Source organism: Necator americanus, chromosome V (assembly GCF_031761385.1).
Source record: "Necator americanus strain Aroian chromosome V, whole genome shotgun sequence".
In the NCBI taxonomy this organism is placed as follows: Eukaryota; Metazoa; Nematoda; class Chromadorea; order Rhabditida; family Ancylostomatidae; genus Necator; species Necator americanus.
Window position 1 is genome coordinate 11,445,857 of NC_087375.1, and position 72,089 is coordinate 11,517,945.

Genomic DNA, 72,089 nt, shown 5'->3' on the forward strand with positions numbered 1-72,089 from the left:
TAACATCGACTCTCGAAGGGTTACGATTCCACGAGCCTCATCGGGTTGTTATACGTGCCTCTAGTACTGGTCTGGTTTGAGAAAAGCTTTTAGAACGAGAATTTTTTTCACAGAAGCGATTATTGTACATTCACTTTGATTTTCGCTTTGTTTTAAAACATACACGCCTACAACACCGGAATCGGGAAGATTATTTCTTCAAAACACTAAGCAAAATGAACTTGTGGATAATTCTTAGTGCATTTGAACTACTTCGGATTTAAAAAAGAAGGTAGTAAAAAATAATACAGTAGGACGCTCAGTTTAGTACATTAACGATTGTTCTAATTATTGTGAATCACATATCAATTTCCATAGGTTAACTTTCTTGCTTAATTGGTAATCGTTATGCGTCAAAGCGTTCATGCAAACTGCGCTAAAAATTCAGTATTTTGATCTAACTATGCAGATATCTAACTATCTAAGGTTCTAATACTCCTCTGGAACATAACACAGCACTTCTTAACAGTTACTGCCACAAACAAAAAGGAAAGCGGAAATAAAATAACAAACAATTTATCTGTAACATAACAAAACCATTTAACGGTAAGATTTCTGGTAGCGGGCGCGAGCTCCAGGTCCACCGAACTTCTTTGCCTCACTGCGGCGAGGATCCGCAACAAGAAGGGCCTTGTCGTAAGCAAAGAACTGGTCTTTAAGCTCTTTCTTGCTTTGTTCATCAACGTACTTGTGGTAGTAAGCTACCTGAAAACATCTTTGAACACAGTGACAAAAGAACTCCCCTACAGAGAAGAAAGCCCACGGACCAGAGCCTTCGCGAGGGCTTGTCGGACAGCATAAATCTGAGCTACGTGACCTCCACCGCTAACACGAATTCGGATATCGACGTCCTGGAAGCGTTCCTTGCCAACCACCAACAAAGGTTCCTGAAAGTTAATGCTGGTACAATTTGCCAGTAAGTCCGGTCAGTGACTGTAAGCAGCGTATATGGTGTCAAAGCTCCAATTGTATCTCCTTTCACTTGTCCTAACATTCTTTTCAAAGAAGAACCATGATATTCCGCGTTGCAAGAACTTACTTCTTAAAGAGACTCTCAGTAATAGTTGGGTGCCTATAGATCAGCTCATAACCAAGAAAATGGGACACCCTCGAGTAATTGAGGCTGATGTAGAGAAGAGGGAACTACATCAGAGACTAAGAGAGAAAACATCCACATATGCACTTTTAATACTCATGAATCCCTTCGCATTCTACCAAACAAGATACAATACCACCCACACATAATAAAATTGGCTAAGGTAACAAAACATACAAAGAATAAACAAAGAAAATTTCCAGAGGCCTTTGCACAATCTTTCCTATCAACAAGTTCGAACCAGGAAACTCCAACTTAGAAAGACGAAAAGATCCAACAAAATTTTCCCTCATATTTGAAAAAAATGGGTCAGATCTTTGAAGTCTAGCATGCACTCATTCTTTCTCCAGCCAATCGTCTAATGGTGTACGAAAAATTCTAGAATGAATTATGCTCCCTTACAAAAAAACGTACTGGCATCGCACTCCCGTTTGCATTTTTCCCTTACTCTAAACAACTTCAAGTTCACGAAAATGAAAACTTTAAAGTAAGTAGTTTTGAAGAAACAAGTATTTTGCTTCTGGAATCTAAAAAAAAAGAGAACAATTTACGAAATCCAATAGGAGCGTCTATGCAGAATTTCCATTTCTCTCATTAGCGAAAGAGATTTAAAAAAACAAGTATACTACGTCCAAACAACTAGAAAAACGAAATGCAATTGCAATGGCAAGGAAAAATTCGTAGGAAAATGAAATACAAGGCTTGAAATTAAAAAAAAAACGAATTTCCAAAACCAAAGTACCTGCAATTTCATGCGGAGGATCTGAGGTTCGAGATGTTCCAGGGGTCGTCCATTCACTTTGATTAGACCACGTCCTTTCTTGCAATGTGCCACAGCGGTGGCGGTCTTCTTGCGGCCGAACGTCTGGACAGCTTGAATAGGCTCCTGCCTTGTCATTATACCCTGTATTACGAAATTAAATTTGATGTAGAGAAAACACATACACAAGCGAGAATGCAAAAGTAACGTGGGACGTGAACCCAAAGAATACTCCGAGTATTATTGGGCAACAACAACAAGACTTTATTTCTCCGCGTGGATTCAAATCAACAATGATTAATTGTGGTCATTAATAAATGAAATGTAACAATCGTAAAATGTCAACGCAACCAAAATATATTCACAAATCAACAAATATGTCCAAAAACAACGAGATACATCTATTCTACTTAGCCTTACCCTTTGCTCGGTATTCAGCAACAACAACAGCATGATCCCTTTCATACGGCTCTAACGTAACCTGTTCTCTCGGCTTAAATTTCTCCTCCTTCAATTTGTTAACTTCTCCAGCAAATACAGCTTCTGGTTCTGCCGTACTGTCAATACAGTTAGCTTTAATTGAGATCACTGCATGTCCACCATTTTTCAAGAAGTTGTGTGCATTCAAAGCAACAATACGAGCTTGATCTGGTTGCGCAACATCAGAGAATATCGTGTCTACCATACCTAAAAATCAGTCAATATTGCACAAATGAAGGTATTTCGAGATTCTTCCTGGATATACTCAAATGTAGAAGCCAGTATGCTTACTGTCTTTTATGTCCATGCGATCACAATCAAGAAAATTTGTTCTGTAAAATCTGTTCGTATATCAAAATTACCACCGACAAATGTTTGTGACTACGTTTCCCAGCAGTCGAAACCAGCGCATATGCTAGCGTTCGCGAGTGACACCACAGACTTACAGCAGAAGTCCTGAGGTTGAAAAGAAAAAGCAATAGCCATTTATCATACTGGCTTTAGCTGCAGCCGAAATTGCGTTGCAAAAAAGAAAAACTAGATCATGGGCACCACAGCAGTACTGAATTCGAGATGAGCATGGCTATTACGAAGGCAAACCCATTTAAAGGCATCACTCCACAAATCTGGGGTGGTGCGGGTTTCAGGTGGGTGCCTATACGGGGTTGTAGGTTGCGGGGAGAAGGGTGATTTCGTCCATTTCTTCCCAATTGCCGTGAAAAACGGCCCGGAAGATGAGCGGGTGCACAAAGCGGGCGCGCTCCAATCGAGCTCGTTGTAGAAAATAGCGTCCCGGAAAGCTCGAAGCCACATTTTACGGGAAATTTTTTACGGCAATTAGAAAGAAATGGACGAAATCACCCTCCTTCCCATAATCTACAACCTCGTATAAGCATAATCCACCTGTAAACCCCACAACCGCAGATTTGTGGGGTGATGCCTTTATGAGATAATTTGTCGTTTCAAATAAACCCTTCCCTCCAAATATGAAGAAAATTAAACGGCTTTCGCCAGACACATTCTCCTGTTTCAATTTCACTCCCTAAGATGAAATGTGTTACACTAGTTCTTTATGGCAAGAATAAATGGCCCGTGAAATGTTCGTCTTTCAAAATTCAACAAGCTCGAAAAAAAATAGAGGAAATGATCCGAAATCAATTACGACTCACCAACAAGCATTCTGTACTTGTGAGGATGTCGGGCGTCTTCAACAATAGGTACAATGTTAGGTCTTTTCTTGGCAACATTAAGAAGATCACGGCCGGAACGGTGAGAAAACTCTACTGCGTAAACGATACCATCCTAAAATTACAATAAATTTAAATAGTGGGAAGAGGTTCCATAAGCTGCATTCTAAGGCAACGTACCGGTCCGACGATATCGGAACAATGTGAAACAGTGGTTCCCGAAGCAGCACCAAGATACAAAAGCTTTGTTCCCGGCTTTATGTGTACGTCTTCTAATCCAGCCATCATAGATGCAGCCAGCTTAGATCGGAACGGGTTCCACACTCTGTACTCAACCGACGTTCCAGATCCATCGTCTACAGAAACTCTTTTCTCGCCGTAAACAGACTCTCCGACGACCATGTTCCTGGTGGCGAGAGCGTCCTCCTTTCCTTTGACGATGAACACTCCTAGAACAATAGCAATTGATTAAACATTAAACTGAGAAGAATTATATCTGCAAACCTTCATATCTATGTGGTTCTACAATAACGGTTTTTCCTCCTCTCATACCACCACCTCCTCGTCCTCCACGCGGGGATCCACGACCACGTGGGCTACCGCGGCCACCGCGCGGTGATCCCCTAAAACTGTATCACCAATGAGAAGAGGGAAGATACATGACGAGATGTCAAGCAAAATACAAAAGTTACCTTCCACGGTCACCGCCACCGAATCCACCTCGGCCTCCTCTGAATCCTCCCCGGTCTCCGCCGCCTCGACCACCTCGGAATCCTCCACGGTCACCGCCTCCTCCTCTTCCACGGAAGCTTCCACCTTTGTAATCACCACCTCGGAATCCGCCACCTCCGCCTCCACGGAATCCTAAACTAACACAATTATGAGACGCGAAATATAACTTTTTATAACTATAAAAAAGATTAAAAACGACCAAAATACACTACATATAAAATACACTATATATAATTTTTAAAAAAGATCGCTCTGAATGTGAACTTGAAGCACTTTGCAAAGAGCAACCTTTGTCTCACTAGGTATATTTAAATGTCTGCTTAGATAGTAACTATGAATGTTTTACCAAACAAACACTTACGACTTCTATTCTCTGAAAGACAGTGATCAGTAAAATTTATGGAAACGAAAAAGAAGTTTTTTATCGCCTCCACACAATAGCATCAAACACCAACTTGGAGATCTCTTCAGGTTTTTCTTTAAATCTCGAAAAAAAAGGCAGAACTCTCGTTATCTCATCTAAGGATGTTTGAGAGTTGCCATGGAGAGTAAGGTTGGCATGAAAATGTTTTTTTTTTTTTTTGCCACTACCAATTCACATTTTTTTAAGTAGAAAGAAATAGGTGTAAACAAGTTTCACTGTGTACGAAAACAAGTTGAATCCATGAAAGAAAGAAACGTTGATGATGGTCATCATTCTTTTGGTTACTAACTAAAAATTGAAAACTAACTAAAAAAGCGAAAATAAAGAGCAAGATGAATTAAGCAGATTTGAGATTCCCTCAGTTGCTGAGAAGGTGAATGCTCTAAGGAAGATAAGGAAATTGCATCGCTGATAAAACTCAAACGTTAAACAATTAGCACGAAACAATCGGCTAACACTATCTTAAATTAAAAAAAAAAAAACTTATTATGCTGTAACAACACGTAGTGCAAAATTGATAATACATTCGTAGTTTTTGTCCTGTAGATCTCAAAAAGTTATAGAGACAAAACAGAAAGGAGGGGACTATAAGCATCAGCATTGAAACTCTCTTCAAAACAAAACAAAAACTCAAAAAATGAGTATTTAGCAGGTTCTAAAAGTAATCACGAACCTCCGCTACCACCACGTGGACTGAACTCTCTTACCATGTTTGACTCTAAAAAATATAAACAAATTCAAATGAAACTAGACAAATATCACAGTGAGCTTCGCAATGACGTACCTGCTCGCTTAACGATGCAAGTAAATTTGAGAATAAATTACCTCACTCATGCATGGATTGAAAGTACAAATCACGCTCCGAAATATGAAACCATGTGTCATATTCGGAATCATTCATATATTCTCAAAATTTACTAATAAACGATGGCGACAAACCGCCCAAAAGCGAATAAAATTCATCGGGAATAAAAAATTCGAGCAGAATTTTGGGGCCTCGAGATACTGTAGCGAGTCGTTCTAGGACCCGAGAGTGGCGCTTCTATGCCGTCCTTGATAATGTCTTGGGCTCATTTCGGCGATCTGGTTTTGCCACTTCGCTGAGAGGAAGTGGGGTGATGGGTAAGGATGTAGTGGTGTTCGAACCACAGTTAGGGCCATTTGCGTGTATTTCCCCCCATGACAGTCGAGTCAGTTCCTCACGATTCACGAAACAATTTGAAACACGAAATAGCTGTGAGGTCGAGTGTTATGGCCTATAATAATTCATATAGATATACATAGGCGGGGTATATGTGACTTGCCGTCATATTAACTCATCGACCCGGAAGGAATGAAGTGCATGTTTGGCCTCGAGCAAAATTGAAATCTTATAAATTTTCTTTTCGTTTCTTTGCAATCATCAATTTCTGGACGTGAAAATCTCAAAACCAGCATCAGAAGAGAACCAGTGAGAGTGCTAAGGGGATGGTACTCTACACTTCTCTAATTGAATCCTGCTGGACGCGCACTTGAAGCGCAGGACATCGTTCCTAGAGCACGAAGACCGTTCTTGACTGTAAAATGTGTGTGAATTGCGGAAAAGCCGGAGAGTCTCTCAGGCCATTTTCGGTTCTATTTAATCGTTGAAAGTATTACATGATATAACTTAGCTATTCACTTCCAGAAAGCCTGTTTAGAGAGTCTCCATGTTCTTTTTCTTTTCCTTAGTAGCTTAACCGTACATGTCATCTATCATCGACCCCGATGATGTATAAGGGGCGTGGTATAAAGGACCGTTCGCGGTCATGGTTATGCTAGGTTATTACGACTTGTACGGTCAAAGAGTGCGGCAGACTACGCTCTGCCCACCTTTTCATCCAATTCTATTGTTGACAATTGTTCTACTCACCTGTACTCACATAATAAAGACATTCCACTGAACCACCTCTTTTTGGTCTGTTCAAATAGGGTTACAAAATACCCTAAAGTCTCTAGTCACCCACTCACATCATCATGTACGGTTACATGGATCCTCGAAGGATCAGGTTTTAGGGGCCCGACTGACTCAGATATTCTCTTCTCACTGTTAAGAACGATTTTTTTGCTGTTAGTGCAGTTCGGTTAAAGCAGTGCTATGTGCAAATAGGCAGTAAAACTAGTGGTAAGCAGTCCGAATGACGAACACTCGCAAAGCTACGCGATTCAAACATACATCTCTACGGGCACTGTCGGACAAAACAATTAAGATTTAATTTGATCGTTTTTTCCACAGTTAAAACAAATGTCTGGTGTCATTCTGGCAAATGCTCTCCTCTGTTTGATGACTCGTTTCATCAGAGCCAGTAGTTGTTGCCCTAGCAGTCCTTCTTAAGGGTGGGAAAAGGGAGACTCTTGCTACAAGCTAGCAAGTGAGTAAATGAGCAAAAACCCTCTTTTCACCCTCACCTCTTTTCCAGAGCCAAAAAACTACTTCACGGACTAGAAAAAGTGCGCTTCGTTTTGAACAAATGTATACTAGACTAGAAAACAGCGCGAAACTTGTAGTTTGTTCGATATCGGTTGCGAAGGAAGAAACAGTAGGCAAACAGCACTGCTCTAACAACGAAGGAAATCAGGAAGCCAAATCCTACGACAATTAGGATTTTTTTTCTTTTTTCTACACCTCCACACCTTAATTCCGCTCCATACCGTCTTTGTTTTAGTTTGATCCTATCCAGGAGACAAAAAACTTCAACTTTACAAAAGTACTTTATGTACAACTTCAAGTTTCCATATATACATGTAGTTTATTCCAACAAAGCAGTCAGTCTCAACAGTCAACAAATAATTGTTCAAATACAACAGAAGTAACAACAACTTGAACTTGATAACAATCTTTCTACTCCTCCATTTCCTCGTCTACCTTCTTCGCCTTCTTTTTCTTCTTCTTTGGTTTCTCCGTAACCTCTGCTTCGACTTCTTCCGCAGGCTCTTCAGCCGCGCGTTTCTTAGGCTTCTTTTCAGGAGTTGCTTCGACACCTTCAGCAGCTTCAGCCTCTTCTTTTATCTTTTTAGCCTTCTTAGCGGCCTTCTTTCGTTTCTTGAGAACCTTAATAGGGGAAATTTTTAAAAAGCACACAAGAGCACACTTAAAGAGACAATAAGCAAGCTTTTACCTTCTCCTGCACAGTTTTTGCCTCATCCTGTGCTTTTGCCATTACATCAATATTCTTTTGCGGGATCTCACCGGTTTCGAAGTATTTCAGGCGTTCTTCAACCTGTCCTTTCAGAAATTCACCAAAAGTAGGCACAGGAACCTGAAATGTGGAAATTATGAATTTACGAATTATGAATTTATTACGAAAATAAAGAGCTAATAGACCGTCGGCAAATTTCTTATAGTAGAATTCTAGAATTTCTTAACTAGCATGTATAATATTGATCAAGTAACTTTTACAATATGAAATTATACTGATACAAATAATATCAACAACATACCTCCGAGAAACAATCAATTCTTGATGCAATAGTACACTTGTTAGCGAGGAATCGGGAAATCCTTCCCTTATTTTTCGCCGACGCTCTGCCAATGAAAGATGAATGGAAAAGAAGTCCATATTTAGGAGTAGCCGCTGCAAAAACCTCTTGAAGCAAACAAGCTGACGGGAAAAGATAAAATTACTATTGACCACGTTCATATTTAAAAGGTCAAATCCCTCCCCAGCAACCAAACGCAACACAAAAATGTTTATGTCTAAATCAGTTCTTCACCATTAACAACAATGACTTAAAGGCATCACCCCACGAATCTGGAGTGGTACGGATTTCCGGTGGAGTATTCGTATACAGGATCGTAGATTATGGAGATGGCCCGGAAAATACGGCTTCGAGCGTTCCGGCGCACTATTCTTCACAAGAAGTTCGATTTCAGCGCGCCAGCCTTGTGCACGCGCGCATCTTCCGGGCCGTTTTTTACGGCAATTAGGAAGAAATGGACGGAATCACCCCCTCTGCTATGCCGTAGACAAATACTCCACCTGAAATCCGCACCACTTCAGATTCGTGGTATGCTGCCCTTAAGGTCCACTGTACTCTAGACATTTCGCGAATAAATAAGAAAAAAAACCTTCAAAAATCAGTTCGCGAAGACTTACATCTGGTTTTTAAGGCTCTGAACAATGCCTTCTCAGCTCCCAAAATCTGTACTGTTGACGCTGGATACTTCGCCAAATTGGTCAGCGATCCAGCATGCGAAATGAGACGAGCTCCAACCTGAAATCGAAGTATCAAACACACGACAACCAGTGCACCACTAGAACACAATAAAGGTTACGTTTCTTCGACTTTATGTAGAAATCATTGCAAATCTATGGTAGAACCTCATTTGAAAGGATGGTGGAGGCAACCAATGGGGAATTGAAGGGGTAGTACCTGCTCTCCAATTAAAGCGCTTAGCGAAGGAGCGCAACTGTTCATACGATCCTTGATATACTCATGAAGCTGCTGCCGATATTCCGTCAAAGAAGCCACACGCGAAGCAAATCTAAAAAATGCGAGATCAGAGAATCCTCCGAAATCTCAAGCATACGAAAATTCTCACGAAAAAAAAGCTCAATAAGACCACTTCTTCAAAACACCAATAATCAACTAAATGAGAAGTGGTCGTACCGTTCAATATTTGCCAAATCCATTTCGGAAATATCCATTCCCATTGATGTACGTGCAGCCTCCAAAATTTCCGTAGCCTTATCCTCATCCTCAACAATTTCTAAAACAATACACTAATATCTGGGAAATACGAAGACAAAAAATACAGAAGCACAAACAAAAACTTCATCTTACCCGTGATTTCAGCGTGAATGTTCTCGTTCTCGCTTATCTTATTACGATCTAATATAGCAACAGCCAGTCTTGCGTATTTATACTGATCAGGAACAAGTTTGAAAAGCTCTGGGAAGTGGTAGGAGTACCTTAACCATTACCAGGTAATGTGTTTTATAGTTATAAACGACATAAGATCTCAAAAATTTATGAGGAAATTGTGGGAATCACTACGACTGATATATGCACAAAGATGCAAAACAGTGTCTGGTGCTCTCTACGATTTCCCTTGTCTTAGACCAGATGAACAATCAGCACGACTCTCATCCCGGCTTAAAATACAAGGGGAGGAATACTTTCATATTCATTTTTTTATTAAACAGAGAAATAAGTCGAATGCCACGAACCATTCACGGATGCGCATTCCGAACAGGTTAATGTCCTTATCAAGTTGATCAAGGAGCGCAATCGACTGGATAACCATGTTGTCCACACGATGCACATCGAATTTCACCTACAAAATGGACGAAAATTGAAAAAAAAACTATTAACCGCATTTCTCTCATATGTACTTCCTGACTTTTCCGGAGTTTCGTTAACTACAAAAACTATCGGAGATTACCTTCGGATGAAACAAGAGGTTCGTTTGATTTTCCGATCTTTAATCTTCTTTAATTTCAAGTCAGACACAGACAAAGGTCTGCTACTGTACACCAAGTCTTAGAAGCTCACACTCACAAATATCCCAACAGAAATAAAAATTAGAGGCAGTGGAAATTGAACTGGTCGTATCATTACATGGAATCTTACTTAAAAGAACTTCAGTTCACAATTTCCAGTCGCTCTGAATGCGACATTCCAAAAATAGAAGATTTACCTTTCCACGGGAATAACTATGACCAAGGGACAGTTGTGCCTTGGCTAGTGAATGATGTGGTAGGTCCTTAGCAAGATGAGCAAAATGTACACGAACACCACGAAGAATCTAAATTTTGTTTCATGCTGATGAGGTTGTTCTCGTCATTGGAGTGTGATTTCTGTGTGAAATCAGTGCACACCTCGGTAACAACACCTCCAAATATTAGCTGGATGCCAAGGTCCGCTTCAGTAAGCGAACCGGCCAGCTTTGAATCATTTACACCCAAAAGTAGTTTTTTCTTCTTCTTGGGAAGACTGCTTTCGAGAAAGTTGATCAGATCCGGATGCGCCAAACCTATAAAGGATGTATCTGAAGCATAGAAAATTGTAACCAACGCAACGTTAGAGGAAGTTGTAAAAGATCGCAGTCACACTGCTGAACCTAAAATGACCTTCTGAAATTGCATTGGCATTCTCGAGAGCTGCCTCTGTGTTCTTGAAAGGATCGAAAGCAGCTAGTTTCACGACTCCACAAAATTTCGACACATCAGCAATTGAAGCATCAACCTAAAGCGAGCAAAACATTTTGAAAACTGACTTGACTCCTTTCAAACTGATCTGCGGTGTGGCAAGTTGTTGAATCTAGATGAAGAGTGAGTTTGCGAAATCGAATCAGTTAATTTGGTTGTAATTGCAATTTTTTTCTAAATAAGCCATGAACGTTTGTGAGGTGCAGTGAGGCCTGCACCTAATGTCAAGTTTAAGCTGAATTTCACATTTCCAGATCAAGGGAACGGTAACAGATTAAAAAAGTTTTTTTAAAAAATTGTGACGAGCATTCTCAATTGTTGCCCTTCAATTACAAGGAAAATCTTAAAAGAAAAACAAATGCGGAAAAGTATGTGGGAATCAAAACGACCGACATGCGCAATCCATGCGCAAACGGTGTCTGTTGTTCTCTTTGATTTCCCTTGCCTCAGACCAGACGCCGCTCAAAGGAATGACGTCCCGGCTTATAATACAAGGGTTTCGGCTGCGTTATCAAACTCAAGATTTATGAATTCCTGTAATTATACATACCTCTTGAACAATCAATCCAGCATCCTCGAACTCTTTCACCTTCATTAACGCATATCCAACTGCGTGCTCATAGAGCACGTAGTGTGGAACTTCCGACATTACAAGTTAGGGCTCACAGGAAGAGAAGGAACCTTAAAAGTACAGAAGTTTGGAGCATGAACCGAAGGATGACAAAGTTTCTGAGTAATTTAACTAAGAAGAAAAGAACGGACGAGTTATACATATATGAAGATACTTAGAAAGCGTTGAAGCTATAAATTTAACAAGGAAATTACAAAATAAGAAATATCAGAAGTAGGTCAATGTAAAAAAACCGAAAACTGGATAACGTGTAGTTGGGGGAGAGGAGAGCACTCAACACCACTCCTATTTCTGGAAGCTCTATCTTCCTTTTTTTTCCTATTCGTAGCTTTAGCCATTCATACACCCTCTACGATTAATGGCTAGGTTCCATAGACTCGACTGAGGTAGCTACTGACTTCCAGAAATAAGAGCGCGGTGGGACGTCCCGGAACTACATTTTATCCTGGAATTTCTTTTTGGAAGGAAACTAGACTTCGAAGTTCGCTAGTTAAACAGCAAATGAAATACACACCACCAAACATGGTACCTAAAATCTAACATAAAATGCGACAATGGAGAGAAATCCAAGTAGGAAGAAGAAGACGGGATGATAGCTTCAATTCTTAACATAAACCGCAGAAAGAGTCGCTAAATCATGGACCAAAGCCGCACGAAGTGCAACAAGTCCACGAAATCCCAAAAAAGATATGCGATTCGGCGCCCGATTTCGCTCCCCGAGAGAGTCTGTGCGCCGATCGCGTGAGGACCTGCCTCCACCGGTGCGCTACAGACCTTTGCACTCCTCCTTCACTCTGGATCCGGCATCAGCAGGGGAACTCGTTCCATTGTTCTGTAGAGGGTTGTTCTTGTGTAGGACCTTTAGAATGTATCAGCTACACTCCATAGTTGGACGAAGATGGATCTGTGGAAGTTTCGGGACATCTATTTATTTATCTATTTGTACTTATTGAGTGTCACGGTGCAGCATTTATTTATTTATCAATTGTAGATCATGTATATATTTATTGCCGCACAGGCAGGTGCAGACGAAAATTAATTAGTAGAACATCTTGTAGAAAAGCAAGAGAGAATCGGAGATTTTATTGATCGTGGACGATCTTTAAGAGGTTGTGGAGGGAAGAAGAAGGCTCTGAGAAAATCTCTAACAACAACCGAAGTGAAAAGCAGGGAGAGTTATTATCTTGCGGAAAAAGAAGTCTGGAGATGAGTACTCTAATGCGATCGACCGTTGATCTTTCTCTGTCCTACTCGGTGTTATTTTTTGTTCTGACGGTAACTTGGAATAAGTTCTTGGCCCGGAGTGTGACAGCATACAAGTAATCTGTAGGTACCAGGTTGTCCCATGGATCTATTTCTACTTTTCTAGTATTTGTATTTCTTATTCAACAACAGATATTGCAGTAAACAAGGAATTCAGTAGGATAGTGAATGGTCTTTCTCCATCAATATGGTAGATTGTTGATTTTTTCGGTCTAAGACTCAGGCTGTTGTGAATTAAAGGGTTGATGACCATGGGAAGAAACTTAGTAGATAGTCCATAGCAGTTGAAATCCTCCTATTCGATAGATGAGCACCCAGAGGTTATTGTAAAGGACGCAACCTGTTCATGAACCTCAAACCAAGTGAATTGAAATCGAACGGGTTCTCCAACCCCAACGGGATTTGATAAAGCTTATTCGTCTTCATGTCAATGTTTTCTTTTCCTATTTTCATCAATTTTATCATTTTTAATTTGTTATATTATCGCCAACTTCAAAGAGATGCAATGTCGAATGTCATTTCATCGCCTTCCTGTCCTTGACCTTCCCCAGTGAGTACAATTTCCACAAAAAAAGGTGTCTGCCATGCTTCTTATCTTTCCGATACAGTGGTCATTTAGCTCGTTGCGACGCAGTTCTCCCACAGATTTGTCGTGCATGCATCGGCATGTTTCAAAGTAATGTAACCGAATATAGCAGCAATGACTGCAACAACACATACACGTACCCGGCCACCGTATCCTCCTAATCCAAGCGCAGCTTTGATGCTGACCGCTGGTTCCGGTGGCCCGAAACGACTTAACACTGTGCGCGAAACGTCATGTTTACACACAAATACGGTCGTTCAATATCCTTTAAGTTGCCGACTTGCAGGGTATTAGCAGCTGTGCACTAATATTTGTTCTTAGTAGCAAAATTCGAACAGATTCTCAGCCTCTGAACTATATTTCGTGCAGTTTTTGTTTGTAAAAGTAGTACTTATCGCTACCGCAGTTTTGGGAGTTGTACAGGTGAAATCGTTTCTTCTTCTCATTTATTGACTAATCAATATCATGATTATTGATGTTAACGAGCCCTTTTGATGAGAATCATCCATTTTCCTGCTCGGAGACGCTGGGGCAAACCTCTCTGAGGTAAGATGTCGTTGGGAGGGGTGGGGCACTCAGTGGCGCCCTTATTTCTCGAAGTAAATAATCAAAGCAGACGGGGCCCCAAGGCCTAACCATTAGTCTTAGAGGATCTATGACATCTGGACTTAAGTTACTAAGAGAAAAAAAGTAAGGTAGTACTTCGGAAAATAAGGGCGCCACTAAGTGCCCCCCACCCAAACGACATTTCCCTCCCTCTCCTCTGTTCTGGATTAAGGACATCACCCTACGAATTTGAGCTGCTACGAATTTCAGGTGGAGTATTGGTATACGGGATAGTAGATTATGGAAAGGAGTGTGAGTCCGTCCATTTCTTTCTAATTCCCGTAAAAAACGGCCCGCTAGATGCGGCGCGCGCACGAGGCGCGCTCCAATCGAACTCTTTGTGGGAAATAGTGCGCCGGAACGCTCGAAGCCGTATCTTCCGGCCCGTTTTCTACGCCAGTTAGGAAGAAATGAACGGAATCACCTTTCTCTCAATAATCTACGATCCCGTAAACGAATACTCCACTGGAAATTCGTACCATGCCAGATTCGCGAAGTGATGCCTTTAAAGACATCACCCCACGAATCTGAGGTGGTGCAGATTTCAGGTGGGAGACTACGGGAAGGGGGGTGATTTCTTCCTAATTGCCGTAAAAAACGGCCCGGAAGATACGGCTTCATTCGTTTTGGCGCACCATTTTGCACAAGAGGTTCGATTGGAGCGCGCCAGTCTTGTGCGGCGCCGCATCTTCCGGGCCGTTTTTCATGGCAATTAGGAAAAAAAAGGACGGGATCACCCCCATCTCCGTATTCTCTCATCCCGTATACGAATACGCCACCTGAAATCTGCACCACCTCAGATTCGTAGGGTGATGCCTTTATGTTGTTCATCCAAATCCTCGACTATCTCAAGTGAGGATTTCTCATGTTCTGGAAATTACAGGCAGTAACCCATGAGAGATTACACTAATCTCCTTGTGCATTTATATAATATCATATAAATTTGCTTGTAATTAGTAGAAAGTAGCGCTGTTAATATATTCTACAAGTTTTTTTTTCTTAAAAAATCTTTCTTGGTTTTCTTCTCGTTTCAAACGTCTTTTCTGTACCATAACTCGATTTTTGTGGACTACATGTTCTATAAAAATAGAATTATAAAAACAATTAAGGAAGCAGTATTAATATCTAAAAGCTCGATCATTCTCCTTGTGCTCATGACACCCATACTAATAGGATTTACCGATTAAAAGTAGTTATACGATCTTCATATTTATATAATTGATCGGATAATTTATCGATTGACAACCTCAAATACTGTTTCGGTCAAATCCATTTTGTTCAAATCCTCTGCACACGTCATTTTTCTTGATATTTCCTCAACAAAGTAGTAAGTATCGCTGCTAATCTCCATCTGCCTTCCAGAAAAAACTTTCCAGAAAAATATTAGATCCAATATTTTGCGAGTTTTTCCCTTTTTCCCTTCCGGATTCTATCAGTTAATAGTTGAATTAGACATTATCTTTCTTCTACCTCAAAATTCACAAAAAGCAGCTCCTTCTGAGTTTCCAGGAAAAGTGTAGGATTCATTCCCTTTCGTTTCTCTGACCTTCTGAAAATCCCATTAAAAAACGAAAATTTACGCAATTCTACCTTTTTCCGCAAAAACAAAAACCTCAAGTTCCCGAAACTTTTGAACAATTGCAAATCTTTCGGAAATTAGTGTAGTTGGCCCGCAGAAATTGTGAGAAATTAGGCAGATAATTGCCCTTCTGAGGATTCACGAAACCCTAAAAACCGTCTCGTGACCCGCGGTCATTGCTTCCGTTCGTAGCTCCTACGGTAGCTGCTCGTTAATCGCTCGTCCAAATACGGAACAAGCCAAACGGGAAGTACGTGAAGCGAGCGAGTCAGCGAGCTTGTATGCGGACGTATTGTTGGCTTAAAACATACCGTCGGACCGCGCATTAACCTCGGCGTTGAGGTCATACGTACTTACTCATTAAACATTAGCTGTGTATCTGATTGGTATGGGAATACGCAACTCACGTGACGAAAAGACAACCGGCTTTTTTCGCATTTTTCGTGCACGTCCCATATGTAAATATTATTTATTATTTGTTCCCATTTATTATTATCACTTTTTCTGATAGTATCCTTAAGATGAATCCTTTATTAGCCTGATGTTTGGGCGTTTTCCTCGTCTTCAAAGGCCTAAACAGAGATTTACTAGAACCACCTCACTTTTGTTCTGCCAAAAGCTGCACTACGTTGGGTCAAGGTTCGTTGTAGATAGTGAAAACGGAAGCCATATACATTGAAATTAGTAGTTAATTCATTTTCATTTATTTTTGTTTAACTAATTATACTTTAATTATATCTAATGAAGGTCCCATCTAAAGACCTCGTAGACACCTTAATAGAAAACAAAGGCGGAATTATGTCGAGATTCCAGGACATGAGAACGTTTTGAAACTATTATTATCACTGTGTTAACAATTTATTGTTTTGTTATCTTTTTAAATTAGTTTAATCAGTCAGGCGCATCCTGACAAGGATAGATTAATGCCGGGCACACACACACACACTTATTAAAGGCATCTCACCACGAATCTGGAGTGGTACGGATTTCCGGTGGAGTATTCGTATCGGGGGCTGTAGATTATGGGGAGGAGGGTGATTCCGTCCATTTCTTCCTAATTGCCGTAAAAAACGGCCCGGAAGATAACGGCTTCGAGCGTTCCGGCGCGCTATTTTCTACAAGGAGTTCGATTGGAGCGCGCCAGCCTTGTGCACGCGCGGCATCTTCCGGGCCGTTTTTTTTTACGGCAATTAGGAAGAAATAGACGAAATCGCCCCCCTCTACAATATCTACGATCCCGTATACGAATACTCCACCTGAAATCCGTACCACCTTACATTCGTGGGGTGATGCCTTTAATTCACCAATTAATTTGTTACCAATCCACATAGAAATGCCCCAGCAGAACATACAAAAAGGAATCTTTAGGAAATATAATGAAATGAAATATTAAAAATGAGAAATATCTTTAATTCTTCTCGGTACTTATTAAATACACTTTGACTTATTTTATCTTCTTTTCATGTGATTGTCAAAAAAAGTCATCCCAAATTTTTTAATGGAAAAATGAAATAGTAATGTTATTGCTATGTAGCTTCGTCGAAGTTTTCTTGCTGGTTCTGGACTGGTTCCGCTTTGAAAACAGTGAATTTCTCGCATACATTTAAAAAAATAAAATTACATTGAAAATAATGAAAAATAATAATAAAATAATTGAGTTGTTACGTTTTGTTGCCAAGTGTTCCGCCCTTATTGCTCCCCATGGTAGTTACTAATGTCAAGTAATCTACCGTATTAGCGTGGATAAGTGTTGTTTGCTGTTCTCACCGCTCCGCGATATGAAGAGCAACTCTTGGATCTCGTCAAACACTTACTCACTCACACCTTCTTCGGCTAACTTGACCGCACTGACAGCTCGACTGCAAACTCGATAAGAATGTTTTGATGCGCTTCCTTCTTATTCTAATAATCGTGGATTTATTATTATTCTATTTTACACGCCAATATTTTTTAAATGGATTTTCGAAATCAGAACAGAAAAAGTTGTAAATTTCAGTCAAATCGAACAGCGGATTAATCAATAGTGATTGAGTGTTGACAGTTAAGAATTATGTGAGTAAATGCACTGTACAGTCTGTATGTACCCATCCTCAAAGTAAGCCCGGAAATTTTCACTGACTGATGAAATTGGACTTATGTAAAGTTAAAAAGGAAGTTAAAACTTTGAGTCATTCGCCTGCTGATCCTTTTCATCACTTAAAGTTCTCCATTGGCGTGACGGAAGGGTAAAAGTTAGAAAAAGTCTTGAAAAAAACTGAAAAAAAAATACGCAAAGAAGTATGTAACGTAAAATCGCTAATACTTCCACAAGAGACGAAAAACGCGGATCCGGGGTCTTTTGTGTCTTGCATAACTCTTGGATTATAGTGCAATATTGCGTGATTGATCGCAGACGAAGTGACGAGGTTTGTACTCGATTTTTCTGCGAATGAAGTCACTCGGGGACAGTTTTTACTCGTTTCTATTTCTCTAACCGATTGGAAAGAGGAACTAAGGAAAAACTCTAGTTGTTCGGGCGCTTTTCATTCCATTAGAAGGCTCTTTTTCTGATCCTGAATAGTTTTTGATAAATCTTGAGGTGTGGATTATCTAGGTCCATCCATTCTATACCAGCCTATCTAAACTTTCCTGTGCCTTTCAAGAATTAATGTGTTGTCAAAGGTTGGTTTTTTGCTTCTAACTCTGTCGGACGTCGGAACACCAAATAGTTCCGATATTCTCTCGATTCGGATATATTGTTCTTCGGTTACCGTAGTAGAAGACACGAAAAAGATGGGATCCGTAGAGCAAGTGTGCTGATTCGTTCGGATGAACTACAGTTGGTCGTGGGCGTGGCTTTCTTCACCTCATCAAATGATGGAGGCGGAGTCCGATACACGGAAGCAGCTCAACGGCTCGCTGATCAGTGAAGCGCATCAGCGGCGATGAACTACTGGTCAGCTTACGATTCGCCTCAATGGTCAGCGCAATACGGTATGTCAATTCTATCTACATTATAAGAGAATTCAAAGAGTTCTCGTTTCCATGAAAAATAGACAAAAATTTTTAGCTGCCGATTCTCCGTCGTCCACATTAGCAGATGTGAATCAACTAGGTGGCTTATTCGTGAACGGACGTCCTCTTCCGATGTCATTGAGAATTCGAATAATCGAACTGCATCATTCGGGTGTGCGTCCTTGCGACATTTCACGTCAATTGAGGATCAGCCACGGATGTGTGAGCAAAATTTTGACTAGGTGGGGTTTTCACCGCGCTTCGCATGTTTCAACTTACATCTGAATTGATTTTTTTGGTTCTGAATACGGTACGGATTAGATAGATGGGATAAAGACAAGAATCCTCGTAAATCAACGGTTCCGCGGAGGAAATTCTTGGGAAAAGTGCACTTTTCGAGGACCCACAGATCCATTGCATCTACTATTTCTCCGGCTATATTGCCACGTATAGGATTGTTTCCAGACATTTCTCGGACATCAGGGCAATAAATAGCCTCATCCGCTAGTTGAAACTCAAGATACCATAAAAATGTCATCTACAATATTCTATGCATCAGCAGAATTTAGTTTCAAATGTGATCCTCGGTAGGTTTCAATGTCAAGCGGTCATTGTTTTTCAGGACAAGAAAAATTACCTGAAAATAAAGAAGTTTTCACATCGTGTTTATAATAAATCTCATGGGATCTCTTTTTAAATGAGACATTTTAAATAATCGAAATTCTAGTACTTCCAAGACTTAATTATCATTCACTAATAATGAATAGAGCATTACGGTAGCTAATGCGGCTTATAGACCGATTCCTACTTCTTCGTGTCGCGTTCCGCTTTTCCCCTTTAACTTGCTAAGCAACAAATTTTCATTAGAATAAGTCCTGACCAAGAGACAAGACATCCCTTTGGAGACGTGTGAGTTCGTGTCCGGACCGCAAAGGATTGCAATGCTGGGTACAAGTACTCAATTTCTCCTTTGCACGAAGTTCACTGTCGTAGGTATCGGGTATATACGAAAACAATTCTTATAGCATCCAGAACATCGGTCCATGGTTCATATGCTCCAATATAGCACGAGACAATAATTTGATCTAATTTTTCATTTTCATTTACCTATTTTGTCAAAAATGTGTGACCGCACAAGCATCCACAGTGCATCTAATCCGATCAATCAACTGGATCAACTCCTTGACAACGTAATTATTGTACACTAGGGTATACAAGTTCAGAAAAGTAACATGTGTAGAAATGGTCAGGGACTAGTTCTCGCCCAAATTGTTTTGCTTAAAACTAAGCTCCTATCGTATTGTGCACGATTTCAGATATGTCGAAAAAGGCTCGATTGAACCGGGTGCCATTGGCGGTAGTAAACCTCGCGTCACAACTCCAAAGGTAGCTGAGTTTCGTACCTCGGCAGGTTTGCTTACCATAACCGGGTTCTTTTAGGTGGTTGAATACATCCGCCTACTGAAATACTCCGATCCTGGGATCTTTTCGTGGGAAATTCGTGATCGACTGGTGTCCGATGGGATCTGTAACAAGGATAACGTGCCCTCTGTAAGCAGCATTAGCCGAATATTAAGAAGTAAAATTCCTAGAGGTGTGTTTCGCGTCCAGCATACGTCATATGTGCTTAGAATCCATGAAATGCTGCGGAATTACCGAAACTCTAAAATAACCGCTTCTCTTTCAGCGTTGGAGCAAGCCTCGCTACAGTTTATCCCCTATTCGAGATGTCCACCCGCGGATCCTATGGCGTTGCAGATGCACTACAATCATTACATGAATTTCGGTACGAGCCTCATCTGTCTGTCTCATATTTGTAGAAACTCGTCCTGACTGAGCTCATAGCGACTATCGATGTCGATCAATAACCATCACCTTCGATTCTTTCAACTCAGCATTAATACGGCTTCGTTAGCTGTCATTTACTGTAATTTTTCACCGTTTACCTTGCCAACCGTAAGGAATCTTCCTTTCGAGGGATCCAAAAAGACAACTCGTCCAAAAAGGGTGAAGTAGTTTTGACAAGCGGTTTCACCTTATATTTGTACGAATACCGGCTCGACACCCGCTTGAACATCATGTTCTAACTCATGTAAAAACGAACTCCCAGATTCGTCATTTGAGTGTGGCTTGGCTACAACCTCATAATTTTTATTCCACCACCAGTTTTCGACCTCCCTTTTCTATCTCTGGATGTGCCGGAGGATACGTGAACATACCTCGACGATCAACTATCAATTTGTGAAGGAACTCGTCCACCTGGGCGTGGCTTCCAACTCATCAACAACTTCATCATTGGAACATTTCTCTCAACATTTGCACCAGATATTCTGCACCTTTTGTTCAACTTCTTGCAACAATCGCTTCATATGGAGTTTAATATGAGTATCTCCGATTCTAATCCATGGACAACTCTTCCTTTTAAGTCTTGCTGTAACAAAACGTAGCAACATTATTTTATTTCCACTAATTTCAGAACAACTTCGACCGTATGGTCCACAAGAAAATGAAATTTGCTCTCAAATTGGAGTATCCAGATGTTGAGCAGCAAGAAATTGGTGGATCTGGCCGGACCATCGGAGAAATCAAGGATTTTCGCTGCTTGATAGATACATCTTCTTTGTCATGTTCGAACAGGTTCTGAGGTCCAGAGGCGAAAACTCGTACACTGTTCATATTACCCCGCATGATTTTTTACGACTACCTGTTCTCCTTAATATTATTCTAAGTAGAACTAGCAATTAACTTAGCAGTAAGGTTATAACCACGTTATCACTGTTAACACCTTTCTTTATTTCTACGTCTAAAACTAATTAGGTTATTTAAGGATATTACTACTTATTACTATTAATATATTATTATTGGGTAGGGTGTAGTGTAGTGAGTGGAGGTTCCGCTTCCTGCACGATCGATCGGAGGTTCGAATACGTACTGGTGCTCACTAAGCCCCTCATCCCTCCGGGGTCGATTAATTGGTAGTACCAGACTTGTCTGGGAGGATAAAAACAGTGACTTGACACATCGTCTAGCCCCCGCAAGTCACTGTGAGGCCAGTTACCCGTTCGCGAACCTCGAACGATCCTGAATTGAAGTGAACCTGGGGGCGCATCCCAAGCGGATTGATTGACGCTAGACACTTTATCCTTTTTATCCTTTATCCACACTATTAATATTAACACTTTAATACTTATTGCTCGTCATATGAAATATTGATTTGATTGACTTATTGAAATTGTAAATATAACAATACTTCTCTTTTCATATTAATATTTTGTTGTTATTTTTTCCTCATATTGGGAGGTATACGGTTGTAATTTTGTGCCAAAAGTTCCAGTTTTTCAGTTGTGCATTCACACAAGTGCCTCAGCTTATAGGCTCAGGAAATAAATTTGTTAACGAGTCTACTCACAGTCTTATAGAAATTGTTTGTCTTTCAATGTTCTACGTATTAAATTCAATATCAAAATAATCAATACATTAAATTCAAAGCTCAGATCTTTTAAAGCAACAGATTTCCAGAAAAAAAAACGCGATCAAATGAATCAATCGTCGTCTGCAGTCCATATATCCGTTTTTGTTTCTCCCAATGGTACTGGTTCCGGTGGCGCCTGTAAGGGTGACAAGAGAACATCCATATAAAATATTTCGAAGAAAAAACATGAAAATTCGATGCACAACCACACCCACCTCGGCGGCTTTTGCACGAGCTTTCGCTTCTTTCTGCATTGCGTCCAGTTTTTGAGTTGTGATTGTTTTTAGCGGTAAAAGTTTCGGTTTGCAAAATATTGGCGTCATCGCCTCATCTTTGAAGAGAAATGCATCCGCAGCGCTCAACGTCTCGCGTAACGAAGACATCGGCTAGGACTCTAGAACCATCTCGTAAGAAAAGCGGCTAATAGCGGGCGCTGATAGCATGAAAGAGAGAATAAGTGAATACGGGCAGTATAACAATCAATAAATATGAAAATAATGTATAAAATATAAGCATATACATACATGGAATAAGAAATAAATGTGTTAAATAAAAAAAAAACAATAAATGGGCATTACGAACACACAGATACAAAAATTAATGGGTCCACTCCAGCGTAATAATTGAGATGGAAAAGGCTTAACTCCAAGAGATTATATGCAGTTGAAATGCTCTGCATATCAAATACTGAAAAATACAAATAATAACAATATATTAAAATACCATAATAATATTCAAATTATTCATTTCAGACTTCAGAGAACTCAGCTACAATATTTCATCAGAAAATTACCAAAACTAAGCACAAAAATAGTCAAGGAATTCCTTTTTCTTCACTTTTAACTGCTCGCACTCCTTTTTTCTTTTATTCCCGGCCCTAAACTCACCTTGGACGACGATCCCACAAATAACACAAAACGACTGTTAGAAGAAAGAAAAAATGTAATGAAAACTATGACATTAAAAAAAAAAACATCAGTAGTAAACGCACAACAATTAAGAGATATACAACTATCTTAATGTAATTGACCAATAATTTAAAGAAAAAAATCATACGATTTCTTGGATTTCGACTGATTTTTGAGACTTTCTATGATGTCAATATTACCAGGCTCATTTCTAGGTGAATATTTCATTTTTTAAAACTCAAAAAAACAAAAACTTAATTTACAAGAATACGTAAATTTAAGGAATTCCTTCTGTCCTATCTTTTGAATATTTCCATCAATTAGAGAGAGAATTTCGTTCTTCTCATCATCAATCGGATTTGCTAACCGCTGTTCATAAATTCAAAAATTCTTTCCAGAAAAAAATGTTCAGTTCCTAAATTCTTTTGAATCTTCCTTGTGCAATAACTATACAAAAATCAGGTTTAACACTTTGTAATCGACAAAAGGTTAGCATTTAAGGCTAACTCTAAGCATCTGATTCAAAACCCAAAAACCGTTAAATATCTCCTCTTTTCCATAACGGGACCGCTCACAGCAACAATTCATTAAATTTTAACACAGCTCCGCCACCACGAACACGAACAAATCTTAGTAGAAGCAGAAAAATTAATGATGTGGTTATAGCTGATGGAAAACCACGAAAACAGAATCATTTTGGCAAGAAGATTGGGAAATTGTGACCGTTTCACATGGTACTATTGCAATAGATTACAAGAGCGCCAATATCATTTGAAAAAAAAAAAAACATTTAGGAAGAAAGATAAATTGAAAAGTAGGGAGAAACTCACTTAGAACGTTGTGTCCGCTTTGTTCGCCTTTGCACTGGGTGTTGCTATAGCAACATGTGGCATGCGGTTACGTGTAACACCCATTTCCCAAGAATCTCTTTGGAAACATATCTTCAAGCAGCTTTTGTGCACATTTTATTTTCTTCGCCCAGAAGAAGAAGTAAAAAGCAATTATTTCCCTTTCTTCTTGTTTTCAACGCTTTTTCGTTAGCATAATCTGGCCAAATGGATATCGGCATTCGAACAGGATGATTTCAGTAATATTAAGGAACTTTTGCCCTCACATCACATAATCCAGATTCGACAATGTTACGCACACTATATATTCAGAGTAAGCGAATTATTTCTATTATTTAATACTTTGTATAATTCCGCAAAATTAAAACAGCAACGGTAAATATATTCATTAAACTTCACTTATGATGGATTCATTAAATATCGAACAATTTCTGTACACGAGAGATGAGCTTTGTCTGATCGAACTCTACACCTAAAGGAGACCTTTCTGCCCTGGAAAAAAAAACATCGATGGAAAGATGATTACGTAGCAAAGATGAAGATGATAACGACGATGATAGATGAAACGTGAAAAAACAGCACAAGACGATGATAAGCTCCTCAAATGACAATTTCACTGCTAACAAAAAGTACCTACTATGAACAGCAAAGAAAAGCTCATGACATGACGCCATATTTAAACGACCATAGGGTACTCTGTACAATATCGACTCTTTACAGGGAACAAGCACAGAGCAACTCGGATTCCAGGATATTTGAAAGAACTTCGACAGCGAGCTAAAGTGGAGCAGTTGAAAGGCGGAGCAATAGAGAATTCGGCGGGCGAGAAAAGGGTAGCACAAGTAACGCAAGACACGCACAAAGCAAACACCGGTACCAGGAGAAGGAGAGAGTTTGAGAGACGGAGGAAACGGGTAGCGGAGCACGAGTTTTTGTGTTTTCCTATTTACTATTTCCTGAATAAAAAATAAAATAGCGGCAATAGGCTTCTCACGTGCGTTGATGGGGATAAACATAGAAAGTGGCAACATAGCAACAAAGCTACGAGGTGCGCTCTTTTCTATGTCAAATCAACATACGCTCCCACTGCAACTATTTCTCGCAAACAAAGCGAAAATAGTTCATAGTAGGAAAAATCTCATGACGACTACTGCTAAATATGCATGATTCACCCATTTAAACTCGTGCTCAGCCACTTCCGAAAAAAAGCATAAGCAAGATATAAACACTTAACAGTAAAATCAACACACCGCAATAATATAATTAAATGAAGCTCAAAATATCGATAGAAATGTATATGTATATATTTACGTGTATAATATGTATGTAGCTACGTGTATTTATGTACATCATAATTCTTACTATACAAGCACATCATGATATCGTATACACCGTAGCGTTATGATACGCGTAGTAAATGTTAACCGAGAAATATAACAAGACAGTGACAGCTACGATGAACAAAACTGCCACTTAACCTTGAGCAAAAATTGACGCTTCACTCGGATACTTTCTGCATACGACATCTGTCACAAACACTTAAACTACTAAAAGGGGAAGAGAAAAGAAATTCAAGCTAACAAATGCGAAGTCGAAAGCGCGTAGAATATTATAAATCACATCAGTCCGAGCTCAATTATAGGCAGAACAGCGTACCGAGCTATAGGGTCAAAAGGCAGCCGGGAATCACACCGAGACGCCGCGCAATCTCTTACACTTACGATTCACGCATTTGATCGCAGTAAAAACCCGAACATTTTGTCGAACATTGATGGACTGCGATGTAGACGTGATTGATCAGTTCCTATACGCTTCAACGACGACTGCGACTCGAGGCGGGGCAACGAACCTTTAAAAAATTGCACCGGTTAGTATTGGAAAGGTAAGGAAACGAATAAAAACATCATATCAAAACATCTAATGTAATTCTTACAGAATTTGCAACGAGCAAAAAGATTGATTTTGTTTTTGCTGACGTTCTTTCCAGTCGTAAAGTGGTAATATTGGAAATAAAATGCTCATGCTGATCATTAATGAACCAGAAACCTGATATTCTGATGCACTGTTAATTAGAAGAAACATCTACGATAAAGGAGAATTTTCATGACTCCCATAGCGATGACTAGAAAAATTCATGACAGCTAGCATCCAAGCATGATTTTTTTTCGAGCCCCTCAAAAGAAACTGAATTGCGGCATTACAGAAGCAACTCAAATTTATCTACACTATTGAGGCTACTCCTTGCGAATACTGGTTTTCAAACTAACTATGAAATGCCTCTTACATTCACTTTCACTCCACATTCGTTCACATTCTTCTCCTCTATAGCTCCTTTCATTTCGCCGTTATTATATAACTCGACAACCACCTGGGAATAGAAAAACGTCATTAATGCCTGCTGTATAAGGTTTTCCTTCTGGCGCAGAAATTGTCCGAACGGAATTTATTGAAGATAAACAAGCCAAGGAGCGTGCTTGCTTACGTAATACTACACTACCAAATCGCTGTCCTTATATTCCACAAATGCAAATGCGAAAATATTCAAACTTCAACTCACCCCCTTTACTTCTCGCCTCGAAACACTGCATTGAGGACGGACGTGGTAGCATCCCTCTCCGACTCGACATCATTGCCCCATGACCAGAACGAGTCTCCTTCCCAGAACTACACTTCAGAACAATGAAACTGAAACAACAAACTGTACCAAGAAGAACAACATCACATTATCAAAGTCCACGCAGGTTTATGTAAACTTACCCATCAGCTACACACATATCGAGTGTAGCTCCACCTTTGCGATGCTTCACTGTCAATTTGCAGTTGGTCCATCTGCTTTCAGCTGCCATTGGACCATGGCCGTACGCTGCCGCTGGAGGTGTTGGTGGTCGCCAGTCTTCTGGCTTGAATATCATGCATTTAGAATTTTAAAAATGAATGAAACAGTCATAACACGTTGGAAATTTGCTTTCTCGAACAACCCGATATCCCAAATTTCGAATTTCTCATCAAACCCAAATTTTCAAATAAACATTCGAATTTTACTCTCGATTGTATTAGTTGGTTGAACCGCCTTCACCCAACCTCATGTACGGCATTCACATAGAACAAAAAAAAATAATGAGGAAAAATTTAGTTCTAATACGCACTAAATTCAAGCCCAAAACTTGCGGTTTACAATGCGTACCTCATCAGGATCTTTCGTTGGTGTCTCCATCTCCGCCAAAAAATCGAATACGGGAACAGAGCGTAGATCTATTGATATCTGGTCGAAAAAGCACGGTTCTGGTGTTACTTTCCATGCCTAAACCAGCAAATGCTACTATATATCGAAACAGAGTCGGAATTCCATGTAATCGCACCTGAACGAAAACTGCGAGCCCACGCGCTGTCATTGTGCGACAACCAAGCAGCCGCATTCGCAGACGGCAACGCTGTTGCGCAGGTAATGCCAGCCAGTTCAAAAGCAAACGATGCGATACACAAATAGCTGGCGAGAATTGCTAAATAGCGAAAATCAAACATTATAACTCAAGAAATGAGATGAGGCATGAGAAATGAAAAAAAAACTTGCCGGTTGTTTCACATTGAGCTCATCTATACCACTAAGATCGAGAATTTTATGAAGTGGAATAAGATGGTTGGCTTGAATCCCATCAAATGTTATACGTCGCAATGATGGTTGCAACCTAAAATAGTTACAAAGGGGTACACGAGTTTAGCTCAAGCAAAACCGTACTTACAGAGGTCAAATATACTAAGCAGGAAAAGAAGGAGAAAAATATCAAACGTACTGTTTCAGGAACCATATGAGCAAAAGTGTTGGACGATGGGCATAGAGTGAATGATCACGAAACACAATATGCAAAGGATGAATGACTTTAAGGCAATTAGCCAAGCGCTCTAGTCGGCCAGAGGACAACATCTTCAGCTCTGCTATGGTCTGAAATGAAGCAAATTTAATATTTCAGAACATGCCATCAAACATCAAACTAAGCTCGCCCACCTCACCGTCCATTGTCGTCAGTGGTGGACTCTGGTTCATCAAAGCACGCGCTGAAGGCAGCTGATAATAAGCGTAACCGCGCTGATCCGTCTGCGAACCGCCTGAGCACATTGTATCCATCGGTGGTGATCGTCCGGCAACTCCTCCGGACCATGGTGGAGTTAACTTGAAAAGTTATAGTTAGCAAGTATTCAAAGGAACGAACGACAATTATTGTTGAATTGTAGAACAAATTCCTCGAAAGATATTCGGACGAAGTCTCGTAAATGTTGAGGATTCTGCAACAAATCTGGAGCGTATGCTTTCCAAATAATGCAACAGTACACAAACACAACGAAACCGATTCTTTTCAAAGTTTTACACTTTTTTTTCTAACGAAATTTTAGAGGACTTAAGTAGATGCAAGACTGTCTCGAAGAAGGACCACAAGAAGACCGTAACGAAAAAAGACCCAAAAATCGCAATAAATTTAGGTGCAATCAAAAGTTTAGGCTCAGTTAGGTTTCGAATGAATTCAGGTTTATTCAAGATTTGAGCCTTAGACAAAGATTGTTTGGAAAATAAGCTCTTCCAGAAAATTGCCCCTTCGTTTGTCGCGCACATGGTTTTTGCACTGCACACAAACCCTTTTGAATGCTTACATGTGTCGGGACTATGATCACATTCCTGACAAAAATATTTAAATTTACTATAAACATTTTTAAAGTTAAATGATGCCACTGCAGTATTGCGTGGAGGATTTGTGTCCTTTTGTGTAAGTTGTTTGGTATTGTGTAAGTCAAAACACCCACGGAGCCTCCCAAATTCCCCAAAGTGGCAATGGTGGTATAACAAACGAAAAGTGCATCATATGACCATCGCATATAACAAAAAAGCGATTGCGTCGCCAATTGCAGACATGGTGTTCTCAACGCGTACACGTCGCGCGCGACGTCGCTACCTACTCCAACACCACGACGAATGCAGGAACATCGCTACGACTGAACTTGCCCGTGCCAGGCACGACGAGGTGCAGACCTCCGCATGTACTCTACGAGCGTAAACGAAAAAAAAAAACATGTGCAAATGTAACATAACAAGCCAGCACACAACATAGACAGCAAAACATGGACATTGCAGTCCAATAAAATAAAAAAAAAGTTGCAAAATAAGTTTGTTAAAAAGGAACAATGCTGCTAATTTGTGTCCAACACCATAAGCTATCTTCCTAAGAGAGTCCATCAAAATGGGCATTGTTAGGTCGACGAGATCAGATTCTGAACCAGAAATGAAGTCTACAGCTAAGAAACCTTTGGAAAGGACCGCCCTTGCATCAAAGATACGATTACGATGTAAATTTGAGATAATGATACCAACTTTCCTCGGGTGCTGAGTATACTAGGGTAAGGACAGCAAGATTTCGTAAATGAAGGACTTCACTATTGTGCAAACGAAAATATAGCACACATAGTTCGCGACACAAAAGCGACAAAAATAACGGCACATTTGGCAAAAGAAAGCACTGCTGTAACAAAATACAGCTGAGGCAGAGAAATTTGTTAGAGAGGTTAATTTAGAAGGCTCCATGCACTTTTTACGAGTTGAAATGCGCGTTTCTCCACCCACATGAAAGATATGAGACCTTGTTGTGCGTATTTGGTTAACGTCCCGCCCACCACATTATCTCACGTTCTCTGACGTTTTTAACCAAGTGATGAATGCTGCATGCAATAGCAGCATACACCATATTAGAACAACATACCATAGCAGTGTTTGGCGATGGTCCATGGTTATTACCATCAGAATGTCCATTTCCTCCTGCTAATTCCATTCGTGTGTGTTCGCGATCCAAGAATGAGCAGAAATTCTGCAGGCACACCTAAAAGTAAAGAGAGGATTTATCGAAAAAGTGGTGATGTCAACCCGGTAGTATGAGCAGAAAACTCGCCTCAACTACATGATGAGTCTTAACCCAATCAGAAAAATCAAATGTAAACGCCCAAGTGGACTGCGTCTTATCCACAAACTGGTCTTCCATGAACACTGTAGTTGTCTCCGGAGGAAGTGGAGGTTCCTTGGGAACCTACAAACAGGAACGCTGAACAGATTTAACAGGTATGCTTAGGATATCAAACGTAGTAACAAAACTATAAGTTAAGTAACTCTAGCATTTTACAGAAGAAGAAAGGGATAATCTGTAACAATCATTCCACCTATGGATGACGTTTCCCCAAGCAATTATTTCTTTCCATCAGAACCTCTGCTTCTCCAAGTACCTCGTCTACATTTCATTTGCTTCTCTACCTCCTCACCTCGCAAGAACAATACGTAAACGAACGGATCAAGTGGAATGCTGTTTTTTTTTTTAACATCTTGCACAACAGGAGTGTAATATCACAGCAATGATGAAAGGAGGGCCAAGTGCACCGGAAGCATTCCATTCTGCTTATAAAACATACATCCCCTTGCACTTTGAGATCTTGCCGAATGACTGATTACGAAGCGTTCGCTTCATTCCAGTGAACGCGCCAGTTTTGAGATGTATCACGATCATATTCATTGCACTTTTTTTGTAATCTAACTTGCAGCAAACACAACGTAAGATAGATAAGAAATAGATTCTAGAAATTCGATATCGCGGTTCGTTATTACTGCAAATTAATGTACCAAAGGAATCAGAGAAGAGGACGTAATGAGAAAGCGTTGAATCATGTATAGTGCATAAAAAATCTCTAAAATCAACAAAAAAATAACCTCATTATTATATGAGCTTCGTGAGATTCTTGGTGGTCGCATTGACGGTGTTATGATCAGTGAAAGTTCAGTCCTAGTAGCTGTTAGTTTAGGTGGCTCGGAGCCCGGACAGAACTTCTCCAAGATAGCCCTACAAGGAATCAGTATGGAGGCGAACAAGTCTAGAGGAGTGAAAGTAAGGTAAAATAGCTTTTACCGTCTTCTGTCGACGATAAAAATCCCAACTGTATCTCGAGCTCGACGAATTCTTGAGTGTGGCTTCCGTTCTTCGGCAAAAATCACTGCACGCCAGTGTCGGCACACAGCCGAGCACCGCAGTATTGCCACATCATCGCATCTAAACGTTCAATCTTCAATCACTGATGTACTTTTTATAGTGAACGAATTTGAGCACTCTAGGTGACATCGTACGAATGTACGGAATTTCTTTAATCACAAATGAAGTGAAAATGAAAGTAAGGATAAGAATAGCTCTTGAACAATTATTTGGATAAGAGCTACGACTAGCAGTTCGTATCTGTACACCTTTCTACACCAACAGCTGACAGAAATGTACAGAAAACTTGTCATTGGATCTTTACAGTAGTTTAGTACAGCTTAGATGCTACAATCCCTTCATATAGCTCTTGAAGAAACAAGGAATACGAAATACCCAGGGAGATCGAGTACGAGACACTAGGGCAAAGAAAGGGCACATCATAGTGAAATGTTTGAACAAGACCTGAGCATTCAACATCCAAATTCACTACTAATGGTTAATTTTAACATATCATCAAACCCACAACTCCAGAAAACTAATTTAATGGTCAATATTCGCTTTCCAACATTATTCGCAATCAAATCATTCGATAAAATGGTCTCTCTTCTATTAGAAGACTTCGAAGAGTACAGGAACTATATGAAAAGTGTAGCGTTCGTTAAAATAAACTACCATAAGGTAAAAAAAAAACTCGCCTTTGAAACACCTTCACCAGGGCTTCATCGGAAAGATCGTTAATAGTGGTGACTTTTGGAGCTCGTAGAGCACGAAGATTAAGAAAACTCATTGTTATTCGAGGGCTGGCAAACGTCTCACATAAGAAAAAATGTCTGAAAAAAAGCAAAAATAAAACCGCTGGATAGAAGCCGAATACACAATATCGACAAACGGAAAATACGTTCTTCAAGTAGCATGAGGCGAAATGAAAATGGCAAAACAGAATAAACAGTATATTCCTCAATATAACATCAAGTACAACGTGGAAAATGAAGTTTCAGATTTGATTTGAAATCATCTGTTATTCGTACGACCTTGTTGAAAGAGTGCATTTCAAATGCATATATATGCATACAGGAGGACAGCACGATTCGAACCAATAATCCTGCGTTTCAATAAGGATCACTCGACGTTGAAGAAACATGCTGCTGTGCAGACTCACAATCGGCCATAGTCACATGGTCGGCGACAAAACACACCATCTCCCAAAAACAATAACCAGCTTTGCGAGAAGTATATGACTATTCGATTAACATCTCATGAAGACAAATTCCTGAATGCGTGCATAAGTACACATTTCCAGAAGACTAGAATGAGTATAGATAAATTATTGTGCTCTAGCAGAATAATTTATCTATACTCATTTTGAAAGAAACGTTGGAGATCTACGGTTACGGAAAAAAATGTAGTGTCGAACCTTTGAGAACGGTTCTTTTCTATCTACCTTCAATTTTTCTTCATTACTTTGCTAGTTGGCACTTAGTTGGCAGTTTTTATACGTCCAGACTGCACTAATGCGACTGTGTAACATAAGAACTTAGCCAGTTTCAAAACCACAGCGAATGCAGAACGATTTAAAAAAGGACTGAACCTCAGCGTTCCCTTAATGCAACTTTATTAAGTGCAATTGTGCTTCGGAAATTACGTCCTGCTACCTCATGAGAGTAAGGCCGCACTGGACTGTTACTGGCGCAGCCAAACAACAGTTTTTAATATCATAATGCTTGACCTTAAAATAGGTCGCGTGAGGATGTCTGCGAAACCTAATCCTTTAATCAGAAATCACGAAATTAGGATGGACTAACAAGGTTATGAAGTAGTCCACAATTACATACTTCCTAGCTTTTTTATTTTATACTAATTTTCCTTTGAAAAAATAATCCAACATGCGGTTAAATGAGGAAAACCCCAATAATGCTTGTAGAAAGGAGATCGCACATTAAAAGAAAAAGTTTCTAAAAAATAAAATCAAAGCGAGAAAAACATCAATCAATATTATCACTTCACGAAAGTTTCTTGAGTAAATTTATTTCCAAATCTTGTTAGAAAAACTGCTGAATTATAGGAGGGAGTTAATTTCCCGACAAGATCGTACGAGAGTCCTATGGAAATAACCCAACAAGTTGCAATACCATTACAAGATCACGGCAATTCCAATGATGCCATTGTGACAGCGGTTTGGAAACGAATACAATGAAAAGCGGCATAAACCAAGGGAATTGTAGTGAATGTAGAGTTCACTGTCGCACGACATAAAGTATGTACTGCAAACGAAGTGCTGATAAAACAACATCATAATGTTTGAATTTCGCGCACATGATCCGGACGTGTAACTCGCAGATGGTGAGAAAAAACACGTATTTGAGCACAATGAGACTAGATTCACCGCAGAAGACAGCTCATAAAACGCGTTCACAGCACTGAAATGTCCGGAGTGGGTCCGAATACGACAGGCAGCGGCAGCGAAACGCACTATGGATGGCTGCCAACGAGGCGAGACGCCAACCGACTCATCGCGATGGCCGCGCGTCGCGGCATCGATCGCCGCACAGACCCGGCGGTCGCGGCGTGCACTTTGCGTGCACGTAAACCCGTGGCCTTTCTGCAGCCGCTGCTACTCCTGCTGCAGAGACGCAAAACATAGCAATGCATTGGACTCAATGCACTTTTGCATTGCAGCGATTGATGACGTCAGCCGACGCGACCGAACACACCAAATGAAATACGCGTAGGCTTCTAGTCTTCGTGATTGCATGTGTGAGAGGAGGACGAAAGGAGGCATTCGCGAAATACCGAAAAGCGGGCTCCCACGTAGTCGTAGAATCGTTTGGGATTTACGAACGTGTAGATGGCTCATACAACGACTTTCAGAGGTTATCCGATATGTCGAATAAGTGTGTTTATCCCCCCACGCAAGTATGTTACCAATTTGTCGACCCCGGAAGGATCAAAAGCTTGGTGAGCACTAGGGCGGCTTCGAACCTCTGATCGATCGTGCAGACAGCGGAACCTCTAACCGCTACACTAATCCCGCCCCGTATCATAGATACCTTGATTGAATATCGTTTTCTTCATGCATAACAACCTTTCTACCTTAATCGCGAATTTGTTCTTCTTTAACCTAATTGAGTGCGGCAAAAGAAACGTAAATAAACAAACAAACGGTCAGCCAGGAAATTTTGAATTTATATCTGAAATATGGAGCTAAGACTAGTACAGATTTTGTAGAAAAACAAATGTTGTAAATGGTAGCTTTATGATTAGGAAGCCAGCTCTTATAAGTTAAGTAAGACGTTTCTCTTTCGATAACACCTTAGAAAGAACACATCCTATCTTATGGAGCAGCATGTAGAACGAACTGCGAAAATTCCTGGAAATTAATCTACATAAATGATATTCAAATGCACGATGTCGAAAGGCATTCCTCATGTGAATGCTATCGTTTGGGGGTGTCGCAACAATGAAAAGATTTCTCACGCACTAATTCATTTATGGACATACTTTGTTGCACATTCTTGCACACCCATCGCAAAATTTTAATACCTGTTACGTGTAAGCAGAGGACGCAACGAAGTATGATATCGATGAAAAATTCGAAACTTGACAACAGTTGCGAAGATGAAATTTCACCTATGTTAACGACTTGGGAGAAAGTACAACACCAAGGAAAGATGCTGCGCACAAAGAAATTGCACTGCATTGTGACAGCAAACTGTTTGCCAAGCAGACCTAATTTGAAGAATTAAGTGGCAAAAATAAATGTCGCAACGCAACATCTAACCAGACGAAAAAACAAAAAAAAAAACATAGATGCGATTGTCGGTCGGAGCCAGTACTCCGACCCTCTTCACTTTTGGACGGTTGGCGAAGGGATCTTCATCACTTGAGCTGTACCCCATGAGCTAAACCATCCCTCACCTGAGGATGGTTCGGCTCCTTCCTGTCGCACCTATGTAACCAAAATGGAATGTGCACGGTAACTCTGGGGAATCAAAGCGTAGGTGTTTCCGTTATCTACAGGTACACTTGTAACTCTATTTTTGTAATAATAGTATTACAATGAATTTTGCAAACAAAATTCCAATCTCAAAATGACTGAAAGAGAAGAAAGCAACATACTCTGCTTCCGAATCAAATACTAGTTGAACGTGAACCACCTTATATGTTGTATAAAATTATTGTCCGACAATCACATTTGGACACATTGTGCTAAAAACCTCTTAGACCTCATCATAGTTTACCTTCATCAACGAGTTCCACTTGGTTTAAATACCAAGGACGAGTGAACACCTTTCTATCGGATGTTCATAGCTAATGTTCGGGCAAAAAATGTCGGGTGCATGAATGGCAATGTTTCTTGATGCACTGTTAACTGGTTTTCGAAAAGAACGCAAAACTCCACAATTTCTTATAGATTACTTCAATAGCAACTCTCTTGACGCTTTTTGCTACTACACTTCTCTTAATCGTCTAAAATATTCGCGAGCGTAAATTGAATCGAACAGAATGCGTGCGTAGAGATTGGATTCAGTTATACAGTTCACTGAATATTGCAACATTAAATCGCCAAATCAGCCTATTAAAATTAAAACCTTAATTGAGCTATTAAATGTTGCAAATGGTGATTAATTGTTTGGGACGATTAAAACCTACCAGATAACTACAGAACCTCACCAGTTAATGCATACGCAATATCGGAAATTTGTCGGAATCTAAACCGAGCATTACCTCCAAGCCAGAATGGAACAAAGTATAAAATTGTGTCCGTCCAAATTCAAAAACAATCAGAATTCTAGAAGCAGCACGTCAAGAACAAAACAAGAAGTTGCAAATGTTGGGGTGGGTCACCAGCTTCGCGGGATTGTTCTTGCAGAAACCGTTGTATAGTTTGCTTCACCGATATCCCTATATCACTCGCAGTTTTTCCATTATGAATGCAATGTATTTCATCAGGAACAACGACTGAGGAAAAACTAATCGTAGGTGTAAAGAAACAGTGTCAGCAATTTAGCGATGGTAGCCAACAGCGACCCAACGATTATAGTACGCGAAGCAACAATTTATACCCAACAGTTTCATGTGTGAAGTAAATTAGACTCACGTATCTGCAAAGGCCATTCTGCAAAGTTGGCGATTCAACGTGATCGTAATTTTATTTACGTGATATATGATACTCGTTGTTTGGCAATGAGTCACACGACTCTGTCGTCACGCTCGACCAAAGAGTCGGCAAAAGATCCCTACTTTGTAGAAAAAATGGAGCTGTTCTTAGCATAAACAGAAAAATAAGGAAGAATCCATTAAAATTAATGCATGAAGATCACCTGGATAGAGCTAATCCACCTTTCACTATGTCATAACGCGCAAACGAGTACATGCGTGGGCAGCACTGAGAAAACCACCAAATACCATATTATCGCACCTTCTATTTCTGAATGGTGACGTGGATCCACGTACCCCCGAATAATCCCATAAATTGGACTACCTTCAGCACACCCGTATTTCATCACGACCAAAAACATGCTCGATGACGTCACTACGAGGAGATGAGGTGAAATATGTTAGTTATAATGAACGAGAATGAGGTTTAAGAAGATTGAGAAAGAGTTCTGTGGTCAAAATTAAACGCAACGACCGATGGAGGAGTATAGTAAGAAAAGCTCCACATTCTTTACACTGACTAATAGAGCAGCACCTAAGGATCTCTGTTAAGACAACTGCTTAACACTCCATACATTTTGCCGCTCATCAACAATTATCTCAGCTGGCGAAAAATTTGATCAAAATACAAGAATATGAAACTTGAAGCCACCTATACAGTATAACATCTAACAAGAAACATAACTGCTGAGAAAATGGATGCTAGAAAGGAGACTTTACACGATGTGAGTTTAGGAGTAAAGACGATTAAAGGTTCAAGAGGAAAAACAAATCTGAGCATTTTCACTTCTTTTACGCAGCTCTTAAGGTTAAGTGAAAACAATGCAATAAAATTCACATGACGGTGGCCTCAAACTGTGAACCCACGTAGTTACCTGAAGAAAATGATCCTTCAACAAAAAGAAGGGAAGAATTTGAACGCAGCAGAAAGAAACTGTTCTGATGGCAACAAGAAGGTTTTCGACTCAAGGAAAAATCTAACACACCAAACACCGTCGTTCAATTTGCTTCTATCGAACGTTAGTAAAAGCAAAAGAGCTCGCCATAGTCGAAACAATGAATGCCGCAATCTGATAACATGGATGATAACTCATGCTAAATGGCATGCAGTACGGAATGAAAGTACGACAGTGCACCATACCGATGTAAAATGATAAGGCAAAAATACTAAAAATAGAAATGATCCATTACATAGCTCCATACAAAAAATATATGTAAGACTAGAACATGACAGAAAGAGATAAGCACAGGACCGGGAAAAATATATTACTGAAATTGTACTCTGCTTCTAAAACAATATAGATGTTGTGAGGTAAACTTTATGAGTGTCGAATAAAGTTCTGCTCTCCTTATTCTTCGAGATAATGAAGAAAGAAGTGCTCATAGTGTTTGAATAACATCATCACATGGTCTCATGCATCATTCTTGTACGTAGTAGGGGAAAAGTACCTGAGATTTTAGAAAACACGAGAATATTCAACGATCACATAGGATGCTACAGACGAAGTGGCCAAAGCGATTTATGGTGTAGCACCAGTATCTAATTTATCCTATGCCACCAATCTACAGTTCACATATTTCAATGCAATCGTTTACAACAGACTGAAATTATGGTAGCGGTGTTACTTGACGAATAGTGCACTGACTGATAATCAACAAAAATCTACATTACACTGATTGTTTGAGAACGAAATCATAATGTTACTTCACTCGACTTTTTACAAATCATGAGATAGAAGTTTCGTGAATGCAAGTGCTAGCGTTCGAATTGCTATACACTAACAGAAACTATAACAGTTATACTTTAAGAGAAGTGACAAGCACAGCACAAAGAAATACAGTGACCTGACAGTATGGAGTATGCAATCTTCTTTTTAGGATCTTCTTATCGACAATACCACACCCAGCAGGCGCCAAGTAATGTTCGGAGCTCGACATAAACGGAAAAGAAAAACAAATTTGTTGTTCTAAATTTTTAAAATTTCTTTCGGAAAAAAAATCCTCGACGATCATAGGCACATTCTACATTGCGACAGTAAAGCACGGAATAAAAATGAAACGTTTGCAGAATTATGACCAAATGTGCAAATTTTGTCACAAATAATTCTATTCTGCTATTTCTGTAGTGCAAATTCTGCAGTCCAATTATATTCAGACCAAAAGCATATAACGACGAAAAAGACTGATCTCAGTATAGAAAATATTGCTATTACAAACAAAACCAACGTTACATCACATTAATGAGGCGAGAACACGCACATAACAGTAGTGCTTTGGGGAAAATTCTGAACGCTGGCTTAGGAGAATGATATCACGAATCCTAATAATCAACCACGAATCCTCCGAGACCTAGATCTTTTGGTGCAACATGTTCCTTAATCAACTGATCTTTCTATAAATGAAATAACTATCTCAGACTTAAAAACCCTCTTTTGAGAACGAAAATTCTAATTCTGGATTACATTTGTAAGTTATCAATAAAACATTAGTTAACAGTTTTGGAAATGTAGTGATAAAAGAATAGCCTACACTATTCCAAATTCCCTTGCATCTCACCGCCGTCACCGTTTATTATTCAATGTATGCCACGCTACGGTAAGTGGATTCTGCTGGGGAATGCATACCTTTGCCAAATGTTTCCTTCAAAGAATCAATTGTTGCCTCGCATTCTATTCTGATAAAAGTTTGGTTGTGTTCTCCTTCAAACCACAACGTGGATGAATGCTAATATTACAGCTACCGAAAAAGTTAAAAGCCCAGGGGATAACACGCCTGCCCATTACAGACAGGTGTGAGGAGTTATCTATGTGAGCAAACGCGAGCAACCCCCCCCCCCCCCCCCCCTGTGCTGCCTATTTTCCCTTCAGCAGCTCCCGAAACCGTACCTTTTCGACTACGCATACAGTAAGACATAATTCCGATATGACGTTCCACATCTGTAGTTACAAGAGTCTGGATCTGTGTGGACTGCAACGATACGCACGAAGTCCTATGTTGAAGGATGGGTCTTATCGCATCGGCGTAAATGAGATGTATGCAAGTGAGACACAACGTCACAGTTCTTCCGCGACCAACGCGCACACTTTCCGAACATATCACGTCCACAATCATCCGTCTGATCTTTCTTGCTGTTGAAACTGATAGTAACATATGTGGAGTCATCGAACACATTCATTATATGACATCATTTCATGTTAGCTTATTCTGCAAAACGAATGCGACATAGATAATTTTACGTAAACAGCTCGCAAAAATCTGCTTCTGTAATCCAACATGTTTACGTAATATTTACTGTGTTGAGTATACCACGCAGGTGCACTTGATAAATTAGAAATAGCAGTTAATTTGAAGAAAGAGAAATTAGTTTTTGTAGACAAGATGATGGCATCTGAACTGAAGCGCATTTTTTTCATATTGACCTTGAGTATGGCTAATAGCCCAATAATTTACTCAATGTGGGTGTTTTCTTTTGACACTTTCAGAACGAGTAAATCATTTGATTTTCCTACTATTGAACAGGTAAATTCAATTATAAATTGGAATATCGGAAAATCCATTGGAGTGTTATTCACACAACACTAAGAACCTCATTTACGACGGAAGTTCTTACATCAAAAATCACACAGGGTAATTTCCAAATAGAAGATTGAGAAAAAGTATTTTAAAAAATAGATTAAAAGGGAGTAGAAAAGAAAAAATGTGGATGAACACACCATAGACTAGAACACCAAACATTCGGCAACAACCTCGCTCACATCTGCATTTATGGGCAAGCATTTACACAATCAATATTGTTCATTAAGACGAAATGTCTTGATTTCAATTGAAAGTGACCACCTCTCAGATGGTACTCGTTCAAAAAACTGCCACTTCCGACGTTCGCTTAGCCCCCCCCCCCCCTTCGCAGTGTTGGTACGGTAACCGGAGGAACTCTCACCTATTAAAGGCATCACCCCACGAATCTGAGATGGCACGGATTTCAGGTGGAGTATTCGTACATGGGATAATAGATTATGGAGAGAGGGGTGATCCCGTCCATTTCTTCCTAATTGCCGTAAAAAACGGCCATGAAGAAGCGGCTTCGAGCGTTCCGGTGGGCTATTTTCCACAACAAGTTCGACTGGAGCGCGCCAGCCTTGTGCACGCGCCGCATCTTCCTGAGCGTTCTTTACGGCAATTAGGAAGAAATGGACGGAATCACCCCCCTCTCCATAATCTACTATCCCGTGTACGAATACTCCATCTGAAATCCGTGCCATCTCAGATTCGTGGGGTGATGCCTTTAAAGACAGGCCACCCGTGCCTCCCGCTTACCGAGCTATGATACTTCCACACTACGTCCTGAAGCGCACCTACTAGTGAATAAAACCGAACATCGAAGATGTTAATGAACGTTGCCAGTTGGATCAAAAAGCGACTATCTCACAGATCACGTCGAAAATAAGCTTCAGAGTAAAGGTATGAAGTATGATGTCTACTACTTAAGCACTCTGTCTCTTTAATTCCTATTCTCGCAGACCAGTGTGCAGATATGGTCGCCTACTGATCCCACATTAAGGAGAAACAGTTCTGTCGTCTACCGTACTCCAATTCCAAAGCGAGTAGAGCTACACGAATATCCGAGGGACTTTTTCTTTTTAATTACAGGATGTTTCAAATTAAACAAGTATTAGAGCAGTAGACTTGATTCGTTCATGGCTTATGCATGGAGTAGGAGACCATGGAAGATAGCATGCACCCTAAGCTCCGATTATTCTCCTGCTGCACTTACTTATGTCAGCTGCTGCACAGTCACTTCCGACTCGTTGGTTCATTACTTATTGCACAAGTCTTCCAATTGCCCATAGTCCGAACTTGGCAACGAGTAGAGCTTGGTACTTCGAGCGATTTCGGACCTCACCTGTGGTTAGACAAAAAGTCAAGAAGGGTAAACCATGGCACAAAGGAAAAATTCTTTTCACGGAAAAAACGGGAAAGAAATTTGGAAAAGAATTCACCAGCAAAAGTAGTTGGCCACCTAGAGTTAACGGAGACACCATCGCACGTGCTCAATATTTATCAAAACAACATGGGCTAACAATAAGCTATTTGAGCACAAATAATGAGAGAATGATGCAATTGAATTAGATCACAGTCAAAGTGAAAATGTGAACGAGTGAACAAATAAGCCCAAAGGATCATAACGACCAAAAGATCGAACCTTTACAAGTGGCCGTAAATGGTAGGAACTAATCTCTGCAGGTGCATGGGGAGCCGTGTAAACTCATCAATCATGATACGCGAAGCGAGTGTTATCAGCGGCCGTGAGGTCGCTATACCGATGGTTCGACTGAAAGGACCAGGTACACCAGTCATTACGGGAACAGCAAAACGTTCATCCGGCATTTCCTGGCGTTCACGTGAATCTGTGCACTTCAACACACCTACGCATTAAAGTGCATTAAGCACATGCTCCGCTGATGTCAATGCTGACTAGTTTCCACTCGAACGGATCTAAGAGTGTCAACTTTTGAGAGGCGCCAGCAGACAAGTGTCTTCTTTCAACAACGAATTAATTGCAACCGATGTTGAAACACAAAGAATCGCAAACAATGGAAAGAATAAAATAGGAATTCGCCGAAAAATACCGGTTCATCAGCATTCTTGTTACCCTGATCTTGAAGAAAACATGAAGAGTTACGATGTTCGTCGAAAAGATTTCAACAACTATATACAAACACTGAAATAAATTAAGAAACTATATAAAAACACTAGAATTACAGCAAGAAATGATTGAATAGATTTCGATCAGTAGCTTTACTTCTGAATAAACAGTTTGGATTCATAGTACTGTCTTTAAAATTTTTCTTTCCCTCTGCGCTGTTATAACACGGAATTAATCAGAAAAGTGAGGGGAATCCGCTAATGAGTTTTCTTTTCTTACCTCTCATATGGATGCAACAATGTCGATCCGGCGAACAGATCAATCTGTTAGGAACCATGAGGGTCTGAGGAAGTTGTCCTTAAGAGAGGAGAATTGTTTACAAGTGATAGCTTTGGTGTTGTACTAAAAAAGTAAATCTAAGAAACGACAATGTAGTGAAATCTGATATAAACCAACACCTACGCTGTATGAAAACAAAACCTATTGGCATGACTTCGGTTACGCGACTTTGCATATAGAAAAGAAGTAGACTGCGAAAAAAATTGTGTGGTATACGTTATCCCAGAAAACAAACCAAACTTCTAGTTGAAAGCTTAGCAGGTAGGTAGGTACAAGCAGTAACAGCACTAAAACGTCAGCTGACTAGTGTGCAGCAATTTTTTAAAAGCCGAAAGCGTGGCGGCGCATGATTTTAGAGAAGTGAGCGATCAGGCACCAACTAAAGACTCTATACTGGAAGCAGATTATAATTCCTCTATAATTACATAAACTACCGACTGCTGTAATAAAAGAAATGCTAGGAAAGGAAAACGAAATCTTGCCTTTAATTTTATAGCTGCACAATTGCTATCAAAATAAGCTATAACATTTCTAATGAGAGAATCGAACACCAACTACGTGCGTAGAACTGCAACATTCTCCATCCACAGCATCTCCGACTGTAAACGGCGTTTGTCCGTGGTAGCGTCACAGCAAGCCATCGCGCAACAATTTCGGTTTCAAAATTGTTTCGCTGATTCACTGCCACTAGACTACCAGAGAATCAAGAGTAGAGAGCAAATTTTAATTATATGGGACTCCAAAACCCAACTAGGTAGCGACTTTCGGACGAGCAGTCTATCAACAGAGAGAGGACTGGGCAAAACTAAAACCTTCAGAGCAAAAAGACAAAAATAGGGTAATTGCTGGTGAATATGTTTAAGCACAACCGCCAGGGGTTGGAGCCGGTGTTGAGTTCATATTAAAGTGGTCAAGTCAGGTGGGACATTTACAGGAAACCACGAATCTAGTTAGGTAATTAGAAATACATGTGATCGAGAACATGGGTGACGCATTATGTGAGCATGTAACAAATGAAACTAGGTTTGAGCAGCAAAGTGACTCTTAAATTCGATCGATTTCCTGCCCACGCACATCATTAAACGTTCATGAAGCTCGAAGCGATCCAAACAAATGTTGCTATTGTTGCATCACTTTTTTGGACGTCAATGTGTGCTTTCCTATTCACATTCCAACAGAGAATTAGAGATACACCCACGTAGTCCAAGCACAAAGTCGGTGCTTTGATTTTCGTAAATTGCCGACTATCATGCGTCACATACGCCTGTCAGCAAAAAAGTCTACACGCAGCCGATAACAAAAATAAAAGGATCCTCAGCGAGAGAGGACACGGTACTAGCGAACATAGAACTTCTTCGGTAAATCCACTAAAAAATCCGATACCAAGCACAGTGATCAGGGGTGTTGCAATATGACGAGATTCAAAAACACTATCGCGAACGTGAAAAGCGTGGCGAATTTCCGTACAACATGCAAAAATCCACAGAGGAGAGCATATCGGATACAGCGAATTCTGAAGTCTCCTAGAATTCAGGTTCCCGTGGTGACTTCATGGAGTGTCACTGTCAGAAGAAATCGTATGAACATATCCACTGGCAGCAGCACTTGCATTAAGTGACACAGCCATGAGGCACATTCGACAGGGGCAAGGCAAGTATTCTAGCGAGATATTGCTTGAGTTGGTACGGAGGCGTCACGACCGCTAGCGGAAATACACGCGCCGGCGACTACTATCCGATTCTGGGATGTCAACCACAGTAGTAATGAAATCTGCACAGCGATTTTTTGATTGTCAGGTGATGATTACACCTAACAGTCTATGAAGAACACTACCATTACGGACAGGTCGATTATATAATAGAATACCCCTATTTCTTCGCGTGGGGTATGATTGTATAAGGCGGTCCTGGTTTATCGAAGTATCTTAATATTGTTTATAACCTATCGCATCTTCCTAAACAAAAATTCTTTTCAAAATCTTGCAAGGATCTCATGGATCAGAACTGAGCCCTCAATGAATGCAAACGATATGATAGAATTAGTAGTGTTTATTCCGTTTCTAACGTCATTTGTTCCCTTTTGATGAACCTCTCAATCGCTTCGATTTCGATACCAACTTACTTCTTTAACACTTGACATCGGTGAAGATATCAAAAGTTGGACAAAAAAAATCAATAGTTTTGAGTGTACGAGTTCCCATGAAACTTATCTATCTCACGATTCACGGTACTGATGTGAGTAGCAAAGGAAGTATGGTCGGGTCAAAACGACATGAATTGCGTAAGCGGCTGCGCTCGAAGCTGTGTGGCGGAGCGTAACAGTTAGAATCTAAAGAGGACCCTCGCTAGCATATATCTCCGCTGCAGCAGCAGTGGTCCCACCTTGCCCACCTCGACTCCAACCGCTTTTTTCACCGCGATTCATGTGGTTTTGACCCTACTATGATATATTTAGAGAGGAAAACGAATCTAAACAAACCAGATTCCGTATTCGTAGCGTAAGAAGTTGGAGTCCGGGAATGCAGCACACTCGACATTACGAATTTATTAAAAGCAATAGATGCTTTTTAATTATTCTGTGCAACATCGAATGATTCAAAAGCTAATGAACTTCGTCACCACTCTTCGTTAGTCCATCAACTAGAGCCTGAATTCACGTGAAAATGACGAGCTTCTCTTTTTTCTTTTCGGCCTCGCGAAACCAAAATCGTGGCTAAGCGCATGTTTTCACGAGCCTACTATACTTATGCGATTACTCCATATGTAATTTAAGCTTAACCGATGTGCTCTGGCTGCTCCCTGAGGGACTGTCACGACTAACATATTTTGTTCTAATAGACGATGTAAAATCTCACAATCTCTTCTAGATGTAAGCCAGATATGAACACGAAGAATGGAGCAGAAATCTAGTTCCTACAAACTGGAGTTTTTGAGATACCATGGAATCAGAGGAAACCGTTAAGTTAGCAAAAAAAAAAGTTTCTAAGCACAAATATAAATGACGCTAATGGTACCTAACTAGGCAAAGAATGGGACAAAAATTAAATCCCTGCAACCAATCTTAGACCCGGCCTAGGAGCAAGCAACAAAGCTGATGGATAAAGATTTTACCAGAGCTGGGTAATCCCATTCGTGGACTATTATGCGAGAAAAGAGTGGAAAACTACGGAAAATAAGAAGGAAAGAGCTCTGGACGTGTCGCGTTCTATGAAGAGGTGCCAGTGCATGTCTTCATCGAGGACCCAACCCGTCACCCTGAATCAACACGTTTTGTGCTGACCATAGTAGGCTTTACTTACAATTACAGCAAACGTTACAAGATACACTTAATTTGCAAAACACAAACAGTCAAGTTAACTATTGATATTTGGTTCTTGAATCATCGGTTGCGAAAAGTCTGAAGCCGTCGTTTCCAGCAATATCAAAGAAGGAGATACGCCATCAAACGCGTTAGCCTAATTCTAAAGACGCAGCACGTATCCAGAAATGTTGAGCTGCCGCTAATGTCCCGTCATGAATTCGCGATCGCTATGCCAAGGTCGGCCAGGTCCCCTGTTCAGGACGAAGGTACCATTTGCCTAGGGGTGGCACAACAATCCCTTAGTTCGGATCTCTCACCACTTCAGCAATAACTTCACTGCAAATCGCGCAAGAAATATTAGTCCAGCTTTGATTAGTTCGAAGAAAATAGAAGAAAAAAGACGATATATTGTCTGCGGTTTGTGCACATAGAACAACAGTAATGCGTAGCCTTTTTAGATAAATGGAAATATGATCAGACAAAATTAAGACTTCTACGATTTCCTAAAGCACCAACATACGCGAGAAGGTCAACGCGCTCTCGATTAAAACCGAGTCGCACTAGTACTTGCGACTAGCACGTTTCATGCAGAGAAAATGCGCAAGTTGCAGCGGATGTGCAGCGGTCGCTCGTTGGAACATAAGTCCCGGCTACTACCATAATATAAAGATAAGTTGTAAGCGATTTCTGCCACATGAGACCCATTTGTTTAAAATGCATTTGCCATATTTCTTTGCGAGGATCCATCGGGGTTCCATTATGTTCTATCTATACCGGCTATTTCGTTCCTAATAGGTATTGATTGTAGATGAGAAGGTCAAGGGGTCGCTGCGATGATCCTGCACAGTAAATATCCGTTGGAAATGAAATAATCAATGTCGGTAACCATCTCCGAAGAAGACAGGGTACAGCGTCAGTCTAGCGTTCAATGTTTCCTTACATGACATCACTTTCTGCCAGCGAATCTAACCATAAATAGAAGCGAATAATGAGAATTCAATAAATGACAAAAAAGAAGGGGATAATGGAAACATCGTAACTGAATGGAAGCGAAACAGGCAATCTATCCAAAGCTAACACGCTGATAGCTCAAAGTTGTAAACGAATGCAAACTGAAACTAACAGATAGACACCACACCTCTTAAATTCGAAATTATACAGGAAATGCAATTACGATTACGTCATTGCCCTATTGATGAAGACGGAACTGTGCATGTCACGTGCGCGACGATAATACGTTCACCGCACATGCTGTACAAATAGACAGGGCAAGCCGCCGAGACGGCAAGTTTTGTTACCACCCTCGCCGCCCCGGTCCCCGTGTCCTCCACACAGAGGATTATGTCGAGAAGGAACAACTGTTAGTAACTGGTTTTTGAAATTCCCCGCTCATAGATGAAGTAGCTCATGTGCGAGACTGCGTAAGAGTTATACCACAGGTAATGCATAAATGATGACAAATACGTGGGGAATGCACTAGAAAAGCCCAGATGGGCGTTCTAGGAATGACTCATACGAGTGAAGGTGGGTGGATCCGTATTGAGGTGCGACAACGTCACATGACTGTAATCTGTCCGAATGATGAGTTGGCGAAGGAAACGACCATACCCTAGATCAGAACGATTTTAACGACTTCTTACTCATATAGGGAGATGAAACATTGCAGACAATAACCTCAGGAAGGTGTAAAGGAGACAGATACCTAGGATACTAGCAAAATGAGCTGGTGCTCATACAATTACATTATTTTCTTCCAGTCTCCAGCGCGATTTAGCATTCTCAACATCACGCATGCTGACACGTTGTCGTGTAAAGCTGCAGTAAGTGGAAGCCAACTGATAACAACCGACCATAAATTATTTTCAAATAACGACGTGAAGCTGCCGGCAAGCTGAAACCACACGGAGAGCACTTTCCACGGAACAAAGGGACAAATCCAAAGCTAGTCCGCAAAACTCTACGTGTCAATAACTGTAAGGGGATTTGAGGATAAATGGAAGAAATCTATCCACAATAAAACGAATTAATGGCGATGATATTAAGATAAACCAATATTTAGCTGGCCTTCTTTATAATAAAAAAAAACTTTATGAGAAAAAACCTCACGGAGAGACGGAGATGGAAATTAGATACGCAATTGCTTTAGCGTCGTAAGCAAGGATGTATACGAATTTAATCCATTTCTCCCACTCATCCCAATCAATAACTGGTGTATCAGTGTTTGTTCACCTATACTTCCACCCTGAGAAAAAGCCTCATTCTAAACGATCCCCTTTACCATGATGGAACTAAAAAATGCCGTCGAAAACAGAGCTCTGTATTTAGCTGAACAAATACCGCCCACGCTTTGCGCCTTTCTCTTATTATGGTAAAACGAATCTGTTGTGAGGGTTATCTGCTGTCAACAACTCTTTATATGCGGAATGTCGTCACCGTCACATAGTGAATGTGTGTTATTACAGTCGGTTAACGAGGTTAAAAACTGCAGATTTAGCTTATTTTATTCACGCTATTTCTAGTCAAAAACCGATGAACAAGAAAAAATAGAAGCTGAATAGATTGCGACAAGTACCAGATCTCAAGAAAAACAAAGATGAATGAAATTGTGAAGTTCACAATTTCTACAAAAAAAAAAGCAGTCGGTGGAATAGCTCTCAACAGTTCCATTTCCAGAGACACATGACAACGATGTCGCAACGGCGCAACGCAAAAGGTACAAAGTCTGGCGGATACTACCTCGTTTTTTTTCGCTAACCTGCTACCAACACGTCAGAGACCTGGTGCGAGGAATCGTAATGGGATCCCTGTCCATCTCCGCAGTCTGATTGCAGCCAGCGAGGGTCCCAACTGGACCACTACCACCACAACGAGCGTGGTTGTTTACACAATTGCACCAGGCAAGAGATCGTTTTGATCTGACTGCACACATGTTGCCGAAATCGAAGTAAAATGAGAAGTGCCTCAGTGTTCTTCAGATTTATTCAGTTTCACCATGAGCGAGCGGTTCTTAAAACCGATCCTTTGAAGCACATCAATAAATCCTGAACTGACGCTCCGCTGAAGTACAACGCATAGAATTATCTCTGCAAATCATAGACCAGGCGAGAATGCACGAATAACGACAAGTCGGAATCAACGCGAAAAATGGGCTCGGAAAGATTATGAGGAAAGTGTAACAAAAATTTCCTCTGAAATTAAACAAATAATAATGACATGCACATAGATCCCAAAGATTGTTTATCTAAAGACTCAATCTTGAACATTCTTCTCAACATAAAGTAGTAAAATGACTGATACATTCTCAACAACTCTAAAATGCAATTGGAACGCGCGTGAACATATAACATCAAAAGGAATAAGAAATATCAAACAAAAGGTCTCCATACAAACTTCTTTTTCAAACTGAAAAACACTTTCGCTTTGCACTCAGCGAAAAGACATCGACGCATCGAAAAGTTTACGTCTGACAAATCACAACGGATGCGATCATCGGGCTTTTTTTTCTTTCGGCGATGATGATGACTCAATCTTTAGTGATGCGGATCTGCGCAGTTCCACAATTTCACTACGAGCAACATTAAGTTCCGCGAAAACCATGAAGGAATTCCCTGCAGAAAACACTTAGGCAGCAGAATGATATGCAAATAAATGCGCGAAAAAAGTGCATTTAAATATCAATGCATGACATGATATCACTTCCCTTTCTAGCGGAGAAAGCAACCATTGATTGCCAAGGGGTGAACAAGAGATAATGAGGGTTAAGGCCAAAAAATGTTGGTAGGATAGTTCACCCATGATTGCAAATTTAGAGATGGACGCAAAGAATCAGATTCGTCTAAACATAGCTCCGCATAGAACTACAAGACCACCAAGAACATGAACGTAAGTTAATTTGACAGTAATTAGTAGATCTTTTGAATGATCATGACATTCCCGAAACGGTGATTGTGGAAGAAATTTTCTTTGATGCATAGTATATCGCGGCAAAATAGGGTTGAAAGGAGAGAAGGAAAAAAAACAGATTTTTGAAGAAAAATTAAGGAGAATGAAACTAGAAAGCAAAAAAAAACATAATAGGATTGATAACAGAAAGTAAAAATGAATCAGAAAAGACATTCAGCCTGAATTCAGAAAATAAACTAAAATAAATAAAATAATAGAACGGATGAACAAGTAAGAAAATGAGTAATAATTAACAATAAAATATTAATAACTGTGTGACAACAATCCGATCTCACCTCCGTCTTAACCTCTTTTACCTCCTGCTATGACTCAAATTCGGCTGGCTTACAAACCACGTTCAATCTATATTAGAGAAAAAGAGTTAACTCTTATGGCTTACATCTCCACCGATTTCCACCACTAGAACGCAGGCAGTATTGTGCAGGAATATCTCCTAGAAAAGAATTCGACTACCCACTGTGACCCCAGCTGAGAGAAACAGGTTCAGAAGACAGCACTTTTCTGTTCTAGTGTTTCAAAAAGAAAAAAAAAAAGAATTCTTGACCAGGACAATGTACATGTACATGAATGTAGAAGTGGTGGCAGCAGACACATGTCTGATCGGAAGGTCGCGGGCAGAAGAACTGTCTCTGCACTGTCCTTAACGTGGAAAGTGTTCGCGTTACCGGACGCGCAGCGCAGTCCTTCGGGCAAACATAATTGCCGCTCTGTTGAGAAGAAGCGTAACTACCACTTTTTGAGCCAAATCCATCGGCTGTACGTAAGATGAAATAACAGTGACAGTATAAATGTCACCAGTGACAAGGATTGAAATGTGAACTAGTGTCCTTAATATACTAAAAGTAGGCAAGCAGTGGCGAAAGATGAAGAATTGAATTGAAGCGCTGTGATTCAAGAAAGAGCTAGAGAGATAAAAGCGAAAATGGTTGGCGACGAAACTATGATTCCATTTCGGTCCCCTTTTTTCACTGTAATTGTCACTACGTCATCACCTCTTTTTAACCAGACTAGGCGAATACGAGCAAAAAGGACTAGTGAAAGGAAGAAATCTTATGTTCATAGGAATACAACGAAGTGGGACTACAGTGAATCCGATATTCCTTGATCTCTTTGCTATTCCGTTGGTGAGCTTCCGTATTGGACCGACATTTCCCTAATATCGCGGACATTGCAGTGCACTGGCGTACTCGCTTGATAGCAATCATTGTGTCGCCACAAACACAACCGCTTTCGCAATATTGCACCACAAGTCAGCTCGTTTCGACATCGGTAAGAGACGCAGCGAACTGGGGATACTCAAAAATTCGGGAGATTTGGCACCGAATCGCAATGGTTGGAGGGCTTTTTCGAGTTTTTTTTTTGTGGTTTGGCGTGATTTTGTCACGCGATCACGCTGTGGTTGAACTTTAAGGACAACAACAGGTTTAATCACACTCGAAAATATGTAATCATGGGTGGGACTTTTAGAGTTCGCAGCAGAGAATTCCTGAAAAGTTAGAAAAGTTCATAGAATAAGAACTAGATGAGGAATAGGTGGAGTATCGGTTAACCAACATTCGGAAGCGTTTTTTTTTCCATCATAGCGTAATGAGTTTCGAAATTGTCGGGCAGTAATTGCGCGCACAGGGAACAGGTCACGTGGCTTTTTTTTCCACTCATCGCAAGTTGCGAAATTCACGCGACATCGACATGCACTCAGCATACGATGATGATTGTTTGAAACTCGCAACAAACAAAAACGAGGAATAATTTCGAGGGCGCCATGTTCCGACATGACGTGAATGTCTGCGGACTTTTTCGTCATCGTGACAATATTTTTAAAGGGAACCTCATCATCGCTTTCAAATTATTGCCTAATGTGATTCCTGTTGGACGTTTATTGCTGAATGGAATGCTAATAGAGACGGCAATATCGAAAAAAAAGAAGCACAGAAGGAAAGTGTCCGCGCTTTAAAAACCCGTTACGTCATGCGGATGTTGCAGAATAAATGAAACAAGAAGAAAAAAGACTATAACGACATATTGTGGCCCTGAAATACGTAAAGAAAAAGGATATGTTTGCTTAAATTTCCAGCCGAACATTTTCATCCTATTTTCTAGTGTTTTAACTTTCTAGCGTTTGTTGCTTAGTGTTGTTTTTGTGAGTTCGTCGCTCATTTCGAAGAGAATGACTGAATGCATTCCAACGATGTGTTTTACACTAGTTTTTCTGGATGTCGATAAATTTCCGCGATTTTTCCAACTTACCATTACAAAACAACAGAACAAAAAACAGAGCGTATGCCGGAATTTCCGAAAAGTGCACCAATGCAGAGAATGAAAGTAGGTGGAAAATAAGGGACATTTCTCTTGGAAAACTCCAGTTAATTGTGGTTTAAATTAGAAGCAAAAACATCGCTTTGGCTCGCTACGTCGACTCATTTACGTAAGAATAGATCAGAAAATCATGGAAACATGTCAACGTATACTATTCTACGATCTCATTCTCATTTATCTGTAATAATTGTACATTTATTGCAACCTGTTCAAAAATGACCTAAAGCTTAGTGCCTAGCAAAAGCGGCTGCGCTCGGAGCGGCGTGGTTTAGCCAGCGGCTGCGATCGAGGTGGGACTTCCGCTTACTCTGCAGCACGACTGGAAGTAACAACAGTCCCACACCGATCGTGTTGTGTTGGATCCACGGAGCGGCTTCGAGTGCAGCCATTTATGCAACTGCATCAGACTTCAGGTAGTTTTGAGCTGTAATGAGCACCGGCAATAGATTTCGGTGCTCATTACGGATGACAACTTGCATATGAATAATGAGTTAATCCCGAAATACATCAGTCAAATGTAATAACAATCTGATTATAAGGTAAGGTGAAGCACAAATAAAACATAACACTTCGAAAGTAACTTTCGGACATCATATTTTTCAACATACCATAGCAACACAAATTCAAGAACAATGACATTTCTGATACACATACCCAACACGAACACAAGCCAACTTGCGAGAACTAATCCCCAAGTTCCAACAGCTTAAACGCGGAGATCAGTTCTCGGTAAGCCGGCTGAACTGCAAGCAGAGTTCGAAATAGCTAAGCTAAAACTATAGCAAATAATTTTTGCACACTTTGTTATATCCAGTGAGTAAAAAGCTGCTTAAGAAACAGGATTTCTTCATATATTACAGCCTCTCAGATTATCAAAATTTTCCAATGGGGTAGAAAAGTGGAGGCGCTCTCAAACGTAGTCTCCACGATAACAGATGTATTCCGCTTTGAATGACGGTAAGTTCCGAAAGGCGAAACGGACACATCCGTTAGAGGAGCATAAAAAGATCTGGGAAAGAAAATCGGCACAACGAAGATGAAACGACACGACAACGACACGGTAATCTAAAGGACGTGTCGGTGCACTTATAAGTGTTTGCAAAAACCAGGAAGATCCGCAAGTGGTTGCAGCACTACATGGTCGCTCATCCGGACGTGCGAGGCTGGCACCGGGTGTGTAAGGCGCGTGGGAGCCGCAAGCGCTCGACAAGGCGAACATACACGAAGGTCACCGTTATTTATACAAAAAAAAAGACTCCGACGATTTTCTGATTAGTGACCGATGACTAAGAAATTGATTCTTCACAAACGTCCTAGATGAACGCCGATTTTCGTGAATTATCGAGGATGATTCTAGCATATTTCGGCGATTGGAGGAGCTAGAAACGAGTGCAGGATGGCGTGGGCGAACAACGATTTGATCCAACTACCTGTGATCGGAGAGGGTGAAGGTGGCGTGCTTTAAGCTTGTAAGAATCCATTGAAAACTTGAACACAAGTGCAAGTGTACGAAAATATGTGGGCTGCAGCTGCGAAGAACAAGAAAGTTATCAAAAAGTCGCAAACGCAAATGTCATTACTCATCGGAAAAAGCCGCTTCTCCAGGAAACGGATGATATAACATAACTCTCCTTTTTTGAGTTCATAGGTAACACCCACGACAATTTCTGCTTCTCGGCTATCATGTTCATCGAGAAAATGCCCAAAGAATCATAATTAATCGGTAGGAAAAAGTAAAGCGAAACAAATGAATGAAAATGTATCCGTCCTTCCCACGCCTATCATAAATCCAATGACATAAAATCCAAGAAAACATAAAACACGCAAACAGAAAAGATACCTTCGACAAACAAATCGGCGGGCACCATGGGATTCACAAACTTTTTAAACTTTTTTAAACTTAGCCGAAGCGGTTCAACAAAGCGGAAGAGCCTAAAAGAAAGTTAAAGTAACTCTCGAAGCAAAATCATTTCCCAAAAATTATTTACAAGTTTCTACGGAGATGACTAGATTTTAATTACATCCAAGATTCGATCAACAGGTGCAAAGCTTAACATGGGGATGTGCCACAAAAGAAGAAAGGAGCTAGGAAAAAGTCTTTTTTTTTTTCGCCTTTTTTTCGGTGATCTGAAAGAATGGGAGTCAGCTGCACGATGGTAAAAGATAGCTTTGCAAACGGGTGGGAAAGAAGACAAAGCTTCTTTTTTTCAGAAATACAAATGTCCAGCAAGTCTGCATTGCGGACAATGCACATTCGAAAAAATCACTGCTCTACGGAATGCCTTCTCGTAATCATCTCTATAAGAATTTGTACTTGGGAGAGTTCCCAACTGGAGCCACGATGTGTACATGCGATTTCGTGCTGGGAACCAATGCTACTATACGTCACAAAGCTATACAATTTAATTGACCGTTATATCTCATAAGATCGGTCTTTCAGTTTCAAATTAAACTTCATGATGGGAAAGTGCGAAAACGGATAGACAATTTGCAGGGAAGATTTCCAGATTCACTAGTCTCAGAAAACAATTCTATTCTCATAGAAAGAGAAAAAGAAGTCTGAAAAAAACATTCCAAACGGAAGATTCATTCGGAGAAAACCGATAAATCAATAGCAGGAATGCAAACCTTGCTAGGTTGTACACTCAACGACCTATAATACGTTGCGTGACGATGCGGTTTCGAACAAATTCATTGACCTAAATGTGATCGTTTTTCATTCACGAGGAACGTTAGGAATGCGGATGATGCGCTTACGATCGCAACATCAAGGAGTATATCAGCAGCTGAACGTCATCGCCGTTCAATGAACCCATCTATGAATTAGCGATGGTTTCACGTTCCAGATAATCTTATCGAATTCTTGACAGGTGCGCGTTATGAGGATTAACGCAGCATCAATGTGATTTGTGTCAGAGTTTCCAATAAATTCCATAGCAATTTCGCAAAGGCAGTTGGACTGGGGATTTTTCATTTCACTTTCAGAAAAAAAAAATTATATGGTCTACTGAGGACTTGTTTTTGTTTGTTTCAGTTCTTCATTAGTATCGACATCTTTTTGAATGTTGCACGTTGATCGCTTAAGTTTCTTCAGAAATCCTCAACTCATCGAGGATAATATTCCCCTCTTCGTTTTCGTTAGCGCACTTCAAAGAAAAAAATTCTGTGACAGATTTGGCTGACCAGGAAACGGTCAAAAGGTACCCGCATGATGTGCCGCCGCGTATCCAGGAATCTAATGAGCGTCGTTAATTGCACCGCGAGTCTCCTGATACCGTCATAATCGCTACAGTAGCCTGATTGCTCCTCTTGTGCTACGTCTTCAAGACGCCCTGCTTACGCCACCCTTTCCCCCACTTTGCCGCGTCTACCGCTCTTCCGACGATTTTTTTTTCGCTGCGCCTACAGCTCTTATGATGCGCTTTTAAAATCGAACGGAAAGGAAAGTACCTGGTGTTAGATGTTGTTTGAAGGTCTACATAAAGTGTGCTTGTAAGTTAATATAAAAGAAGGAAAGAATGAAATAGGTTTGTATAAGTGATATGCGAATGCAAGAGATGTCTCAAAAAATGTCTCACTGATCGGTGTTATGCTATCTTTTTTACTTTTTTGCGCTTTCTAAGAATTTCTTTTTGCTTATCTAGCTGGGTAAACTGGCATCCAACGTTTAACGAGGCGCGAAAAATGCCTCGCAGACATACACTGTACCTAAAGGTATATCTCAAAGATACAAAGGTCTCTGTTCGCCATTAATACGCCTATCCTGTCATATTGATTTTATATAGAGAATAGATAGACATGAAGCGATAAAACAATGTTGAAAGAAGTTTGAAGGACCATACAAAGTTCCATTACATAAAACTGTATAAAACATACAAGCAAGTATTGAAATATTTGACATGCACTCTGTACAAACATTATATCTAAGTAAAATTTTGAAAAGATAAAATGTAGAAAGGAGTTTAAAGAATGTATACAAAGTAATAAGCGCATAAAGTTGCTGTTATTATAGCTGCTGCAGTTGAAACTTGAACACGAAATCGTTGAATGACATCGTGACAAACACATACTTATGCACTACTAGTTTATATAGAAGACTTAGGGCATGAAATGTGTTAAATAATGAGATGTGTGAAAATATGTGCATGTTATTATTTTCCCTGGAGCATCTTTTTGAGATAATGTTTGGTTATGTGAAGTTACATTGGATAGAAGGATCTACTTCTTCGCTTTATTCCCAATAATATGCGCTTAGTTTACTATATCCGTACGTCAGAATTCGCTGCGGCAATTCGTTTTTCACTCCCCCTCCCTTTAAAATTCGCACTATCCACCCCTTCGTCGCGGCGCAGCATTGATCAGAGAGCAATAGGGGGGCGCGGTTTAGGTGATCTCAGGCGGTCGTGGAGGATATCTAGCTGGTGGAGCTAATTACGCGGAGGGGCGGTGCTGAAGGGAGGACAGGAGCGGTCAGCCGGTTTTCACGGGTACCTCTTGTCCCGCACCCGGCTGACCAATGTTAGTTTTTAATAGTGGCATTTAGTAGTTTTTAATAGTGGTATTTTGCAGATGAATTCTCGCCAGTAAGTGTTCTGCAAAGTTGTGACCTAATACTAGGTAAAAACATATGTAATGCAAACACAGTGAATGAAGATCGCGGTTTGCGTACGGCCTCTGCAGCAGATCAGCGGTGAAAATCTTCTGCATGATGTCCCACTTTTAAACCTAGCTAACTATTTGTTAAGAATAACATAAGATTCTTCTCATATTGTTGTCGGATCAATATGACATGAAGCGCAGAGCAGTTGCGTAAGCGGCGCGATGAATGTAGCGGTTAGGATTGAGAGGGGACCTTCGCCAGCACCACTCATTGCTGCAGATCCCGATGGTATCATGCGCCATAGTGGGCGATAGCAGTCCTACTCAAGGTATTTGTAAATATGGAGGTTCGGTGCAGCTGCGCTCGAAGCGGTGCGGTGGGGCGTAGAGGCGTTGGAATCGAGGTGTGACCATCACGAATTGCGGCGACGTTTGGTGCTACCAACGGTCCCCTCTCGCTCCTAACCGCGACGCTCCAGCACAACGTTTCGAGCCCAGCCGCCCGCCTACGCACCGAGCTTCAGGTTGTTCTGAACCGACTGTAAAAATGTAAGGTTACAATGACGATTTCCTTATGAAAATGTAAATTTTTCTGCAGAAAAAGGAAAGCGTCAACCTGACCTTAATAAGAGCCACTGGACTTGAATCGTAAATGACACACGTAAGGCGATAGGAAAATTTGATACAGTGCTTCAACAAAAAAAAGAAGATTTGGAAAAATACGAGAGATAACTTTGAAAGAACAAAACCAAACAAAAAAATCGAAAAGAAGAATCGAATGTAAAATCCTTCAAAAGGACCGCTCATGGAAGAACGCCTCCTTGCTGACCAGAACGACGCCTCACCATAGAGCTCGGCGAGTTCGAATTCGAGTAATGACCTAGAGCCAACAATCAGTTCGAAAGGGAGCGGGCAAAGTTTACAGAGGTCAAGTGGGTGCCGACGATAATCTGTCACCAAGTGCTCGACGTGCGTCTTCTCGAATTACGTCAGCACGAGCGAAATCGTTCGCACTCGCGGAGCCGCAAACGTATAATCGTCGACGTTTGCGCACGTGGCGAGTCGTTTTCGCGCTCGAATTCCCCGTTTTTTCCGGAATCCGCTGAAGATTACGCAGGCATGACGTCACAGGCTCGCAAATCTCTGTGCTCCGTTGCCTACACGACATAGTGATTACAGGGTGTTTCCGCCAATTATATGTTTTCTTTGAGAAATATCCAGGATAATTTCGATGGAAGTTTTTGGTAAATGAAAATTATTCCTAGTTACCTCATGGGTTAAGCTGGAGCGCAATCGAAATAGGTCTACGTCTGATGTTTCTTAGATATTAATTTAAATAATTTCAAATTTTTGTCTGAATCCGGCTTCGGAACTTGTTCAGCGAAGTAAGTCTTTGAGTGATGTATTTGAAACTTTTGGATTACTCTGTGTAAGTTAAGGATTTTCTTCCACTTAAAACCGTCAGCAATATGTATAGAGCAGTTGATCTAAATCGTCAGCAATCCATTCAATGCATTTAAGGATAAAGGATAAAGGATAAAGTTTCTGGTGTTAATCAGTCCGCTTGGGATGCGCCTCCACGTTCACTTCAATTCAAAGTCGTTTGAAGTTTACGAACCTATAACTTGCCTATACAATGGCTTGCGGTGGCTAGCCGAAGTGTCGAGTCAGTGTTTTTATCCTCCCAGACAAGTCTGGTACCAATTTATTGACCCCGGAGGAATGAAGGACTTTGTGAGCCCTAGGGCGGATTCGAACCTCCGATCGATTGTGCAGGAAGCGGAACCTCTAACCGCTACACCACACCCACCCCTTCATTCGTTAAAAATGCAACGAAAGAGGTTAACTAAGAAAACTCTTCAAGACTGGGGAGAGAGACATGATTTCAAAGGTTTTCAAAATCGCTAAGACGTTTTTAAAATGACCAGAATCATTTGAAGAAAAAAAAACAACAGATGAATTTCCTTCAAAATGTTTCTCATTCTCATAATGTTCCCACTGTCTGCTGTAGAAAATTGAATAAAAGTGTAAGCAACGAAGTGAACACAATTGCGAGCAACAAAATTCCAGTTTTCCTCAATTCCAATCACAAATGAGCGCATTTTCTGAGAATTGTAAGTCGTCATGAAAGTTTGATCTATGAAAACATGTCGAATCGCCTACGCAGAGCCAATGCATGGAAAATAGTTGAATGTCGCTTTATGCAGTATCCTTTAACATGTTAACAAATATGACGTTATTATTTAATCAATGGCAATGTTATTATTTATCTGATAGGTATTCCTTGTTGTCCCGAGGATTTCGAGGGTTTTAAAGAGTTGTCACAAATTTCACCTGCAATCTGAGGGAGAACTCAAGCAGATTCTGCCAGCTGCTTTGCAAATTGTAAAATATAGTGGTTCTTCAAATACTTCCATAAAAAATTTCGTAACTTGGCGACTACAAGAAGTTTTCGTTCCACCTTCTGAATGGAGTATGTAGTAGCAATAGTTTGTCATAGATCAAGGCCATCAAACACACCATTTTTATTCTTCTTTTCTTTTTCTTTTTCTTCTTATTTTTCTACTCGAATCAGTATAGCATTTGAGTTCAACAAAACACTTAAGCAAACAAAAGAATACGTTTTGCAACCCTGCTTTCCGTTACGGTATCAAAATCACTCATTTCTAAAAGCCGTTGCTCAGAATGTCGCATCTACGGGCTTGACTCCCCTTTATTTTTACGGGCGGCGAAGGGATCCCTTTCACTTGAGCAGCATCCCATGAGCTAGATCCCCTTCACCTGAAGAGTGTCCTGCTCCTCCTTATCGCACCTATGATCAAGTACTACAATGATCTTCCCCAGTGATGTCAAATTAATTGTGAGCTTTCTGAGGAGGGTTTACACTTTGACAACCATGGACAACTTCCAGAGCTTCCATGTTCCTAGGTCTTGCCATGCTATGTACAGTCAGCGCTAAAATCCGCTGCTTGGACGGCAGCTGTGCGCGTTCGATCCAGGCAGGGAGTGTGCGGCAAGCTGAAAATGTGCGCGCGTTGCGCCGACGCGTCGCGACCAAGTAGGCAAATAATTATGGCGCCGACTGCATCTAGTTGGACAGAGCTCTGGAAGCAAATTCACATAAGAATCTAAATAATAAGCTGGAAAGATCCGTGTATCTTGAAGGCTAATTTATTGGCTAAAAATAAAGACACAAGCTAGTTATTCGAGCACAAACTCTCAGTTATTTAATTGACTCTCAATGATTTGATCTCAACTGAATGACCGACCGTGCAGATAATGGTTTAATTCCACAGCACTCCAGAGTTAAATCTGAAATGTTGAGACACTAGGATGGAACAGAAACGAGGAGGAGGTTATCTTAGTTAACTAGCAGTCTAAATTATGGACATCCACTGGGAGTATAAGATTTGGTTAAAGGCAGCAAACCGCGAATCGGACGCGGTGAGGGAATCCGCGGGAAAAGCTAAGGATGCGGTTGTAGATTGCACTATCCAGGGTGGTTTCACTCAGTTCTCCCTTGTCGTCGTAAAAAAACAGCGTGGGAACCGCTTTAGTTGCTCCGAGTATTAGTAGAACGCTCCCAAATGTTTTAGTCCTTTCAGGAGCCTGCTCAGTTGGTTTAACTTGAAAAAGCCGGTGAAAGACATTATTAATCTTCGACCGCTCGCACGTGGGTGCGGCACGTGCACGAGAATGGCGCGTTGCAGCTGGTATCGTTGTTTTCCCGCACATCCCTCACCCCTGCCTTTAAAGGCAGCATACCACGAATCTGTGGTGGTGCGCATCATCAAGTGGAATGTTTGTACACGGAATAGTGGATTATGGAGAGGAGGGTGATTCCATCCATTTCTTCCTTATTGCCGTAAAAAACGGCCCGGAAGATGCGGCGCGTGCACAAGGCTGGCGCGCCCCAATCGAATTCCTTGTGGAAAATGGTGCGCCGGAACGCTCGAAGCCGTATCTTCCGGCCTGTTTTCTACGGCAGTTAGGAAGAAATGAACGGAATCACCCTTCTCTCAATAATCTACAAGCCCGTATACGAATAATCCTCCAGAAATCCGTACCACTCCAGGGGGTAGCGGATACAAGCTGCAGAAATCTATTACCAGGTAAAAAAGTTTTTAAAAAAGTGTTGCTATGAACCACTGACAATATTATTGCGATTCCAGTTCACTTTAATCTCAAGTTAATCGAGGACTGTAATCTCTTGTGTAATAAATGTAGTCAAGATATAGTAGGGTCGAAACGACATGAAGCGCGTACGCAATTGCGTACGCGGCATCTCTCGAGGCGCTTCGGTGGAGCGTAGCGGATAGGAGCGTGGTGAAACCCTTGCTGGGACCACCCATCGCTGCACTTTGCAAATATCCCTCCTCGGTTCCAACTGCTGCCTTCACTGCGCCGTTCCGGACACGTACGCAAATGCACCGCAACTACACTCATGATTCATGTCGTGTTGACCCGACGATAATTTAAATCCATTTCACAGTGTCCTTCTTATCAGCATTTGGAGCTCAAGGAAAACTTGGAACAACTGCACTGAAGAAACGAGTGGGGAAAGAAAGACTCAGTTAAATGGAGATGTGATAGCATCTAACTGAGTAACTTGGAGAACTTTCTTAATTTTGGCTGTTTCTTCGGATTGCTTAGTGAAAACTGGAGACTCATAAACTCTGTCATAAAGTTAGGACAACTGAATGACCTGTGATGCAATTGCGTAGGCGCTTGCGTTCGCAGTTGAACTGCGAAGCTGCAGTTCTATTGTAAGATCAAAACGACACGAAGCACGGTGTAGTCGCGTAAATGGCCGCGCTTGAGGCGATGCGGTGGAACGTAGCTGTAGCATAAGCGTAAGCGTAACTAGCACCATATTTCGCTCAAGTTGGCGATGGTCGCACCTCGATTCCAGCCGCTTCCTCCACGGCGCGGTTTCGAGCGCAAACGCTTGCGCAACTGCACCTTGCTTCATGTCGTTTTGACCCTACTACACCAAAGGTTAGAAGGCACTGAACCGAGTGCGCCTTACCATTCTGTAACTTTATCCTGCCCTCTTGCTTTAACTTAAAGGCATCACCCCACGAATCTAAGGTGGTACGGATTTCAGGTGGAGTATACGTATACGGGATCGTAGATTAAGGAGAGGGGGCAAGGGGTGATTCCGTTCATTTTTTCCTAATTGCCGTAAAAAACGGCGACTTTCTACAAGGAATTCAATTGGAGCGCGCCAGCCGTGTGCACACGCCGCATCCTCGGGAGTTTGGTTCTTTCGCTGCCGGTTGCCGCGATCCAGCACGCATCAGACGCAGAACGTAGAGACGCGTGTTGCGTGCTGGATCGGGGAAACTGAGAAAGTGAAAAAGGAAGCAAAAGGAGTCGCTTGCGTGATACGTAGAAACATATCATCAGTCAACAACGAAACCACATGTAATTCAGGACGAATACGAGCTTGAATTCAGCATCCTCCATCTGATTATAGTCGGTTCAAAACGGCATGAGCAGAGTGCAGAGCGGTAGCATCTGTGCTCAAAGCGGTTCGGTTCGGATCGAATGGGGACCATCGCTAGCACCAGTTATCATTGTAGTCTGAGCTAAGCTAGCGATGGTTCCACCGCGATCCGAACCGCACCGAGCTCCATGTCGTTTTGACCCACTTGTAGCACAGCAACGTGAGTTCGAATGCCCTCTTGGGATCTGTGCTACACGGATGACAGTACGGAATAATAGCACTACGTCTTTAATAGAGAAATGAAAGCGTGACGTAGAACTATGTACAGTTATCGATTAGTTCTCGGCAGCTCCTACATGTTTTTAGGCTATATTCTACCCTTAGGGTACATTCATTATCACCTGCTTTTCTCCAATGCGATTTTTCATGTCTGCTTTCGAATGGGTTTTACTTGCCACGATTCATCTTTTTCCTTTCTCTTATTTCTTTGTTGCTTTTTACTCTGTAAATTTGAGGTCTGTGCAATCAATATTTTCGTAACCTATTAGAAAACCAATTTAGCGCACTTATAATGTTCATTAACAGCAACGGTCGCTGCTCATTTTTCGCAGTCAAACGAATATATTGAAGAATTTCGTGGTAACAATAAACACCGCACGAACGTTCCCAACCTTATAACACGAATTGGCCGCACATATAAGCACGAAACTGTAAATTTCCTTCTTTACCGGATACTAAATGAGATTTGGATATTTCTTTTTAACCGGCGACTGACGCAGTCTTTGTGTCTCGAGTTCATGCTGCACAGGTTCACCCCGGCCTTCTGCGCTTCAAGACACTTCCTTAAAGGCATCACTCCACGAATGTGAGGTGGTACGGATTTCAGGTGGAGTATTCGTATACGGGATGGGAGACTATGGAGAGAGTGGTGATTCCGTCCATTTCTTCCTAATTACCGTAAAAAACGGCCCGGAAGATACGGCTTCGGACTTTCTGGCGCACTATTTTCTACAAGGAGTTCGACTAGAGCGCGCCAGCCTTGTGCGGCGCCGCATCTTCCGGCCTGTTTTTTACTGCAATTGGGAAGAAATGGACGACATCACCCTTCTCTCCATAATCTAATAATACTCCACCTGAAATCCGTACCACCTCAGATTCGTGGAGTGATGCCTTTAAAGTGGGACCATCGCGAACTGCAACGAGGAATGGTACTAGCAAGGGTCCTCACTCGAACGTAGCAGCTAAACTTCGCCACACCGCTTCGAGCGCAACCGCTCACGCAACTGCAAAGTACCTCATGTTGTTTTGACCTCCTTTGCTGCTACCATCAATACCATGAATCCTGAATTAGATAAGTTTCATGAAGCCTGTACACCGAAAATTATTACATTGGTTTTTTTCAGCTTTCTGCACGATGATAGACTGGAAGGTTAGGTAGTGGAGTTGGTCTGGAAGGACTGCCTAGCGAACACTTTTGAAGGCGAAAATCCTTCAGATCATTCACAACAACTGATTCTTTTGTTTTAAGTAATATGGTGTTCATTCTCTCTTGACCATGAAACCTTTGGAGAAACACTTCTAGCTTTTAATTCTGCGTAAACGGGCATTAAAATCAGGTGTATTTCCAGAGATCTGTGCTCCGTCCTATCATTTCCGTGCAGATAAGCATTAGCTTGTGTTCATACTTCGGGTCCTGCACAGAATGTGACGTGAAAGCAGTGTACGAGTATGTGTGTGTGCGGAAGCTCTGTTCCACCTTGAGAGGCTGAGTGGGGGATTAGCACAAATCGTTCGTGTTACTCCAGGGATTGTGCGGATGGAGGATTAGCCGGATCCAGAGCCACAGGTGCTCCTCCTCCGTGTTTCCTTGCTGAGCAACAGCCAACTCTCGATGCATACGAGACGCTGGTGCGTATCGATCGGGGCCATCACGGCCAGGCGGTCGCCTATCGACTGCCTCGGCCATTTATTAGTGCTGGCGGCCAGCCGCAACTCCTTCCAACATATTTCCAAACACTTTTTCCGTTAAATTTCTGTCATTGACTTCTTTTACGATGAAATGAGATGTGCCGAGTTCGTCCCCATGTGGATTAGCCTTAAACGAGCTTTCACCAATAAAATCGGTAGGATTTTTCTGAAAATCCATTTAATTGGTGTTAAAGTGGGAGCATATTTCTTGTTTTTCGAGTTCTACTTCATATATAAACATCGTTCCCATTTTTTAGAATAAATCAGTTCTTTTTTTTCTTCCAATAAACCCCTTACATTCATTTCTTAATTAGAAGATTTGCCGAAACCCATTTCTGTGGCCGAAAATTTTCCCGCTTGGTTATTTGTCGGATTTTTCCTCTTCCTTTTCTATATTTCTATTATTTTTCCCTTTGAATTCTGAATCCAGTCATGAAAAATGGGGATTGTTGAGCTTGCGAATGCATTTATGATTTGTTACTGTTATGCTCATTTCATGCAAAGATCCTTTTCCTGGGTTTTGCATACGAAACTGTAGAATTCCGTGACTATTTCGTTTTTCACCCTGTTTTAATTCCCATTGATCCGTTTACTGTCATCAACAAACCTGTGCTTTAGTTTTGCTTAGCGTCAACGAGCTACACATCTATTTCCTTATTTTTGGAAGATTTTTTTTACTGTTTAAATACCTACACTAGATGGTGTATACTAGAACAATCCTTCGAACTGGAGTTTTCCTTCATTGCAGCGTTTGTTTCCCGATATTCACTTAGCATTAATATTTTTCGTTTCACTTCATTTATTCAAATGCAATTTTATGCTGTTCTCCACTCCAATTTAATTAAAGTTAAGTATTCTATGAATTTCTATTCGCGCGATCGACATGTATAAAGATATAACTGGATTTTAAATAATGTTAGGCAAAATAAGTTAGAGACTAATGCTGATTCACTCTGTTATTGTTATTCGACTAATTACTAAGACTTCTTTCATTACGAAGATGAAGAAGTAGAAGTTCTGTCTTCTTTTGTCGCTCTAGCTCAGAAAACGGCCTCTAGCGACGACAGCAGAAGCTTGTGAGCTGTTCTCTTTAGGCTAAAGAAATAAATGGTGATACTATAATATTAATAATATCGAATGGCTATTCACTTCTTGAGGAATTGGCGAGTCGGCGAGTACTACTTGAATGATATTTTAAGAAAGAAAGTATTCTCTCAGTCTGTTTTGGCACTGGTTGCTAGTCTCTTTCAAATGCACGTATTAATAAATGTCAAAATGAGCATTAAAAATTGAATCTTCTAATTCACGATGTCTGTTATGATTGGTACTTTGCTGAAATGACTTCTTATAGAAAAAAAAACAGCTTCTATGAGGATCAGGGCGCTTGTTATATGGAAAGGCTATTATCAGAACCGCTTCAGCAATGTTGATTAGCTCAGGGATCCTACTTGCCCTTGAAGGACTCCATTTGAAAGCTAGTATTCGAACTGGGGATCTTGATGATTTTAGGAGCGCTGATTCTTCAAGAAAATAATCCTCAAGGCCATAATTTATAGCCAGTGATACTTTGCATATCAATGATTTCCCTTCTTTCTATGAGAAAGATAGCATTTGATATGGAGGTTTGGGAAAAAGATGGTTGCGTGTCGTCGATGTATCTGCTTATTTTCGTCTTTTAAGTCGAGAAAATGATAATTTTGACTGTAAAATTGTTACTGTTGCACCATCTTCACTGCTATAATTCATTTTGCTTTGCATTTTGCCTGTTTCAGCTTTGTTTAATTGAGCCTCGAAAATGCTGCGAACCTCGACTTTCATAACGAATTCTCCTTGCCAGACTGTGGAATCGATAACGAGGATGAAAAAAGTGTTCTACCTAAAGTGCATAGAAGCGCAAAATTATTTGAAATGAAATAAAAGGGCTTGGGTTAAAAATGTTGTTTTTATACCATAGAAAAAACTGAAATAATGTCCTACTACTGTGTTCCTCCAAGCGGTAAAATTCTACTATTCACTTAAGCGACAGAGTACAAGTGGTGTTTGCTGCGTTCACACATGTGCTTAAACTTTCCTCTTTTTGAAAATGTTCTCTATCATAAGCATTTCTTCAGTGGTTTCAGCAATTTTGTTTGATTTTATCAGCTTCATGTATATGACTTTCATTTGCCGTTCCGTTTAAGTTTTTTCAAGTCTGAAATTGAGTTTTCCCTGTTAAAAGCTATTCCAATTTCCGCCAACGATTTGAATTTTTCATTAACTTCATTCTTTCGTACAAAATAGTGATGTTTTCTGTTAATATTAGTTGTTTATTCTGATATTCTACCTAGCAACAATCTGATCTATGGAAATCACAACTTTTGACTTTTGTGTTTGCGTTTGTTGTTCTCATTCAATACTCACCGTATTGATATTCAAACATGCTGTAGGTGCAGTAAAAACAAGATATCGATTTACTGTTGTATTCCAAATTTTCCGAATACACAATGTAGTTTCCATCATATGCGACTGGATTTCGCCTTTCTCTACAATCCTCCTCCTATCAAATTCTTTGACGATATTCCGTGTGTTGCGTATTCTTAGATGATTTATGCAATTTTCCGCCGAAACGTTCGCAACTATCCTTCTTCAGCTCCTCCACATCAAAACACGTGATAAAGTGGTACAGCTGCCGAATCTCGATACCACTAAGAGGTTCACCGACAGCTTGTCTTATCGAAGATGGTGAGTGGAATGGCTTTTCTTTCTTTCTTTCATTCTTCTTTTCCAACGTGTGCTTTTAAGTTTAACCTCTTCTGTTCCACAAATTCAAGATCGCCTAAAGAACTAATTATTGCTTATTATTTCATGGAAATTCTTTTGTTTCCAGACCTTATATTTTAACAGTTAACCAAAAGGAAAGAATACTGACGACAAGCGAAAAAGTTAAAATATGAATTTCAGGGTGCAGAAAGTTCGTTGCCGATGGAAATGTGCAGCAACTGTGAGTTTCATTTTTTTGTTTGTTTCTTTGTTCATCTCCTGTTTATCGGTGTAGCTGCTTTTTACCAAACTCATATACCTTTTTTTTCAAAAGAAAGTTGGAGGGGAACAGTTCCTACACTTGCAACCAATTCTCTGCAGTTTGACTCCTAAGTTATTGAGGTTTCATTGTTTTTTCCTTTTTTTTGAGAGAGAGAGTCCTTATTGGTGATTTGGTTGGCCAACCCGTTTCAGAAGTGTATCTGTATATATTTATTTGTTGTAAAGTCGGAATACGCATTACTCGTAAGAAAAATTACGAATTATCGGTTAAAAGTGATGAAAACAATCACAGGTGATAAACAACTCTTATATGTCACTGGAGGATGCCCGTTTAGCTTATAAATCAGCAATCACGATCTTGTTTTCCGTGATTTAAGTTTGTGACTCGGTTTTTTAAATTGCGCCTGTCTAATGCTTGTTTCAGTCATGATTCTTTCGTATAAAGTTGGAGAATTACAACAGCTTAATTTAAGAGGTACATGCATCTCTATTCTAGATTATGGAAAGTACTACAGAATCTAAAATGGGCATTGAAGGTAATTTCGTGGGTCAATACACCGCGTGGCGTTTAAACTCACTTGGGTTTAGTATCCTTTTAGTGTTTTCTGACATGTCAGGAAAGCGCCATATTTGTTTGCTCGTTATACTTTATGTAGATGTAATTTAAAGGCATCACCCCACGAATCTGAGGTGGTGCAGATTTCAGGTGGAGTATTCGTATACGGGATGGGAGACTATGGAGAGGGTGGTGATTCCGTCCATTTTTTCCTAATTGCCGTAAAAAACGGCCCGGAAGATGCGGCGCCGCACAAGGCTGGCGCGCTCTAGTCGAACTCATTGTAGAAAATAGTGCGCCAGAACGCCTGAAGCCGTATCTTCCGGGCCGTTTTTTACGGCAATTAGGAAGAAATGGACGGAATCACCACCCTCTCCATAGTCTCCCATCCCGTATACGAATACTCCACCTGAAATCTGTACCACCTCAGATTCGTGGAGTGATGCCTTTAAGGTTGCTGACCTAAGATTCTCATTCTTTTCCTTACCATTACATTTGGAACACGGATATCTGCCTAAAACAGTACGATTTTCAATTCAAGCCCAGAAGGAGAGCCTAGAACCTGTAAGAGGCGTGTAGAAGTAGCAAGATCTGTGACATTTGACGCACATATCTACATTCAACTAAACATTTCGTCCAAATACAAGCTTATTACTGCAATCTAAGACGGTTCAAATAGACTGCGCGCGTTCAAAACATCACTGCTAGGTAGCAGATGGTCAAACGTCCTAGGGCATGGTGGAGTGCTCAAGAGTACATACGGGAAATGTTTCAGACTAGTAGCAGATACCACAGCTACATTTAAAGAAATTGGTTTTTTTTCAACTTATATGTGCATGCTTACTTTTTGTACTGCAGTAACTTCTGTGGATATCATGATGGGATTTTTTGTCGTTATTGTCGAATAACTGCTTTTGTTGATTTACTTCTCTCCGCTTTTTGATTCCTGAACAATGTTTTATTGGTAGTCGGAAACCCGCTCTCGCAGTGCTGCAGTCCACATGTGTACGACTTTTAATCAATTTTTTTAGTCGACGCATACGAGCTGCGTCGACTGGCACGCCGATTCAAGAAACTGGATATTGATGGTTCAGGATCGCTGTCAGTTGAGGTAATGCGTTTGATAGTACGTAGATAGTGGATTGAAGGTTTTCTTTTTCTTACGAAATATTTTGAAGGGGTTGTTTGTACTCTTGGAAATATCATTAAATAAAAGACCGCATTTTTGCAGGAATTCATGTCATTACCTGAATTGCAACAGAATCCACTTGTTCAAAGAGTGATTGATATATTTGACGAAGATGGAAATGGGGAAGTAGATTTTCGAGGTTAGTTATTAGCTTAGTCAGCAACGCATTCGTCTTAGAAATGATCTCATTCCAGAATTTATACAAGGTATTTCACAATTCAGCGTAAAAGGTGACAAGAATGTTAAGCTAAAATGTAGGTTTACCTTTTCCTCTTCTTTTCATTTTGATCGCTCACAACAAATATTTTAAGTCATTTTGTCAGTTTGTTGATTTCTGTAAACGTGTTAAGATGTTACGCTATTCAGGCTTTTGAGTTGAACACAATTTCTCTTCTTAAGCTTTCTTCAATTTTCTAAAAAAAATTCGAAAATTTTTCCTTACGAGTTCAACTGTGTTCGAACGTGTAGTATAGGCTGTGCGTTAGATCTAAAAGTTCAGAATAAAGCATGTTTCTTTTTTGGCTCCAAAATTTCTTTGCTTTTGTTGCACAGTTTTTACGCGAAACTGATCAATACGTTCCTCGATGTTATCCTCTTAAAATATGGAAAATTTCATGTAGTTTATTAACATGGGTTGGGATTTGAACTAAGGTTCACGGAGTTTGTACGTCGCGCCTACGGCCACTCGTAGGACTGTTTTGGAAACAAGCATCAGCCTGGGACCAGTTCTTTGGACATAATCCACGTCTTCCCTCTCCATTTGGTTTTTATGATTTCAGTTGCATTCCGTATTTACGACATTGATCGAGATGGTTATATATCTAATGGAGAACTATTCCAGGTAGGTTATCTACACTATCATATCTGTTTCCCTCAAGTTACTAATTAGGCTTTGATTTTAGAATGGAAGCGTACGTAGTATTAGTTCTAGCTGTTGTTATAAAGTAATATTTATATTTGAAGGTATTGAAAATGATGGTCGGAAACAATCTAAAGGACTCACAACTGCAACAAATTGTCGATAAGACGATACTTTTCCATGACAAAGACGGCGATGGCAGAATATCATTCCAGGAATTTTGCGATGTGAGTTCTTCAGGCATCTTGAACTTGTTAATTTCTCGAAGCGCCTTGCTTTGGCTTTCCATCTGGTTGCGTTTCTGCCTTTGTTGAAGTGTTATCTGCGTAAACGAATTAAACTCTGGGATTTGGATCAATTCCACGCTTTAACTTCCCATTGCTATCATAGCTTTTGCTTTTCGTGTAACAATATTGTGTGGCTAACACAAATTTAACATTTTTAAACATTAGCTTCTAGATTAACCAGAACGGAATGCACTTGGATTTGTTAAAATTTGCAACGTTTGTATTTATTTGGAAATACATCGCTATCAGCTGCTGTTTCCCCTGAAAGTGTCCCACTGCTTAGCATTTCTCTAGGATCAAGAGGGTGTTTTGCAGTTAGAAGTACTAGAGTGCAAGTATGAATGCTGTTCGTAAGGCTTTTCTCTTAAAATTTGGCGTTATGATGGAACAGTTTAAGTTATAGCACTTGTTTTATGTGGATACTAGATCTTCTGATTCGTTAATTTTCTCACAAGTTCTTTGATTATTCTTGATTCACTTCTTAGAACTGGAAGAAATGTTTTTGACCTACACATTGAAAGAGGTAGCCTCAGGTCCCAGATTACGTCCAAGTGGAAGCGAAGAAAAGCGACATCCTTTTGTTCACTGTGTTTCTATCCACTACTTTCTGGATTACCCTTTTTATCTACACAGAAAATTACGGGGACATGGAGCCGGAAATATCTTGAATGTTGTAAATTGAGAAATGATATATTAGCTATAGATAAAGTGCAAACTTTTCTGGTTTTGATCTGCATATGTATTGTCTCAAGGAAACCAGTTCTAGGAGTTCTTAATATCTTCCCTTCTTCACACTCTTTTTATGCATGCATTTAGTGCTGCACAAGACCTGTTCCAGTTGTATCGTGTTGAACATCACAAAAAGTTAAAGTGCTAGCCGAGGTTTATGTAAGGGGTTATAATTAGAGGTTTCTTGAGTGCGCGATGTTTATCTGAAAGGTGACAATGAACGGTACTCTGATGTGAAGACATCGGCTATCTTTAAGTGAAAAATATCAGCGAGGGAGTGTTAGCGGTTCCTGATTCGTGAGCGTAGTCCGCAGTTTAGGTTGTCGAACATACTGAAGTGCACAAGAAGATGGTACTGGAGAACATCTGAAAGACGAGCTAGTGTGTTTTCTGACATGTATTGTGCTATGCTCGAATGAATACCGCCTCCTGTTTGTGGTCGATCTTGACGCTGGCGACTATGTCACACAACGTTTCTCACAAATGTATTGTCTTCTTTCTCACTGTATCACTGTATCACAGACATGTTTTTGTTATCACCTTCTCTGACTATCGGATACACAGTATAATCTGCAAGCCATCTCTTTGATGTGTTCTCGAGCTCATTATAGATGTTTGGTCATTTAGTTAAGCATTTTTCTGAGAGGCTAAGTATAAAAGGGGATCAGTTTCTGTCAAATGAGCAAGAAAGTTCTACTAATGGTGAAACAAAAAAAAATGTGTTTTGCCTTGAACCAAAGCACTATTTCGCTGTAACGGACGCTTGTTTTTTCACGCGTTGTTTGGGCATTTTCACGTAGTCAGTCACCGATTGAGAACATTGCTAAGAAGATGGTTTGTTCGTCGCTGTTATTGTATTTTTTGGTGTCATACTATCTAGTCCCATGCACCCATGTGTACTGAATCCTTCAGGATTCATCCATAAATTTCTACTTTAAAATTTCTTCAGAATTCATCCATAAATTTTTAAGTGAGAAGTCACCGATGAAGGTGCAGGCGAAAGTCCACTGCGCGCACCATATCTCCACTACGCAATGAACTCTAAGAAGCTGCCATTATCTAGTGCCACACTCGTACTTACCGTAGTGTCGTTTCTATACACTAAACTTTGGCTTTATTCGACTGAGGCTGCGCGCACTGTATAACTGGTGTCATTGCTATTGAATATTAACAACTGCTGTTAGAGGTTTGGCTTAATAGTGTTTGTGTTTGTCGTGTGTGTTAACCATTAGTCTTCTTGCTCTAGCCTTGCTTCTTCTCACTATTATTATCAAGTCTGAGATGAGATGTTATATTGCACATGTTTTGATATTGTCTGAATAAATTACATATCGAATCAAATTTGAAGAGCCTAGGCGCTGGTGGATGGATCGAAGTGGATGACTTTCTGCTCTGAACTAGGTTCTACTACTGAAAAGACAGATAAGATCCAAGTTCGTAAAATCCTATGTGTTACGCAACACCAAACAGCTTCAACCATTAACGTAGTGCTGCGCGACGTTGCATTACGCATATATACAGCATAGAAAAACCAACGTATACATGCTCATAGCATGTATACGTTGGTTTTTTTATGTTCTCACAAAAAACATAACCTTTCACATGACATCACAGCAGGCTAATTTTCAATTCGCTGATCAGCGTATCGTTATATTCAGAATCGTTTATGAATGTAGAGCCTTACAATGACTTGCGGTTGCGGGTCGATATGTCAAGTCGGTGTTTTTATCCTCCCAATAAGTCTATTACCAATTTATAAATCTCGGAGGGATGAAGCGCTCTAGGGCAGCAATCTGAGGTGATGAGAGAATCAGCGGGGAAAGCTAGAGATGGGGTTGTAGATTGCGGAATCAGGGGTGGTTCCGCTCACCCATGATTCCGCAAATCATTGGTTTCACTTGAATAGGCAGTCGAGGACAATTCACTGGCATTCGACCGCTGCA

General features: G+C 40.5%; 6 protein-coding genes across 11 annotated transcripts; 2 read left to right on the forward strand and 4 right to left on the reverse strand.

The window, feature by feature from the left end:
• Nucleotides 1-579: 579 nt before the first annotated feature.
• RB195_013558 (uncharacterized protein) lies at nt 580-2,033 on the reverse strand (the record flags this gene model as incomplete). The annotated part of the gene is made up of 3 exons (XM_013450196.2): nt 580-744; nt 807-926; nt 1,878-2,033. 3 exons carry the CDS (start codon nt 2,031-2,033, stop codon nt 580-582), a joined length of 441 nt encoding a protein of 146 aa, XP_013305650.2.
• A 268-nt stretch (nt 2,034-2,301) lies between these two features.
• RB195_013559 (uncharacterized protein) lies at nt 2,302-11,537 on the reverse strand (the record flags this gene model as incomplete). 4 transcript variants are annotated; one of them, XM_064203442.1, is made up of 20 exons in its annotated part: nt 2,302-2,582; nt 3,545-3,677; nt 3,743-4,011; nt 4,067-4,185; nt 4,255-4,327; nt 4,394-4,426; nt 5,392-5,436; nt 5,503-5,509; nt 7,603-7,788; nt 7,856-7,996; nt 8,178-8,311; nt 8,834-8,951; nt 9,111-9,222; nt 9,348-9,447; nt 9,522-9,649; nt 9,908-10,014; nt 10,378-10,485; nt 10,559-10,713; nt 10,811-10,925; nt 11,439-11,537. In XM_064203442.1, the coding sequence occupies 20 exons, from the start codon at nt 11,535-11,537 to the stop codon at nt 2,302-2,304; spliced, it is 2,463 nt and encodes an 820-aa protein (XP_064059321.1). The 4 variants fall into 4 exon arrangements, with proteins under 4 accessions (XP_064059321.1, XP_064059322.1, XP_064059323.1 ...); XM_064203441.1 differs by having other exon boundaries at nt 4,067-4,191; XM_013450198.2 differs by lacking the exons at nt 2,302-2,582; nt 3,545-3,677; nt 3,743-4,011; ... (3 more) ...; nt 5,392-5,436; nt 5,503-5,509 and having other exon boundaries at nt 7,579-7,788.
• Nucleotides 11,538-18,477: 6,940 nt separating this feature from the next.
• On the forward strand, nt 18,478-21,091 carry RB195_013560 (uncharacterized protein; the record flags this gene model as incomplete). Its single annotated transcript, XM_064203443.1, has 6 exons — nt 18,478-18,526; nt 18,603-18,789; nt 19,864-19,933; nt 19,988-20,141; nt 20,235-20,333; nt 21,024-21,091. 6 exons carry the CDS (start codon nt 18,478-18,480, stop codon nt 21,089-21,091), a joined length of 627 nt encoding a protein of 208 aa, XP_064059324.1.
• Nucleotides 21,092-22,089: 998 nt separating this feature from the next.
• Nucleotides 22,090-22,402, reverse strand: RB195_013561 (uncharacterized protein; the record flags this gene model as incomplete). Its single annotated transcript, XM_013450201.2, has 2 exons — nt 22,090-22,155; nt 22,235-22,402. The coding sequence occupies 2 exons, from the start codon at nt 22,400-22,402 to the stop codon at nt 22,090-22,092; spliced, it is 234 nt and encodes a 77-aa protein (XP_013305655.2).
• Nucleotides 22,403-25,499: 3,097 nt separating this feature from the next.
• On the reverse strand, nt 25,500-35,885 carry RB195_013562 (uncharacterized protein; the record flags this gene model as incomplete). Of its 2 annotated transcripts, XM_064203444.1 has the most annotated exons (14): nt 25,500-25,624; nt 26,333-26,460; nt 26,533-26,675; nt 26,960-27,076; nt 27,135-27,275; nt 27,347-27,461; nt 27,567-27,715; nt 27,779-27,943; nt 29,520-29,636; nt 29,706-29,840; nt 30,512-30,641; nt 30,708-30,848; nt 31,466-31,600; nt 35,869-35,885. In XM_064203444.1, the coding sequence occupies 14 exons, from the start codon at nt 35,883-35,885 to the stop codon at nt 25,500-25,502; spliced, it is 1,758 nt and encodes a 585-aa protein (XP_064059325.1). The 2 variants fall into 2 exon arrangements, with proteins under 2 accessions (XP_064059325.1, XP_064059326.1); XM_064203445.1 differs by lacking the exon at nt 35,869-35,885 and having other exon boundaries at nt 31,466-31,557.
• A 27,066-nt stretch (nt 35,886-62,951) lies between these two features.
• RB195_013563 (uncharacterized protein) lies at nt 62,952-70,516 on the forward strand (the record flags this gene model as incomplete). Of its 2 annotated transcripts, XM_064203446.1 has the most annotated exons (9): nt 62,952-62,971; nt 63,343-63,445; nt 66,446-66,485; nt 68,114-68,193; nt 68,314-68,410; nt 68,466-68,525; nt 69,051-69,112; nt 69,235-69,357; nt 70,466-70,516. In XM_064203446.1, 9 exons carry the CDS (start codon nt 62,952-62,954, stop codon nt 70,514-70,516), a joined length of 636 nt encoding a protein of 211 aa, XP_064059327.1. The 2 variants fall into 2 exon arrangements, with proteins under 2 accessions (XP_064059327.1, XP_064059328.1); XM_064203447.1 differs by lacking the exons at nt 62,952-62,971; nt 63,343-63,445 and adding an exon at nt 66,224-66,226.
• Nucleotides 70,517-72,089: the final 1,573 nt, after the last annotated feature.